This window comes from Dreissena polymorpha, chromosome 4 (assembly GCF_020536995.1).
Source record: "Dreissena polymorpha isolate Duluth1 chromosome 4, UMN_Dpol_1.0, whole genome shotgun sequence".
Classification (NCBI taxonomy): Eukaryota; Metazoa; Mollusca; class Bivalvia; order Myida; family Dreissenidae; genus Dreissena; species Dreissena polymorpha.
In genome coordinates this window covers 44,786,318-44,858,406 of record NC_068358.1, presented here as the reverse complement: position 1 = coordinate 44,858,406, position 72,089 = coordinate 44,786,318, and the positions used below count along the sequence as shown (strand labels likewise).

Sequence of the window (72,089 nt, the reverse complement as noted above, 5' to 3'; positions counted from 1 at the left end):
AAATGGCAACAACATGCAATCCATGCACATTTTGAGGTAGCTGCTACTCTATATAATGACTCGATGATATAATATGCTTCCATCTTGATGATTGTTGCCACAATAATCAATGTGCAATTTGATGGACGCATCTGCACCGCATTTACGTCACCGTACGTTACCGATTAAATACAGTCATATATGGTAATCCTGGGCGCCCGGTTATTTTGCGCACTTCAGAGTTTGGCATTTTAGTAAATTTCGTCTTATTTTCTACATTAACTGTTGTTATTCATGTTATCGACCAATTGTATTATAATATTTCAGTATTAACTACATTGTTCTCCAGCAATAATTACTATTTGCAATCGGAATTTCAACGAATTATTTACTTTCTCAAAATTTGTTCAATAATATCATATATTTGATAATAATTTTATTATTTCCTGACACAGTTTTTATAAGTAAATCGACTTGAACTGAGTTATAACAGAGAACGTGTGCTTTGACCTTTATTATACAATCCAAGTAAATTTTTTAAAGCCTGTCATACGCAAAGATTGCACTTGTTTATCTACGGGGAGTCTGATAAACCAAAAACATATAAAATGGTTAAACATATTTCTTTAAGTATGTTTGTCTCATAACACTTCTGTTAAATAGCTGATTGAGGTTTTATGATCAAACATAAGATTAAAGACCATCGTCAATCAATCCATACAGACCCTCGTCAAACAATCAAAAGCATTGGTACTTTGTGATTAAAAAAAATTTCAGTCGTGTTGCAAAAATGAACACTAAGTTACCTATAATATTTAAAATTTCAGATAAATAAGTTTATTTAAGTAAATGCATGTTTAAGCCTTCAAGTAAATATTTCAATAATTTTTCAGAAGTGGGTTAGGTTACGAGAAAATAGAATTGTTAAAGAAATGTGTATAAATTTAATGTGCATTCGGATAGCGCTTGATTTAATGTTGAAGATACGTTTGTATTTTTAAAAGTCGATCGGAATTATACATGCTCAGTAAAGCATTACATTAAAATATGATTCGATCCAATGTATATACGCCTATAAAGTGCACACGAATACCGGACAATTTATTTATGTCAGATGTATTCATGTTGTATATACCATGATCATACAGTAAAACACGTATTGATCAGTTGGGCATATCATATTATGTTTCATTCACCGAAAGAATATACTATTTACCTCGACTAATGCCTCGATCAACAACTTAATACTGTACTACTGTGTTGCTGACGTGGGTCCATCGTATAACACTCTGTGCTCGATTAAAGCTCCTCTGTCGACACTGTTATTATGCAGTTCCGCTATTTTTTTTTGTTTTTCACAATTTTAAATTTCCTATGGCTCATGTTGGAGATAAATCCAAAAGGTGTAACAGTTTGACGTCACTCTTAAGCGACAATGCATAACGATGTTACATGACCATTAAAATTAAAAAAAAAACATTATTTTACTGTTCATATAGTCAGATTGTTTAAGGAAAGTATTTAAATATGTATATTTTTCTAAATTTATTAAAAAAAATAATTGAACAATGTATACTTTTTCCTATTTGGTGTTAACATCGAATACAAATACATAATTATTATGAAATCGCCAAAATGCGCTAGCGTTTACATGAATTTGTGTACACAGTTTGATGGACTCAATGTCAGACATATTTTTAGCTTTTGAGAAGGGAAGTCTGCTTTTATGTCATATCTGTTATAGGTTAGAATAACGGTTACAAGGCGCCTCTGCTTAGCAAAGTGTGTGCCGAGAATGGCATTTTGATTATCAATTTGGTGGCCCGATTTACTGAAGATAACTATGTTTCAGTTTTACTGATATATTGTAATCTCATCCCTTAAAATTTGGAAAATAAAAAAATATATGCAAAACTAGAATTTTAGTTTCCAGTTTATTTATTGTTTTCGTAGTTACAAGGTGCAAAACGAAGTTGAAACCAAGTTATCAGAGTTCGGTTTGTCGGTTAATAGTTTTAGTTAGGTGTGACCGTGGTGTAGTGGTACGATGCTAGTCTATGAATTGGAAGGCTCTTGTTCGAATCCCGCTTAGGAATTTTCCTGAGAAAAATAATAATCCCACCCTTGCTCCTCTCCACCAAGGAGTTTAAATGGGTACATGTGAGGGAATTAAGCAACTGTGCCACGCTGGCATACTGCGTCGAATGTAAGAGGACGACTTATATCACAGTGATCGAGGGGTAAATGTGAAGTCTGTTGTAGCTGAGTCTATTATCATAATTAGACTTACAAATCCATTCCTTTCATTTGAATTGACAAAGCTTAATGAAACGTTGGACATAGCAAGCTTGTGTGGGGATCTTCATTGGCATTGTACTTTGGCATGTAGAAAATATGTTCTCGATCAATAAAATGAGTTTGAATGGAGATATTTTACCAAACTTTTTTTTGCAGGTATTTTGTATGAATTCTTAACTTGGGACTGCATTGGGCCAGATTGGTCTAGGTTAAATTGATTTACTTAAATTATACATTTCAAAAACAGCACACAGCTTTTTGTAGGCTATCATCCATTAACCAATCTTGGTATAGCACTCTTGCTAGAGGACTAATTTTGGATTGTATATTGTATTCCTAAAAAAATCAAAATCGGTTGCGCCGAATAACTTTCGTTTAGATGCAGGTTTTGCATTTAAATTATGTGAAATAAATCCAAAAATAAAATCTTAATGTGCGGGCCTGTCATGGGAGTTTATTTTGGCCAGTCGGATAAAAATCAAGGTCAATATTAAAAAAACAACAACTTTTCCGCTCAATAGCTTGGGTTATATGTATTATTGTTTAGACATTGTATGTGTTCGTATCTTTCATTCATACTAGCTGGAATTGCATATTTATCTCAATCAAAGTATTAACTAAAGCGTTGAAAACCGGGTTTCATGTTGATGTCATATTTTTTGGATGTTGATTATTAAAGTAATGTGGTGAATGTGGACCTAAATTGCTGCATTATTGAAAAATTCAACCACAAATGGGAAAGTCAGAGACATAACTTTATACAAGGATCCAATTATAGATTAACGCCCATGTTCAAGACATTCGGGTGAATGCGTCCTGTGAATATAACTTCTTTTTGTATAAATGTTTTAAAAAAAACATGAAAAATACGTTATGATTGGGACTTATACTTATTAAGCATTAGGGATTGTCGCTTTCCTTATATGGCTATAGTAAATTTTTGTTAACACTCTAGAAGTCTCATTTATTGTCCAATCTTCATTAAACTTAATCAGAACATTTTTTTGCTTAATTAATATAATTAAAGTAAATGATATATTAGATGAGTTCGAAAATGGTTTCGGTCTGTTGAAAAACATGGCCTCCAGGGGGGTGTAACATTTTCCTTATATGGCTATAGTAAAACATTTTTACAGTCTAGAAGTCTCATTTTAAGTCCGATGTCCATGATACTTTGTCAGAACATGTGTCCTTATAATATCTTGGACGAGTTTTGAAAATGGATCAGGTTGGTTAGAAAACATGGCCGCCAAGGGGCAGGAAGTTTTTCTCAAATGGCTATGGTAAAAACTTGTTAACACTCTAGAAGTCCCATGAATTGTCAAATCTTCATTACATTTAGTCAGAACATTTGTTGTAATGATATTTTCGATGAGTTTGAAAATGGTTCCAGTCTGCTGCAAAATGTGGCCATCAGGGGGCGCGCATGTTTTCTTATAGTCCAATCTTCATGAAACTTGGTCAGAACATTTGTTGTAATGATATCTGGGCTGAGTTCAAAAATGTTTTGGTTCCACTGAAAAACATTTTACTTTTATGGCTATTGTAAAACCTTGTAAACACTCTAGAATTTACATTTTTGGTCAAATATTCATGAATCTTGGTCAGAAAATATGTTGTAATGATAGCTCGGCTGAGACATGCCCCCAGGGGGAGGGGCATATTTCCTTATAAGGCAATGGTAAAACCTTACTTACACTAGAAGTCACATGTTGAGTGCAATCAAAATTAAAGTAAGTCAGAACGCTTGTTATATTGACTTCTCGGTCTTGTTATTAAATTCTTCCGGTTTCTTGGGAAAAAAACATTCACCGATCAAGAAATAGACTCTAATCTGCTTTGTACTTTGCAATATCTGTTTAAGGCTTTCTGGAAAGGTGTAATTGGGGTTAAAGTTTTCATTCAACATGTAAATACCTTAGTTACTTCTACAGCTATTTATTTGCAACTTCACACAGGTCTTAGGAATCGTCATGCCGGGTCACCTATCAAAGTCAATAGGTCTGACCTTAAAGGGGCATTTTCACAGATTTTGGCATGTTTTGAAGTTTGCTATTAAATGCTTTATAGTGATAAATGTAAACATAAATGTAAACATTATAGCTCCAGTAAAAAAACATGAAACAATGATGATAATATGTTTAATTTATCACACTTCAAATGTCATTAATTTATACCAAGGGCATTAATAGTGTTTTATGCTTAAATTTGAAGTACGTAGCACGTACTCTTATCTTTTTGATGATTTTCATTATCCAAGTAAAGCTTTTATTTGAATAGTTAATTTAAAATAGTTCTGTTTAAGCAACAGGACAACACGCACACATATGCGCACTTGCGAATGCATGCACACAGACAACCATTCGATTCACATACACTCTACTTTAGAGAAATATCCCGTCACAGTCAACTCGATAATTTAAAAATGTAAGTTCCATGTCTGTCCTTTAATCCGGCCTCGTTTCCTTTTACGAAAGGTCCTGCGTGCCAACTAAAATAATCGAAAACAAATGGTTCGAATGCTGCGAAAAAGAAAGTGCTGCTTAAAGTCGACATATGAATATCATTTAAAACGAGCGGATTTACAAATACGACCCCTTACACTGGAATTGTAAATATACATTTCCGTATAATATCTCAGGATCTTATAACTCAAATTATTTAAGCTATTGGTATGATAGTTAATGTGAATGAAGGGACTAACGCCTATTGATTTTACAGCCAACGGGTAAATGTTTAAGATCACATAGGGTTGTATCATAAAAAGTAAACCATTGCGTTGCCGAACATTTTGTAGAGAACGGATCGTCCTGATACTGACACCTGTTACTAAGATCACAACGATGTACAAGAGAATGTTTCTAAAAAAACATAAACATGCAAAGTAATAATATTCTGTAATGCTGTGTGTTTTGCAAATTTCCAGAAGTGGACGAATGTGAATCATACCCTTGCCAAAATGGCGCAACGTGCAACAACCGCCTTAACGTGTACACGTGCGACTGCCTCCCGGGCTGGACAGGAGATAACTGCCAAAACGGTAACATCACAATCGCAAATGAATACACAGTTTTATGTATATGCATAATACTTTACTCGGCATACAATACTTATTTTCTGATGCATGGAATAAATGTCGCACAAAGGTCAAACCCATAATATATGTTTAACATTTTTTTAACATCACTATCGCAAATGATTACACAATTTTAAACTGTTGCATAATACACTGCTCGGCACACAATATTCTTTTTCTAATACTTTGAATAAATGCCTCATTAAAAATGCAAACCCATAATATTTGTTCAAGGATTACTAAATCTTATGGTATACGTATAAATCTTTAAGGGACGTCTGGTGTAACACGTAGGATAAAGGGAAGTGTTTATTCAAAGTCTATAAAACATTTCGAGGTCAATTGTAAGTGTTAGTTTAATATGCTGTTACACAATTCGATTTATTCGTTTTCGTTAATAAATGTTTTAATAAACAATATTACAGCACAAGTGTTATTCATTTAGGGAACGGGCCGCAATGTTACCCGGTCAAAGTTCCAGATCACACTCAAATATCAAACATTTGAACGAAATACTTTTTGTTATATCAGTGAATTTTCAATGCATTGACGGATCTGAAACTTTTGGAAGCAGTGGTAAGGATAAAAAGTCCGTGTGTATTGTTCTCTATTTTGATCTCGACTTGTTATCTCCTGTTCTTGCATCGTACTTTCGGCTTATTACCCATTTATATCGAAAGCTCGAAACGCAAATTGCATGGTCAAGAAATTAATCTCGTGATTTCGTATCGTATTCGCGCATTATCACTTCGTCATTTCCAGATATCAAATCGTATTCTCACACCTAAGATTCATAACCTCACAAGACCGAATCGTGATCAAACTTTCCATCTTTGAATTACACGACAGGAACGCGTAAACAAGATGCTCCATGGGAAAAAGCTGTGGTACTTTGCTAAGTACTTTTCAGTCGGTCGGTGTTCAGGTCATTTCAACGATATCAAGGGGTAGATCATGCAAATTGGTATGATAGTTAATGTGCAAGAATGGACTAACGCCTATTGATTTTACAGCCAACGGGTAAATTTTTAAGATCACATAGGGTTGTGTCATAAAATGTAAACCATTGCGTTGCCAAACATTTTGTAGAGAACGGATCGTCCTGAAACTGACACTTGTTACTAAGATCACAACGATGTACAAGAGAATGTTTCTAGAAAACACTACACATGGAAAGTAACAATATTCTGTAATGAGGTGTGTTTTGCAATTTTCCAGAAGTGGACGAGTGTGCATCATTTCCTTGCCAAAACGGCGCAACGTGCAACAACCGCCTTAACGCGTACACGTGCGACTGCCTCCCGGGCTGGACAGGAGATAACTGCCAAAACGGTAACATCACAATCGTAAATGATTACACAGTTTTATATATATGCATAATACGGCAACCAATACTTATTTTCTGATTCTTTGAATAAATGTCGCACTTAATGGTCAAACCCACAATATTTGTTTAACAATTTCTTAACATCAGACTCGCAATTGATTAAACAGTTCTAAACTTTTGCATAATACACTGCTCGTAATACAATATTATTTTTCTGATGCTTGGAATAAATGCCGCATTAAAAGGACTAACTCACAATATATGTTCAAGAATTTATAAATCTTATAGTATGATTATAAATCTTTAAGGAATGTATGGTTTAACATGTCGAATAAAGAAAAGATTTTATTCAAGGTCTATTAAACATTTCGAGGTAAAGTGTAAGCTTAAGATTAATATTCTGTTACACAATTCGATTTATTCGTTTATAAACGTATGTATCAACACTATTACAGCACACGTGTTATTCATTTAGGGAACGGGTTGTAATGTTTATCCGGTCCATGTTCCAGCTCACACTTAAACTAGAAATGGCGCCGCATAGATGTTATATTAGAAGGCAATTTTGGGTGGGCAAGGCCTATGTTGGTGGGGCCCAGGGATGGGTAATGTGGACATGTATGGTCGAGATAGACCGTGTTGTCATAAGAGATGTTCAGTAATTATTTGAATTCAATTGGTGAATAAATGAAGAAGTAATGTTAAAACTAAATTTTGGTTGGGCGAGGTCTATGTGGTCGAGGCGCCCCACGGTTGGTAATGGGGCCATGCATTGTTTAGATAGACCGTATTGTCATAAGCGAATTTAAGTATCAATAAGAAGTAAATCGGTGTAGAAATGAAGAAGTTTATGTAAAATAACCTAAACAAATGAGTGCAAATCGCTGCCCCTGCCCCATCCTAACCCCCATAACTTTTGACCCAGGGGTCAGATCAAAATTCCAAATAGTGCACTGTCGCACATAGGCTCATAGCTACCATGTGTTTAATTTTCAAGGTTCTAGTGCTAGAGTTGGAGCGTGGGGATAATGAATGACACATCAGAGTCAAAGTACTGAAAGTACTGGTGTGACGATGTTTTTAAGAGGATGGATATAAAAGCATCAGTTTAAGTTTATCTACATCACCACAATTGTGTATGTGGGTAAGAAAATGTTGGGTACGAAACTAAATTTGGGTACGAAAATTTTGGGTACGAAAAAATGCCAAAACACATATTGGGTACGAAAAAAAAGTTGGGTAGGTTAAAAAATGTAGGTACGAAAAAAATTGCGTACGAACAAAAAAGTTGGGTACAAACAAATTTGGGTACAAAATTGGGGTATAAAAACAATTTTGGTTCGAAAAAAAGTGGGTACGAAAAAAATGGGTACGAAAAATGTTGGGTACGAACAAAAAATAAGGGTACGGGGGAATTTGGGTACGAACAAATATTTGGGTACGAAACAAAATTTAGGGAAGAAAAAAAAATTGGATACGAAAAACTATTTGGGTATGCAAAAACAATTGGGTACGAAAAGAAATTGGGGTACGAAAAAAATGGGTACGAAAATTTTTGGGTACGAACACAAATTTGAGGTACGGGGAATTTGGGGCTCGGGAAAAAGAATTGGGTACAAAAAAAAATAGGTATGAAAAAAAAATTGGGTACGAAACAAAATTGGGTACAAAAAATTTTGGGTACGAAAAAAAATTTGGGGGTACGGGGAAGTAGTACCCATGGACCTCTCGATACATTTTATAGAGGACGGGAACCAAGCTGCCTTCACCTTTATCAATGGCCCTGGGGTGGGTAATGTGGACATTGATGGTCGAGATAGACCGCGTTGTTATAAGAGATGTTCAGTATTAATTTGAAGTCAATTGGTAAATAAATGAAGAAGTTATGTTAAAACAAAATTTTGGGCCCAACCCCAACCCCAATTGTGCTCTCCTCCTACACTATTAGCACTAGAACCTTGAAACTTACAAACATGGTAGCTATGAGCATATGTGCGACGGTGCACTATTTGGAATTTTGATCTGACCCCTGGATCAAAAGTTATTATCATGTGCGTCGCATGTTGTTAGTAAAAAAAAAATTTTACCCATTTATTTACCCATAACTTTTGACCCAGGGGTCAAGTCAAAATTCCTAGTCTTATCCTAACACATTACATGCATTTACAGATCTGAAACGTTTGGAAAAGGTGGTAAGCATAACAAGCCCGTGTGTATCGAGCAATAACAATTCCCTTGGTTAAGAGCGGATCTGTCATCACTCAAAGATTTTTCAAATAAGTTCGTTTAAATTACGGAATGATGACCCATTAAACAACCAGATATCTAAATCTAACTTTCATGTTACATTTCGGTTGTCAAACATTATTAAATTCAGCGGTATAGAGTTGCTTATTGGCCGATAAATAATAATTCAAACATCATGCCAACCTTTTTCAATTATAACAGGATACTGAAATGCAAACTTAAGTTCGCACAGAGTTAATCATTCTGCGTTTTTGACATTGATGATATTTTATAACGATAACGATAGTGTATGTCTAATGAAAATACCGATGTATTGAATGTTAAAGCAGAAAATTAAATATTCTGATTTTTTAAATGACGGAAAAGCTCGGCTTATCTGTAATACTTTTTATTAAGATGTTGGTAAAATGTAATGCAGGACGAAGTGTAAATGAGCATATGGTGTCCTCCTTGCTATCGTGAGATTTCGAGTGAAATTCTCCCTCATGTATCCTTATTCTTGAATATTTGCTTCTTTAAGATAAAGCATGCGTTGACTTTCTTATTTTTGATTAATAATTGAATATTTTTCATTTAAAAATGCGTTTTTTTCACTATGATATTTAATCGCAAAGTTGGTCTTCCCATGGGATTTTTGCATTTTTCCATCGGTATTTTCTTTGGCCCACGGGATTTTTTCTTGTTCCCAGACAATTAATAAGTTTTTTCTAAAACAATTAATACGTTTGTCTATGCTAAGTTATCGATTTTAAGCACTGCACATGCATTTGTGCTCATTTTTGTTAAATTTTCTTTCCTATGTACCCCCCCCCCCCTCATTTTTTCATGTTAAAAAAATTCTATGGGATTTTTACTTATGTTGAGAGATTTATTCATGAAACTTCGAGAAACACTATATTTCATCCAATGATGAATTATTAGCGCGATATTTTGTTTAATCGTGTTTAAAAAAAGAAAACATCCCATGAAATATTTTTTTCCTTTGGGATTTTTTCCATGGGATTTTTTTCCAATTGAATTTTTTACAATTTCTGAAGTCGGATAAAAGTTTCTAAATGCGAAAATAATAAAAATGAGGATAATAATAATAATAATAATAATAATAATAATAATAATAGTAATAATAATAATGATAATGATAATGCTAATAATAATAATAATAATAATCATAATAATATTGTTGTTGTTTTTTTTTGCATTGGAGCTAGTTCATATATACTTAAATGTTTAATGAACCGCATATTGGACAAACAGGTTCTATTTAGCCTGGAAACTGGTAGGTTCGGACACTTTAATTATACGCCTGGCGCATGCGTATTGACATTAAGCGAAAAGTAGCCAAACAGTGCAGGATTATTGAAATATGAACAATAAAAAAACTAACAACAACATGAAATTTCATCAGAACAATCCGAAGACATTTACTTATTAAAAATAGAGAATGACCCATTTGACCTCTCTGTGTCGCTTGGGCGCCCCGGTAGGTTCGGACGCCCGGATGTTGTGAAGTTGCATGATGAGGTTCTCGAAGGGGGACTACCATTGATTGTAAGTGCAACGGTATAAGGAGAGTGTCTTCTTCATTTTAAAGCAATTAACATGCCAAAATGGGCTCAAACGAATAATAAATAGGTTCAAATGTGATATAACCATGAACAAATAAATATAATGTCAGTAACGTTTCGACGGTCTCAATTGCAAATGACGTTTACATGTCGAGCTCAAAAAACCGGACTTGTATCCTTTTCGATCGAGACCCCGTGTCTTACTTCGTATCCGTATCTAACTTCCCTTATCACACACAAAATTGTGCTGCTGCTCTCCGCACCGACAATCCCTTTTGGACAGCTTCGACAGCCAGAACAAGTGCCTCTTTTTTGTATCCCCTGTAAATACCATGATATTTCGATGGTTTCGGCTAAAAAAAGGGTAATACATAGTACAAGATATCCATTAAAATATGATATCAAACTTTACTACTATACTAATCGACCGCTAATTGAAAACCAGATGACGTTATTTGCAACATAACATTTACACGGATAAAACTTCCCCATAGAGGCCCCCTCTATTTAATTAAAGCGCCTATTGGTTGTGACGCATAATCATACTATTATGATTGTCTCCCTTTGCTGAATTCCCAGTCGGATATAAGACAGACGATTTTTGTTGATTTCTTGATAAATTTGTGAGTTTCGCCATGGAGACCGTTGATAAATAGGTTCGTTTTATGTTTTTTTTACACAAACTGTTTAATTCTTACCTGTTTACGGCGCATTTTGTTGATTTTTCTTACTGGAATACGACAGTGTGTCTTCTTGTCAGAAGGTTGGCTCGCGACGTCGCGTTTATACCTTCGATTTAACGACATTTTTTAAAAGGTCCGAACCTACCGGACTGTCCGAAGCTACAAGTATAGGGGCCTACTGAAAATACATAACGGAAATTGTTCTGTACCAAAATTTGTTTAATACATGTATATGCATTTCAATATAAAACTTAATTGAACGCGTAACAGTTTTAAGTGTGAGCGTTATCTCACACTTATGTTACAGACCATATTTTGCAAATCAGTATGTGCTTAGAAGCCTTAGGTACGTTATGGAAAGACAACCGCTGCCTTTGCAGCAGACGATAAATGGAAAGATAACCACCACATTTGCCTGTTTATAGTTAACCACTGGTACACTGCAGAGGGTTTATATGACTAAAAGTGTTTAACAGCTTGTAAGACGAGATTGGCCAATCTAGTGTTTATCATTGAAATCTGTACATATTGGCTGCTTTCAGGGAAAACGGGGTTTAATGCATGTCAAATAAGATTAGCCTGTGCATACTGATTAGCCAGTGCAATGCGCACAAGCTAATCAAGGACGACATGTTACAACAGCGAACACCTACAGTGCCTCCAGCGCTTTAATTGTTATAAATGTTAGTTCTGAGTTTTTCTTGAAGTTTCACGTTTATGCTTTTAGGCGATAGGTTTCACGTTTATGCTTTTAGGCGATAGTTAACTGGAAAGTAGTCAGAAATATATGAATGCATTCACAATGAGCATAATGATTCAATTGACATGGCGCCAAAAATAACAAAACATGACTTTATATGTCGAACATAACAGAGATATTTCTAAGAGAAGGATTATAACAAACAAATGTATACTTGTAAAATATTATGAAAATGTTTAAACGTTAAACTATTGCTTGCCACGAGCAATATCGACCCGGCATTGATTCGTGTAAAAGTACAGAAGAAATGTAGCAAACTTATGGATTTGTTTTACCATATACACGGTGCATAACATGCTCTAAATTAATACATCCTTCTTCGACAGTTCACATAAATTGTAGTTGGGCTTACTTGCTAGCCAGCTTATCAAGGCTTATTTTTTAATTCTTACCATCGTGATACGCCTACATCATGCTGTAATTTTCAAAAATACAATTAAAACTAAAGTGTGTTAAAGTGTTATATACAAAAAACGAGTTGCAATTTTCTACATTTGTTTATTGTCATAAACAGATTAATATATAAACATGTCGGTTTTCGAATACAATTGAAACCAATGAAAGAATGTATAAGTAACATGAATCAGTACGCAAACATTAGCCATTTAATACGCACGAAATGATCATTTACATTAATCTAATATTAACCTAAATTCCCCATTCGTTTGTTTCAGCAGTAACGTTTGTAAAGTAGTTTCTGGTAAGGTTTAATGCCATTGCATCAGGGATTATGATTGCTTATTTCTGGACCAAACACGTTGGAAAAGTGTGAAATAAGTATGATCAAGGACACCGTCTTACTTAGTATTTAAGATCTTTCAAAAAAAGTTTAAATCTGTCCTCTATTTCCTGAAACTACGGGACATGTGAACATGCAAGTATGCACCTTAAAAAATGTATAGCATAAATATTCAAATTAAACCAATTGACTAGTCATTTGAGCTAAAAAATAAGTTTTGCTTAATAATGTTTAAAACTAAAATAAAATATCAACATGCGATGAAGACAAATAGTTTGTGAAAATGCGGAATTTTTTCATTTATCGTCACACCAATCTGGATATATGTTTGCTTTACATATGGCGTGGTTTACTAATGAATTTCATGCAAGCTCTAGCTTTCTTGAATACAAAAAACAAAAGGCTTTTGCATATCGTTTATAGAGGTGTTTCATTAGCGCCTTTCAAACATTCGAAATGAGATATCTGTTTCTTTCTCGAAAAATGTCCATCAAAGAACATCGAGCAATTATCTGCCCCACATATGGAACTTCAGTGTCGATTGTCTATTTTTCGAGCGTTAGGTGTGTTGAAATAAGGGGCTCAACTAGGTTTTTCATTCGGCATGTTGCGACCAGGGTATACTAAATTTCATATGGTTCCCAATCATTTGTAATTATTGAACAGGGTAAGCTTTTCCTCACAATGATATTTTAGAACTTTGTTTATTATTATATAATAATTTAAATTCATATTTACCCATCATGATTAAATTTTAATAAACATATGTGTGATAGGATGAATCCAAATGCAATGTCAAGGTTAAGAACACGTCTGCATAACTCATTTACATAATTATTTACTATGCATTGCAAACTACGATAAAAGCGGGTAAATCAATTGTAACGGCCTATTTGTTTCTAGAGAATTTAAGAATAGGAAGCTGACATTAATGTTGGTTATATGAGCACACTAAGTAGTGAACCTAAATGGTCAACACTTATCAACTATCCAATATCCCATAATTGCTACTTTAGCGGGAAGGTTTCAGATTTTAGTTTTGAACTGTATTTTATCTCTGATTATCTATGAAGACGGCGGATCATCGCGTTGTTTTTAAGAAAACCGCCGGATCATTCCTGTTTTGTATTCATCTGCCTAATGGTTAAGTGGGCGATAATGTTTAAACGAAAATGGTATCGCATACAAGCGCAAAATCATTATATGTGAACACATACAGCGCCCGTATAATATTATAATGTATGCATGGCAATTAAATGTATTGTTTTTATTGGTTATGTATCAGAATGTCAGGATGGAACGTATGGCCAACATTGCAACGCGACCTGCGGCTATTGCCTGAATCGCGCACCATGTGACGTTGTAAACGGTCGATGTGAGAGCTGTCACGAAGGCTATGCAGGGGCATCATGCGATACGCGCGCAGAAGGTGACAACTGCTAAGCTATATAGTGTCTTCAATCATCACTATAAACTATTTAAAAGGAATGCACCACATGCACCTATTAGTATTATTTGAGTATATATTAAATGGTTCTAATATTTTAAATTTAGGTAAATCCCTTTTTAAGCATGTTTGTAATTAGCAAATACATAAATATAAAGTTCAGTCATGTGAACAGCGTGATCAATTTCGTCAGTGGTATTTTTATCAACTATTAAGTAAATCATTATTTATGTTACTTTGTAAATGAATAAATGATCCGAAAATGTATATTAATTACAGAATCGAGTCAATTTCCAGTGGCGTTAGTATCTGGAGTTTTAATTGGGATGCTAATTCTTCTGGTGGCGTTAATTATGATTGTTGTTTTATTGATTAGAAAGAAAAAAGGCAAACGGACCCAAGAACAGTACGTAGCGTATATTTTAAAGTTAATGTATAATTGACAGATGACCAAGGAAGTCAATAAATGTTTAGTGTGTATAAGAATCCAATTAATGTATACCGTCTATACGAATCCAAAAGATGAATACCGTGTATAAGAATCCAATTAATGTATACCGTGTATAAGAATCCAATTTATGTTTACCTTGTATAAGAATCCAATTAATGTGTACCGTGTAGAATAGCCATATAAATGTATACCGTGTATCACCACGTTTGGATTATTCGCGTTCACAATAGTTTATTAACATTTTACTTCAACATAACCTATATTTATAAAATGACGACGAAATGTGTACATCATTTAAGAGATATGTTAAACATTTTACAATGCATGCAAATATGACATACTTATCATCATTAAATTTGTATAAGTGACAATTATTTATTACTTGCATCAATATTGTTTCGGGGGAAAAAATCCCGTTTTAAACTATGTAAGTTTTAGTGAACGATCGTATGCTAATTGAATTATGTTGTGTATGTACCGATAAGTTTGAATTTTGTAGTTCGAGTGTGCTATCAACTGTTGGCGAGCCAATAAGTATCGTCCATGACGAGCCGCAACAAATGGCCGCCGCAAAGCCAAATAATGGTAAGAGTGACGAGATATTGTTACATATACTTAAAAAGCAAATATAAGAAACCAACGAGTGTCACTATATTAAATGATATGTTTTTACAATTATGTGCTTCAGTTAATTGTTAACCAAAACAAATTATGCATGAGTCTTTACATCACAATCACTGTGAAGTTGTTAGGAAAAATGTTTTTACTTTAAGAAATATACTGTAGTAATGCATAAAAGACATTAAGTGGGATTTTAGGGTTTTTTGTTGTAAACTTATCTCAAGGCAACATTGAATAGTTGTTAACACTACTACTGTGAATAGTTGTTTCACTCCTTATTGTTAATAGTTATTTTAAACTGATTAAAATACGATTCATTTTACACTGATTAAATTCAGAGCAACAATGTTCGCTACCAACATCAGAGTCGGTTACTACAATGTTCATTCAAGAACCGGTATATTCGAACATGAAGGACTTACCTCACGCCATCGCCCTGTCCCAACTGCAGGGATATTTGATGTCAAAAAGCGCGGATGAGCTCTACTTAGACTTAGAATTTAAGGTATATGAAAAGTCTTAATATTTATATAAAACATGTTTTCATTCAATAAACACAATTGGCAATATTATGTAGGTTGTACGTGTTATGTAGCGCGTATTATTACATCAAGTGTACAATGATAAAAGGGATCTTTTCACGTTTTGGCAAATTGACAAAATTGAAAAAAGTTGTTTCAGATTCGCAAATTTTCGTTTTAGTTAGGATATTTGTGAGGAAACAGTAAAACTGAACATTTACCTTGGTCTAATATAGCCTTTATATGTATCTTTTGACGATTTAAAAACCTGAAAATTATAAAGCGTTGCAACGCGAAACGATTGAATAATTTGGAGAGTTCTGTTGTTGCCGTTTAATTTTGTGAAATTACGAAGATTGCTTATATATAGTATAAAATACGTCTCTCATACATATTTGGCAGGATGGCCGACCGGTCTAAATGGTTTCTACTCCAGGACTCTGGGGGTCACTGGTTCGAACCCTGCTGCGGGCTCCTTTTTTTCCCTTTTTTTTAATTTTATTCTTGATTTTTACTTACTGGGGCTTTTTAGGTCCAATGCTTACATTTATCAATATAAAGCATTTTATGACAAACTTCAAAACTTGCCAAAATCTGTGAAAAGGCCCCTTTAAAGTAGCATCTACGTTTCGTTTAGTAAACTTTTATATCAGAATCAAAGTTGTTATCATTTGTGGCTAATCGCGTTAACTTATAACGTGTGTTCATGTTTGGCTGTTATTTTTAAATAACCATCGTTACGGCAGAAAATCCCCTACGGAATTCAACACCCAGCTACTTCTGCAACGGCGCCAGTGAATGCGGGGAAAAATCGATACAAAGATATGTATGCCTGTACGTTATGCGAGTATTTAATAATTTGTATCTTAATTTATGTATATCCGCCATGTTTGCTGTTCATATTATAACGTGCGATACATAGACGAACAGAGACTGTTACCCAATGTTTGTTGTTCTCGCGTTTGAAGTAAATAGAGCTGATTAAGCATCCATGTTTTATGTCATATATTGTACCATCGGAGCATAAGAAGAAAGGTTGGTAACTCATTTTTTTTTACAACTTCATATGGTCATTTTTTGAAAATGAACCAATCATAAGATCTGCTTACGAGGTTTTACGGATTTTAGATTAATGAATGTGTTCAGTTTAATACATTCTAAATTTGATAGCGGGTATCTGAGACGTGTTAACTGGCCATTTGTATTAAAACACGAATACCTCAATTGGACAGGTATTTAATACAAGTCATTATCAAATTAACTGATGAGTTAAAAGGCAAATATCAATGACCAGTTTATTATTATTCAAATGAGTTCATATAGATAGAGTTGGTAAGTTATTACAAACATTTAGCGCCAAGCATAAGCACAATTGAGAGACAATTGCAATCCACCGTGTGTGATATACGTATGTCACAGTGGAACTGGAGCAATTGTCAAAAATAAACATAACTGAATTAAATTTGTATTTTGTATAGTCATTATGTTTGCCACGACACGATCCTGATATGGCAATATTTCAGATGACCACTCTCGCGTAGTGCTTAACATTGTTGATGGCAAAGAAGGCAGTGATTACATCAATGCTTGCTTCATCGAGGTGTGGTTTGAATCATTTTGTAAAACATTTAAGTGTCATAGAGTGCGACACATCGAATCGCATCGCTTATACAAACTTTTTATATTAAATAATGTAGATTATAACAATACTATTCTTGATTAGAACATATATTGTTTATGAAATCATATTTGATTTGTTGTATTAAATAACAAAACATACACCGTACGTTTTGGGTGATACCTCATTTATATTTAAATATATTTTTTTTAATAAGTATTCATTAATGTATTTTAAGTAATTGTATTATTATTATTACTATAATAATAATAATAATTATTATTATTATTATTATTGTTATAATTATAATAATTATAATAATAATAATAATAATAATAATAATAATAATAATAATTATTATTATTATTATTATTATTATTATTATTATTATTATTATATTATTATTATTATTATTAATATTATTATTATTATTATTATTATTATTATTATTATTATTATTATTATAATACTTGCTACTACTACTATTTTAACTATTGTTGTTTAATCACTCATGTCTTTATTAATGATTGAATATACGCATACGTGCTTGTGTTATTTTTCTTTCATAGGGTTTTTTCAAGAAGCGAGCTTATATTGCATCACAAGGTGAGTCTTCTTTTAACAACATAACGAGCTAAATGATATGCCATTCCATTTTCATTCGTCATAACAGAAGTTTTATCGCATATTAAGTGTGCGTTTTACAATATCATATGTAGTTATACGAGCGATACGAGCGATACATATGTTTAAAGGCCCGACGGAGGCTATGATGGATGACTTCTGGCGAATGATTTGGCAATATGACGTATCTACCGTAGTCATGGTAACGAACCTCGTAGAAATGGGAAAAGTAAGTAATATTGGTCTGCGTAACGGTGGAACGACTTAATATATAAATAAAACATGAGGGAATATAATTGAGTAAATGTTATTATATTAACATTTTGCGCGATTTAAAATGCGTTATTTATTTATAGTTTTCTTTTTAGAGAACCATTGTTTTGGTGTTGTTTTGTCCATTTTTCTGAAAATAGTCTCACTATGATGACGGTCTGATTACTTTTACTAAAAACTGCACTATGGTTACACTTTCTGTGATACGAATGTACGCAAACAACATGTATATTCTGTGTTACATTTCTCATGATTTATGTATTGATTTTCATATCAAACATACACAGATGAAATGTTTGGGGTACTGGCCTCTTGAAGTTGGTTCAAAGAAAGATTTCCAAGCACTCACAACAACTTTGATCTGTAATGAGGAGTTCACAGACTATACAGTTCGGAAACTTACATTGTCACTCAAGGTAGAAATTAACATTGATAATTCTCGTTCTTTCCATTTCTATATTATGCAAATTAAATGTTTGACATTGGTATGAATTTACGGTTAACTTAACATTTATTGCCAAATTGTATTGATAATTCCCGTTTTAAAGCATAGTACTAGTTATATTATTTTCACATAAAGAATATAAATACAGTGATTGAACATTTCACATTTTACCTCATTTACTTATCGACTAAATGCCTATTTACAAGGCGTCATAAGGGCAACAAGGGAAATATTTTAGCGGTCTCTATTACGTTCGCGCACAATAGCTATGACGGGAACATCTAGTACCTATCGCGTGCGCATGTCATATCTATCGCGTGCGTACGTCATAGCCATTGCATTGCTATACCGTTCGCGCGTCAGAGTTATCGCATGAACATGTAACAACTATCGCGTGCGCCTTAAATAAAGACCGCTATTATTATTTTCTAGGTAGCTTTTAGACCACCGTATACGTATGATACATTTTTTAATGAATTGGCGTAACATACATTTTTGAGAAACCAGAATGATACGCTGTCTTCGCGACATATAACAAAATTTATATCAGCTTTCATAAAGGCAGTCCTCAGTACACATGACCCATTTACAGGATACTTATTCGTTATAGATCTTATGACGTCATATTCGTATAAATAATCTTTCCTCAGGACAAACAAAGTGTTTCGCGTGTGGTTACCCACTTTCATTACACGGCATGGCCCGACAAAGATGTGCCCACTAGCACTTCGAGCCTCTTGCACTTCTGGCGTAGGATCAGGGCCCACGATCCCGACAAGAAGCAACCCTGGGTCGTTCATTGCAGGTAAGGCATTTCACAAACTAAGTATGCAAGTTATTTAACCGGGTTAGTATAAACGAAAAACAAGTACATTCATAATTGAACGTTATGATTTTTATTTGAACGTCTAAATATTTTCCAATGGCGGCAACGTCGTAATTTGTTATACAAGCAACGAAATTTAAGCCAAGTGTTGTTGTTTTTGTTCGAATTTACAACATAGCACTATTAAGTGTTAATTTTTAAATCAAGTACGTGTGGGAGCATTCTTTAGATTTCCCCCAAAGACACCATGAACTGATTGTAAGCCCAGGAAACGGACCCGAGAGCGTTTCAATAAGCCTGAGGCTTTCGATGCAATCGAGCTAAAATATATAGGTTTAACCTAAAATGAATCAAGTACGTTTTAATGAATGTGTTCGTTTTGGTCCATTTATCAGCGCCGGTGTTGGTCGGACGGGCACATTCATCGCCATGGACATACTGATAGACGAGGGTCAAGCCAGACAGACTGTTGATATTTACGCATGTGTGACCAAGTTGAGACAGCAGCGAGTTAACATGGTTCAAACAGCGGTGGGTATTTGAAAGTGTAGCATAATATGACTGCCCAAAAAGCGAAATGATTTTTATGTAGATGTACTTCTAAAAAAACTCTGCATTGAAAAAGGTCTTTAGTTACAAATCCCTCACAATGCTACCGCCCCATGTTGTAAACGTTACATGTTGCATTCACAGAAAAAACCCTTCCAGATCTAGAAGGTTTTCGATTTTATGACGTTTTCGACAAATTCGTATAATTTTCTAAATAACCGATTTTTTAGATATGGTTTACAGTCAGAGTATAATTACGTGAACGATAAAAACTGAAAATTAGAAATATTTTCCTAAGTTTTTATACATGGCTTACAGTAAAAAAAATACAATAAGTTCATACTTTGAATAGCATACAATAACAATGATATTCGAATGGACCTTCATCGACGTGGTGTGTAATGGCGGCAACAATATCAATGTGTTTCCGGAAAATATTTGCTTCGAATTTATTCCTATTTCATTTTAAGTAATACATTATATTTTTATTGAAAATTCCCTCTACAAAGACATCTGTAGAACAAGATATAATGCATGAAATATATATCAGATAAAAACAGATAAACAAAATTGTGTTAATATTAAAAAATTTCAGTAGATATTGAACTAATGACTTACGAGTCAATCAAAAGAGATACAGTGGAAAGCAGTAGACATTCGTTTCCTTTCCATAGTATATTTTCTCTTTACATGAGGTATTCACACTGACTTGCAATCATTTTATGCTAGTTTTTGTGATGGGTGATAAGTTGGTTTCTTTTTCCTAGTTCCTTATTCCTTATTCGAATAAGGAATAAGGAACTGTTCCTTATTCCTTATTCACGCGTAACATATTTGTTATAGGGTTTTAAAGAACAATAATGCAAACATTTCTGAAGTAAATCAAAACAAAATAACCTGAATACATATACTTAATATATAACGTTACATATTCATGTTTCTTCACCGCGCTTGCATAGGATTTCTTGTTTAAACCGAACCGATATTTTCTAAATCGAATTCTTACTTCACATCAACAAAACCTAAAGCATATACTATTATTTTACATGTATGTGATAAAAAATCAAACTTGTACATTTAAACATGTTTGTTTTTATATATAATCCAGGTCCTTATTCGAGGCTGAATAAGGTAAAAGGACCCAGTTCTTTATTCCTTATTCGAACCGAATAAGGAACTGGCATTTTTTACTTAAACTTCAATGAAATTGATCCAAAATTAAACGCATATAAATGAACATATTATTTAAATATTGGTTGTATATGTAAAATTATAATTGCAATACATTTCTACTCTGTTTTAAGAGATGATTATCCAGTTCCTAAGTCAGGTTAATAAGAAATCAGGAACTGGTTCCGTTTTCCTTATTCAAATCGAACTGGACTTTTCTTTCTATAAATTATCAGTCAAAATGAACCAACGAGACGAATAACTCAACGAACATTATTGTAAGTGTATGTCGGGTGTAACAAATATTAGTTGCAGTACATTCTACTTTGTTGTATCTAATTATAACATAGTTCCTTATTCGATTTAAATAAGGAATAAGGAACTGGTTCCTTATACCTTATTCAAATCGAATAAGGAACTGGAATTTTTATACAAAACAAAATATTAAAATTTTTGGGATCAAAGGGACCAAAAAATCAATTAAAATCATTGTAAATGTCGGTTGGGTATCAAAAAACATTAATTGCAGCACATCTCTATTAAGTTTCATTTAATGATAATATAGTTTCTTATTCGTATTGAAAAAGGAATAAGGAACTGGCTCCTTATTCAAATCGAATAAGGAACTGGCATTTTCCTACCAAACAAACTATTAAAATGAACCAAAGAGACCAATAAATCAATGAAAATCATTTTTAATGTAGGTTGGGTATAACAAAAACATTATATGCAGTACATCTCTAATAAGTTTCATCTAATGACAACATAGTTCCTTATTCGTATTGAAAAATAAATAAGGAACTGGTTGACGCATTGAAAGCGCTTTTCATCCTTAATCATATCCCCTTGTAACTGTTTAGGTATAAGAACGGAATTGGATAGCTAAATAATGATTGGTATTCAGCTATCGGAAAGACTTCTCTAGAAGTAAGGGTCAGAAAAAACTTCAAGAACTGTATCAGACATATAAATTAAAAAAATCATACATTAAAAATAGCCAATAATAACCAATATATAGCTGTGCTATTCTAGAATGATCCGAATTTAAAAATCCGAAATTATGGCCTCTGAATAAGGAATTGGCATAAAGTTAGTTCCTTATTCGGTAGCCTGCATTTCGGACAATCACTTTCGGATATGTTATGTTTAAGATGTAGTGTCGGTTATTCAAGCATGATTATGTTATATGGACTTATTCTGTCACATTTCTTTTTATATTCTATGTCACTATACACGCTGAAAACAAGTATTATAAAGAGGATAATTAGAAAATGGTATTGCCTTTCTCAAACATAAACTCAAATTAACTAAATAATATAAAATGTCGATGAAAATCATGGTTTATATAGGTTCGAAGTAAAAAATATGTATTGCAATATATTTTACCTAGTAAAATTTAATAAAGAAAACACAGTTCCATTCAGTGCGAATAAGGAATGAGACACTTTCTTATTCCTTATTCAAATCGAATAAGGAACTGGCTTTTTCATACTAAACCAACTATTAAAATGAACCAAAGATACCAATAAATCAATGAAAATCATTGTATATTTAGGTTAGGTATCAAAAAATTAATTTCAGTACATCTCTACTATGTTTAATTTAATCATAACATAGTTCCTTATTCGAATTGAAAAAGGAATAAGGAACTGGTTCCTTATTCCTTATTCGAACTGAATAAGGAACTGGATAAGCATCACTTAAATCTGCTAGAAGTGTTTTGCAATGAGAAGTTTGCATAAACAACAATATATAAATAATATGTTAATTTATATGTGATTAATATTTGATCAATTTCATTGGTGTTTAAGTAAGAAAATGCCAGTTCCTTATTCGATTTGAAGTTACAGGGGGATATGATTAAGGATGCAAAGTAATTTCAATGCGTCAACCAGTTCTTTATTCCTTTTTCAATACGAATAAGGAACTATGTTATTATTAAATGAAACTTATTAGAGATGTACTGCATATAATGTTTTTTTATACTCAACCTACATTAAACATGATTTTCATTGATTTATTGGTCTCTTTGGTTCATTTTTATAGTTTGTTTAGTAGGAAAATGCCAGTTCCTTATTCGATTTGAATAATGAATAAGAAACCAGTTCCTTATTCCTTTTTCAATCCGAATAAGGAACAATGGTATCATTAAATGAAACATAATAGAGATGTGCTGCAATTAATGTTTTTTGATACCCAACCTACATTTACAATTATTTCCATTGATTTTTTTTGTCCCATTGGTTCTTTACAATATTTTGTTTAGTATGAAAATTCCAGTTCCTTATTCGATTTGAATACGGAATAAGGAACCAGTTCCTTATTCCTTATTTAAACCGAATAAGGAACTGTGTTATAGTTAAAGACAACAAAGTAGAAATGTACTGCAATTAGTATTTGTTACATTGGACATACATTTACAATAATGTTCGTTGAGTTATTCGTCTCGCTGTTCAATTTGACTTATAATTAATAGAAAGAAAATTCCAGTTCCTTATTCTATTTGAATGAGGAATAACGAACCAGGTCCGTATTCCTTATTAACACTGTATAAGGAACTGGATAAACATCACTTAAAACTCAGTAGAAATGTATTGCAATTAGAATTTTACATATACAACCAATATAAAAATAATACATGTATGTTCATTTATATGTGGTTAATTTTGGATCAATTTCATTGATGTTTAAGTAAAACAAGCTAGTTCCTTATTCGGCTTGAATAAGAAATAAGGAAATGGTTCCTTTTTCCTTATTCAGCCTTGAATAAGGAACTGGATTCTACATAAAAACAAACATGTTTAAATGTACAAGTTTGATATTTTTATCACATACATGTAAAATAATAGTATATGCTTTAGGTTTTGTTGATGTGAAGTTAGTATTCGAATTAGAAAATATCGGTTTGGTTTAAACAAGAAATCCTATGCAAGCGCGAAGAAGAAACATGTATATGTAAAGTAATACATAAAGTAAATGTATTCGAGTTATTTTGTTTTGATTTACTTCAGAAATGTTTGTATTTTTGTTCTTTAAAACCCTATAACAAATATGTTACGCGTGAATAAGGATAATAAGGAACAGTTCATTATTCCTTATTCGAATAAGGAATAAGGAACTAGGAAAAAGGAACCAACTTATCACCCATGTAGTTGTGTCGGATTTTCATGGATTTTTGTAAACGAAATCTTACCATTGAAGACGTGTTGATTGAATTATCAGTTTAATTTTGGTGTGTTATCTTATATATTATACTGAATCTTCTTTTCGGTAACCGGGTTATTTATCGTTCTAATTTTTAGGGCCAATATAAATACTTACACAGACTGATGGTGGAATACCTGACCCTTCGCAGTCAGTTCGTGTCCAACAATGAGTTTGCTAATTACCAAAACACGCTTCTCCAAGTCGACCAAAAGCTAAACAAAACTGGACTGTTTTTACAATATGAGGTTTGCGTGTTGTTTTATAGTTACTTTGTAAACAAGATACTATTTGATTATCCATGAAATCTGACGACATTACATATTTTTATGACATATATTACTCAGTCAGAGTCTTTAATGTATTGCCATTTGGAACAATGTTTTTTTTCATTGTTAACCAGTTTAGTAAATAAGTTTATGTTAACGTAACATTTAGAGTTTTAAATTAAATGGCCGTGTAGGTATTTGTGTACGTAAGTTTCCAATAGCAGTCCTTAAGTAATTAATATATCTCGTCATATAGAACTTGACCATCATACTGACTACGATCATACTGTTCAGATTCCAATGGTTATTGCATAAGGATGTTTAAAATTGTCTCATTGATCGTGTCGTGCCCATTCAAGACAGAGGCATCATACCACACACTGGAGCTTGCTGGGGCAAACATCAAAGATGATCCTTATTCCGTTGCTACCATGCCTGAAAACGCGAAGAAAAACAGATTCGATGCTATACTACCGAGTACGTACTTACGAAAAAATGCTTTAAAGGGTACCATGAGCTTGCATTAAAAAATCGTATTATACTGGAAATATTGTGTTGCGAATATAGAGATTTGACAATGCCAGATGTCGAGCGCTCTTACCTTCTAATTAAATGCAGGTAATGTAAGCATCATACCATGTAAACCATATAATAAACATAAACATATATAACTAACTCCATAAAAGCAGTCATTCACATTCGTGAAATATAATGCAAAATTGTGGTAATGTATGTCTCTATTTTGTAGATTTGCACAACCTTTCACTAGTCATATTTTGGTGTTTCACAGAAACAAACAATTGATAGTTTTCCGTTCGTCCTTTCTTCTGTATTCCAGTACCTCAGCCCATATGTCCGCAAAAGATGTTTATGTGATAACTTAAAAAAACTTTTGATAGTTTGATTAAACTGAGTATTCTTTAAAATTGCAACCTTTTAGTTAATTGTGCATGACCTTTCACCACTAGAGGGCTAAGGCCAGGATACTGCTATTGTCTCGCCTGCCAGCCTGTTTAGCCGTTGACTGTTTATCTATTCGCAAACGTTAGAATGACTTGCATTGTATACGATCATTACATTAAATTATCCATGACATTTTAATTCTCCAGATGTCACGTTTATGTGCATTTTTATTTCACCGGATGTTAAACGTCTGCTGAATGTTTTAATGAATGTTTTAATTTATAACAAAACATATTGTCACTCATGTAATAAATGGACACTGGATTCAAATAGGAAACGATACCTACGTTCATATGAAGGACAAAGTGCGCAATCTTAAATTGATAGGGGCATCACTTGTTTGGGACTTATTTTTGAATGACCTGGAATCCACTTCGGTAGCATATAGTAAAAGCAGTCCGCCCTGCTTCGGGTGCGGAGAATACACCGAAGTCTTGTTAAAAAAAATGGACACATTTATTTACCTCTGGATCATGTCATTGAACGTAGCATAACTCCATTAAGATTATAGAAATTTGAAATAAAACCATGCATTAAAAGAGCAAATAATGTTTATTTCATAAAAAATCGTGGTCTTAATTGGCAGGCACAGAATGCCTGCGTTAAATATGTTATAACAATGATGTTTGAGGGCAAGTCATGTTTAACTAACTTATTCGAAATTAGTATCAGAAATTAATTTATTATAATTATTATTAAAGATAACCAATATCGAGCGATGTTGACTGTTCCTGAGGACGGAAGAAATGACTACATCAACGCTGTATATATGCCGGTAGGATTTAATAGCCTGCAAGCGTATATCGCCTTTGTGTGTTCTTACTATGTATCCATAGAAGTTGTATCATTGAAAATATAACTTTTTGTCGTTGTTTATAAAATCAACATAACAGATATTGAAAATAAATATTGATTGCCCTACAAGAAGTTCCACGAAATTTACTATAATATTTCTATCTCAGGTTTTGAAACCCAATATGTTGATAAGCAACAAGATATATTTCTTTGTAAGCAAACGATAGATACATGGTTATGGCTGTAATAAATCAAATGTCGTTTATTTCTTCAGAGCTACAAGGTGGACAGCAAGTACATCCTTACTCAGAAGCCCCTGTCTGACACTGTGGTGGACTGCTGGAGACTCATAGAGGCCAGGGACATTGGTCTGGTAGTGACATTCACCGATGAGGGAAATGAACAGGTAATTGTTCAAATCATATTGGCTTGGTAGTAACATTCCCCGATGATGGAAATGAACAGGTAATTGTTCAAATCACATTGGCTTGGAAGTAACATTCCCCAATGATGGAAATGAACAGGTAATTGTTCAAATCACATTTGCTTTGTAGTAACATTCCCCGGTGAGGTAGATGAACAGATAGTTGTTCACATGACATTGGCTTGGTAGTAACATTTCACGATGAAGGCGATGTACATGTTGCTCACATCACAGCCGTTATTTTGAATTGGGGAATTGAGCGGGAAGTTGTCCACTTCACACCATATTTCCCGACGATGAAAAGAAGAAATAATTGTTCACATAAAATTGTTAACATTCATAGAGGAGAAAAGTGTTCACATCATTTTGATAACATTCCCCGATGAGGGAAATGCACAGGTAATTGTTAATATCATATAAATAACTTCCCTCGAAGATGGAAACAAACAGGCAATTTGTTACATCATATTGGTATTATTCCTCGATGAAGGAAATGAAAAGGTAATACATATTTTGATTAGTTTGGTACATTCTTTCAGAACGGTCGAATGTTTCCTACTACGGGGTCACTCACTGTGTGCCCCTTCAACATCATGTTCATCACGGAACATCACGAAGAGGACAATTTTGTTTCGAGAGTCTTCAAAGTTCAATACATGAAGTAGGTAAACAGTTGGGGGGTTTTAACTATATTTATTCAACACTAATTACCACATACATTTTTTTATCCCAACCACACAATTGTATATTCAAAGCCTTTTTAACCTTAACACACTATTTACCTCTTCCAAAAAGCATTTTGTATAACATCATAAAGTTATATTTTCTCTGTATGTTTACCTTGCTGACGACATATAGTGTTACATACATCTCGTGCATCAAAGTAATGCTACAGACACTAGAACTGTTTAATTGTTTAATACATCAACTATTATCGTATCAACATTTGCCTTGTCGCCTTCAGTCCATTCGAAATAATATTGTAGTGATAATGGTCAGTTTATCAATTAAATAACTTGTTGGTGTTTCTTGTATAAGAATGCACGTAGTAACCGTCAAGCTGTGCTTTTCAAACTAACATTTGGATACCATACCAATTAAATTGATTGGTGTCAAGCGTGCCCTATTCTGTAGGAGAGGACGGTAACTCAGCTGCTGTACCAGAAGTGGCCCAGGCGCCAGATGGCACCGCCAAATGTCGGTGAATTTCTGATGTTAATGGACGCTGTGGAGAATAGGACACAATCTTCAGCAGCGTTGATACAGTGCTTGTATGTACCGTTGCTTCCAATGTGCTATCACATCTTTTCATGTACAATATTGACGTACGTGTATATTAATAAGTGATATATGTTTCAAATTTAAGAATAATATTCTGTCTCTAGTGTGTCGGCGCTCCGGATAGAATAATTTAGAAATTACCAAACTGACCGTCATTTTCTCCCAGCACAGTTAAATGAATCAAATAAAACAGCTATTAAAACATTAACCTATATCAAATGACCTTCATAAGTTTGAATTAAAACATAATAAATTCATTTCATTATATGTCCTTCCAGAGATGGTACTACAAGAAGCGGCTTGCTGCTGGTATTGTTGTACGCCACGGAATGCATGTCCAAGGATGGGGAAGTGTCGATGCCTATGGTCATCAGGCATCTTAGAACGAGGCGCCCGCAGCTCATACCGAACTTTGTAGGAATATTCTATATGTTTAACATCGCGTGTTTAATTTTTTTAACTTGGCAGGAACATGTGAAATTATGTGAACCGCAATGTCTTCGCAAATTTACACAGTTCGTTATGTACACCGGTATCATAGCTCACTTTACATATAAGTACATCTGTGCTGATTTTATATTGCTGGATTCATTTCGTATTTTTAAAGCTTTTAATAAAAACTACACTGATTAAGCCATTAATATTATGTACAAATTTTGTTTAATCATGTTTAATCATTTCAGGAACAGTATCGCTTTTGCTACAGCTTGATGACACAGTATGTAGAATCCAATGTGACGTACGCCAATACATAGCGTCAAGAGAGTACCAATCTATGTTAAGTTACTAATGACATCTGGAAGTCTCGGTGCATGACATGATGTACATATTAGAACGTGACATATGGCAATACGTGCGCTAGGTGTAGATGTTCATGAATATTGCAAGTTTGCACTTATTACGATAGAAATGACTCGCATGTATCCATATTATCCAACTAGAGTTAAGGACAATATGTAACATTTTCAAAAATACGTTTCAAAGTGTGGACCCTTGAATTGTTTATGAACATTATTTGGACAGCATACTATTTTAGACTGCAATAGTGAATGTCGACATTGAGGTACACAACTGATGGACCCTGGATTGCATTTTGACTACTTAGTATTAATTCCTGTTTATCTTTGCTTTTATTGTTTAATAACCTCTGTGTTTTTATTTTAGAAATGAATACCGGAATATTGTATATTTAAAATTTATTGCTGAAAGACTAACTGATATTTCATTTCTTGCGTAATATACAGTATTTCTTTATCCCTTATATCATTGAATAAGATACAATTACCCTTGACACAAATACCTCAAGCTTTTGATTGTAAACAAAAACAACACCAATGAGTTGGATGAAACAACATTTGGGCTATACAAATATCTCTAATGATAAAACTATTGAACATTGTACGGACTTAAAATCACTTTTATATCAGAAATATTTATTTCAAGTTTATATCAAGTTATTAGAACATGTACGGATGTTTGACAACTACAACATCATTGAGGCCCTTTACAATGAGATTTACTGGCATTCAGAGTAAAGTTAAGTGTTCCATTTTATTCAATATATACACACCAAAATAAAACATGTCGCAATAAAAGTCGTAGGTTAAGTTCAATCTTTTGCATATTTGTTTTATTCCATATTTTGACACTTAGATAATTGTTTTATTAATTCATATATTTTCATTTGAAAATGTTATTGTTCTGCATTTTTATTGAAATAAGAAATTCTTTATGTAGGCATTTAATAATACAAACACAATATGTTTCATAAAGATATTTAAATGGGTAGGAGCACAGTGTACATTTACTTTTGCACTATGCTCATATATTCATTTTGTGTCGCTGCCAATGTAAAAGATTACAAGTGTTTATGGATACTTTGTAGCAAACAGCATTCAAGACAGGTTTATTTATCATTATATATTTTGCGTTTTAGAGTTTGAGTCTATCCGAAAATTTGACTTATGTGATTGCATTTTCGTCTTTCTTGCATGGTGCAAAGACATGTTTATTCAAACGACAACTTCTTTTAAACCTTATGTTCAATTAACGTGGTAGTCTTCTAGGTTTGTCAATGTTTAAGAATTGGGTTTTACTGGTTAACATGTCCCGTGTTTAACATAGTTTGTATTGATTTAAACAATACAATAAAACTATCATCAAATCTTATATATTTCATATTTGGATTTAAACACGATATATATTATCTTCAAAGATTATTCTTATCATACCCCCTGGGCCAACATTGACCACTTTTCGGTGGTCTCGTGGTATGTAGCATCATATTGTTGTCATTTTCAATTAGTTGCAGACGAATTGTTGCCCTGGCAACATCAATATTATCCCGGGGACACACGTGATTTATATAAACTTGATTATTACTTTTATGTGAGCTATCGAGAAACATTTGCATTTTGTTTTTGTGGTCATCCACTGCGCTTGTGGAAATTTGGTGCACAGTATTCAACTTGATTTTGTATAAATGTATAATGGAGTTTTTATTTGTGATTTTATATTGTGTTTTTATTTGCTTCAGCAAGTTATATTTCTGTTGATCTGGCTTGCATCTACCCTTTGATTCGTCTAATGATAATTGACTTGTAATGTTTTATCTTGTTCTGCTTTGATGTTTGAATTGTGATTGTATGAATGATTTTTTGTTATTTTCATGTTAATGTTTTGCAAATAACTATGAGTTTTCGAGCTCCTTATAATCAATTTGAAAACACAACGCTTCGAATTGACCGTTCTTATGTGGTGATTCCGTTATTAGAATAAATAAAAGACTATATGCTATGATAAAAAAAAAATCCTGCAGGTGCAGCTGAAGTTACATTGTTCAACCATAATAACATATTATAACGAATGCGGTTGAATCTACTTTCGAAGCCCTTTAATATGCATTTGAATTTTAATTATATGAACTTGTTCAATGTGTGATGTATATTTTATTTTTTGCTTTCTAAAAATAAAATTTTCTCAATAATAATGTTTATTTTTATATTGTAAAAAATGAAATATAAAGACGTTTGTTATGAACGATTAGAATTAAGGCTCACTACGGAAGAGAAGTGCAGAAAGAATAAGATTTAACGAATGCTTATTTTATTATAATGAATCTTTGCGTTATCATAACTTGTCCAGTAAGAATGGCGTTTTTTGCTTTTCAATTCAAATATATGAACTTGTTCAATGTGTGATGTATAATTTATTCTTTGCTATCTCAAAATAAAATTTTCTCACATAATAATGCTTATTTTTAAATTCTAAAAATGAAATATAAAGACGATTGATGTGAACGATTAGAATTAATGCTCATTACGGTAGAAAAGTTTAAAGAAAAAAAAAGATTTAACGAATGCTAATTTTATTATAATGAATCGTTGCAATATCAATATTGATCCAGTAAGACTGGCGTTTTTTTGCTTTACAATTACCGATTATAGTCGTCACCAGCCCCGGATGACCCGTTAGGCAAAATAGGCAACTGCCTATGGGCCCACGACTTTTAAGGGCCCAATGAGACCGTGACGAAAGAAAAAACACTTACTTACTTAGCCTAATATAATGACTTGACAAAGCCAGTTTTTGTATATTAATTTTTTATGTTTTGATTGAGGGCTTGACATCCTAGCACGGATATTGATTTGTCTTGCCAAGTGACAATAATTTATTGTTTGCAAAACCGTATTGTTTTACTGGTGATTTCGTTTTTAATATGTCATTTTATACATATAAAAGGAAATTGTATCATTTTATGTCTTGCCAGCCTTGCAACTGGTATGCTAATTCAAACGAGTGAAATCGACTGGACACTGGCGTTCTAGTACGCACTAGGCCGACTTGGGGAATTGGGAGTGGACCCATACGTTTCAGTGCCAATGGGCCTACACGATGCTAATCCGGCACTGGTCGTCCATTTATAAGAAATTTTACTGATATATTTTGACAAAATATTACACGTTTTCATGGTTTTATACTTAAACATTTTCTTCAGCCTTTTCCCGTTTTAGGAAAGTCTTGTCTTGGGGTTAAACTGCGGTATTAATCAAATGTTAAGCTAAATTTAGCCACAATATTTGCAAACATCAGGTAAAAGTACTACATACGACGATTTATAGTACACGCAATTACTATGAGCTACAAAAAAGGTTTGATACATTTTATTTTATGGTATAGTAGATTGACTTAGTGTGGAATTTTGTGCGTGCGGAGCTCCTAAGATCATTTCAAACGTTTTAACTTTCAGTTTACAGTCTATGGAAAAAAATTCAAATTATTTCATCTTAATAGATATCTGACGAGAAAAGCGGTACAGTTTAAACTTCGAAATTATCGAAAACGAATAGATTTTGCATAGCGTACATATATCCGTATTAACGTAGGCCTGATATATTGTGTTATCTCGGGAAAAAATGTGGTAGCCGACTTGACTTTCACAGGAAATCATGTATGCCTCCGAATATGGCATAAATGCTTTCGAAGTATAGGCTTGTCATATGGGGGGATACATTCGTTCTGAACAAGAGACTTGACAACAATGATCATTTTAAGAAAAAAAGAAAATTGAAATATAAGATTTTTGACATTGAATTATGACTTTGACAGTTCACATAGATGCATATTCATTGCAGAATACTCACCATCTATCCGTGGGGAATTATGCTCAAACGTTATATTGAAATCAACATCGGCATTCAAAATTAATATATAGAAAGGAAAATAAATGCATTACCTGTACCTTTAAATTGAAGCAGTTATATGCGACACGTCATATGGACTAAAATTAATAGTCTTATGAAAACAATCGCTGATACTTACACGTTAAAGAACGGAAAACGAATACACATGAACTTTGCCAGTGAAATGAGACCTTGACTTTCAACTATGACGCATAGGATTTGTACGCGACAGTCTGGACATTTGGAAAACAATCTGAAAATGAATTTAGTTCTTCTAAGGCATTTAACGCCGTTTATTTTACTGTCTTGTTTATGTATAATCAATTTCTTACTTCATTTTAAAAGATTTTATCAATATTGCATTTAAACTATATACATGTACGTATATACTTGAAAAAGTGAATATTCATTGTTTTAAAGTTTGTATACATGTAAAGGCGAAATACCGTCGATACTCCCCGTTAACATATAACAGAATTTAACAGAATTTAACAAGTGGTTCCGCTTAATTAAACCAACAGTAACACAATTATTAAATATATTTAACTAATCTCCGATTTCAGGGCGAAAAACTGCTTTAAGAATATATAGATTAAGTCGTTTTTTAGTTGATTCCTATTATTATTTTAGAAGTTACGGTGTTGTAAAAAGGATTAATGTTGGTTATTTCTTATATAACTGTCATTCAAAACTTTACTTTTTTTAATGATTTTGTACTATACTCAATTCCGATATGAATAAAAAAGCGAATGTTCCTATTATTAAAACAGACACGATGAAATGAAACAAAAACGAATATCAAATATATTTCGTGTTTATTGAAAAGTTGTATAAAAATATCATCAAATAGTTCAACATGCAGATCCTCGTCTTGCAAATTTAGGAAAGAGCCGCAATGAGGTCGTTAAAGGATAAATTAGTACACATTACATTATGTGAGACTATGCGATAGACAATGTCGTTGTTTCTAAAAACATACACGACTCTCGACAGTAACTAGAAGGTTATTTATGATCGCACTAAAACTGCACGGATTTGATGATTGTGTGAGCATGGCCGTCTTTATCGAAGGCTTTTATTATTTATTTCACTATAAAATCAGTTTAAATAAAAACCAAGTGAAACTTATTAATGACAAGGAACCGATCGCCACATAGTATGACACAAAACACAAGCGATAGATGGGACACATGTTTAAACATGGGGTGACCGCTTTGAAACTGTCTGTTCAAAGCATTGTGGTTTAAACCGTGAATTTTTGCGTGATGCCTACTGCTTAAATAAATAATTGATGACACAATTAAAATAAGTTTCAAATCTGAGAATACGAACAACTTTATTGAAATAATCATGAACACAAACGTTTCATTACCCGTTTATAACAGATGCATAGTACCAGTATCATAGTATGCACAGCATACTTAAAATTGTATTATTTTGTGTATTAAAATAATCTATATGACGTAAAACATGTGGTCCGCAAATCTGGAACGTATATTCCGCAAATCTGGGCCGTATGGTACTCAAATCTGGGCCGTATGGTTCGTGGTCCGTACTGTCCGTATAACTTTTTGGCTATATTCGCGAACGTTTTGCATATTACATTTTACTAATAAATTGAGTCCCATGTATATGTTTCAATGATTTATTAGTGCCACCTTATGAGTACTCTATCAATATTTCCAAATGATAAAATCAGAACAACTGTCGAAACTGTGAAACATGCTTTAGAGTAAAATATGCCGACTTTTTTATAGAGTCCTTAGTATATTGTAACATAAAGAAAGCGCAATTTTGAAAACAAAAACAACAAAACCCAAATTTAAAGAAACGTAAATAATCCAATTGACGCGTCGGCGCGTCTGTATATAAATTGTTATTGTTTTGCGATATGTGTTTGTTTGAAAGGTCCTTTCATATATAGAGAGCCAATTTATTGATAAATTAAAATTAAATGAAGAGTTATTATTAATTTAAGAGCTTTCGTACCAAGGAGTCTACGTTCCACTCGACAACAGACTTCGCACCATTCTCTCCTTTCCAATAGACCAGAAGGCCGTGAAAACCGATGACTTCCGGTTGCAACGTAATTTTGTTATCGTCGTATTAAAAATCATTTGTCAATCAATTATCATTTAAAAATATTGAAAAAAAATATTGAAAATGATTGTTGGATGTGTTTGCATTTTGTTTTCAATATATATAATATTGATGTGTATGTGTTGTCAACCGTGCGAACAAGTTTTTAAATACACATTAAACAACTGTTATGGTGGGTGGAGTAAAGTGTACTGATGTAGATTTAAAAAAAATGTTTGGAGACTTTAACTTATATAGCAAAACGCCTGTAAAAAGATACATCAATAAATATTGGATGATTATTTAGGAATGTATTTCATTTTACATGCTGGGTTATATTGTATGGTGAACAACAATGTATTATAATGCTACTGGATATAAAATGTTTAATGTCACTGTCTAGCTAATCGTGTTATTTCCATGGGCAAAATGACACTTGTGTAGTAAGATAATGATACCAAATATAACAATTCATATGACAAGACTGTAAAAAAGTTTTTATTTCTATAATGTCATTTTCTATTTCAAAGTGTTTGATGCCATATGGACCTTTAAAATAGTGACAACTCTAAGAAGAAGATTCAACATATCAGACCGGCCTTTTCTTGTGCATCACAACGTATAACATCGAATGAATAAAATAGTCTGATAACCATGTAGTAAATATGTTCATATACTTCGAGGAGATGTATAGCGTGGAAAAGTTTTTTTTCTGGACATAATTTTACATGATGTAATAAAGAGTGTGCCGTTCCTTCCAAAGCTTAGTTTTTGAGGCCTTCCAAAGCTTAGTTTAGGAGACTGCTCAGCATATTTTGTTTGTAGTACTTACATATATTCTCTATTTGTATGTTTACATATGCTAATCTATATAAAAATTATAACTTTTGTAACAAATTTTATTTGAATATATATATATATATATATATATATATATATATATATATATATATATATATATATATATATGTATATATATATATGATTATGCGAATTATTTGTGCAACAAGCAATTAATTTAAACCAGACATATAATTCAAGTCATTCAAACTCAAAATTAGTTAATTTGCTTAATTTACCATTTAATAATTATATGGTTGTTAATAATATACATGAATTATTAATATAACAATTATTTGATTGGTTGTCAGTATTAATGTGTTGTCATATATCAAAGTATTTTTGGAAGAACCTTCTAGAGACTTAGTGATATCTTGATCAATGAACAGTTGTCATATAAAGTAACATTAATGCTCAACAGTTTCATGGAGTAATAAGCTTAAACTCTTTGACCGGAGCAAATGAGTTTTTTCATTAAGCATAGTATTTTCAGTTAGTCAGATTTCATTTGAAATTGAGGTCATTAAGTAATATTTCAAGTCAAGACATTTTGACGATGATCATTTTTTGAGTGCTAATTGGAGCTTTCATGTGTTTATAAAGCAAGATTTGCAAATTTATACTGATTAAAATTACTTTGTAAATACTGCTGTACTTCTTTATGAATTTGATACTGAATTACTATTGTAAGGTGTGCATGCTTATTATAAAGTAATCTTATTATTAATGAATTGTTTATTGTATATACATAAGATATTCATATGGGGATGATATTGAAAACTAAATAAACTTATTTGACCACATACAAGAACCATTGGCTTTATACTGTTATTTGTTATGAAACAACTGTTTTATTAACATTTATACTCAGATTTCATATGAATCTAATCAATATCAGTAATAACATAGATACAAAAACTATTAATATACACTAATATCAAAACATGCACTTTGTTTTGATTATGCAAAGTAAATATGTAATTATTTGTTTACGTAGTTAATTAAAATAGGCAGGGCTTACTCTTCAATTCGCCGCAAAATTAGCCAATGGCTACAAATCGACCTATTTGGCTAAAGAAAATCTTATATGCTACAACTTTTTCTTCATAAACCCTAAAGATAGCCAAACATAGAAGAATTATGCCGCTATAGGTGAATTTGGCTAAAGAAATTGTTAAGCCACGGGAAGCTATAATAGCTTTCCATAAACACCACAGAATGAAGCTGGGTCCCTGTCTGTCTCTGGGTTTGATAATTAACTTGCAGCATAACACATTCCGTGTGGTTTGATGGTGTTCATGTAATTCCTACACAGCTTTGCACTTTAAAACCGTTACAAATCCTTCGACTAATCCTTGTCAAGTCTGAAAAGCAACAGAAGTAAAACCCATTTTCACGCAAGTGCTTTTACTTTCTGTGTCATTTATTTATATTACACAATTTGACAAATAACGAAGCAAAAAAATCAATAATGATATTTTTAAAAAGACAATAAGTGAATAGAAGGAACTTTTATATTTGAACATAGCATGTTTGTTTAAAAAAAAGACAATTGATTGGATAAAACGTCTACAGTGTGTTTTATTTCAAAGACATATTCAGTTAAAAATAACAATGTTTTAACAATAGATCTGCACAATGAATTCAGTATTCTATTATTTAACATTTGGTTAATTTGATATTTTGTCAGTACGTACTGAATCATATGTTCGAGATTTTTACAAGTATGTGTTAAGACTAAATGCTCGATGTAATTTTATTATACACTGGCCTTGGACATGTATCTTTTTCATGCACACACAGTCTTGGTAAACAGGACCATCATCATTATGCTAATCTGCCATGTCAATTAGGCATATTGGACGGATACCAAAAGTACAATGGAATCTGAAACAACACATTTATGGATCAATTGTGTCGAAATTTTAAAATACTAATGAAATGAAGCATGCAAGTTTGCTACCTTACCCCACCCACTAGGCGTATCTAGTCACGACGGCACTAGTTAAACATCAAAATCGGCTGAGGACCCAATTTAAGACAATTACTTGCGTTTAAATATACATAACTTTAAATGATTTAGGTAAAACATACTACAGAATCCGATTCAAAACATTTTTTATACATGCTTATCCACCGAAGTTGATAATGTTCGTGATTGCACCCGAAGAATCGATGTTTACATTTCACCGGAAATCACCAATGCCGAAATGATTTATGGGAAACTGGAAAATAGAGAATATACATCTATTATACTTGCTATATGTTTATGCTACATTTATGTGTATTTTAAAAATAAGTCATTTATAATATTTTCCAACATATAAACAGTTTTAAAGTTATTCAAATGGTACGTATTCACAGTTTGTTGCATTTTTATTAGTAAACGCCTTCATGATGCAATTAATGGCTTGATATGAAAATTAGAACTGTATAGCTCAATTTTATGAACACAAATATATAAAAACAAATTAAAGAAAAAAGTTTATCTCCATTTTTGAAAGGCTGCTTATGGACTCCGAGAGCCGTCATAGCAAAATTTATAAAAGGCTCTAGGAGTCCGTTAATATTGGCTTGGCACTATAATTTTGAGAATTATACGTTTTGTTTTTTTAATCACTTTTAATCATAGATTTGGCAAAATGCCCTGAAAATTAGATTGGGAATGGTACCGTTTTGTATTACCAACAGAATATACAGGAAGAGTGTTGTATATGTAAATTAAGCTGTTTAATCTGTATGCACTATTTTGATGTAATTTTTACTAGCAATTTGTGACAAGCAACAAACTGTTCTTGCAAAAGCTTATTTAGCTTACATTTTGGAAGTGTGGGAGTACTAATTTCGAGTCCTGAGTATATAACTTGTCAAAAACCACCTGCAAATATGCATTTCTAGCATTTAAGGTAGCGCACCTCTAATGATTTCCAGCGATTTCTTCGAAGGTTGAAGAGCCTACTATTAGGTGCCGTAGCCTAGTGGTTAAGGCGATAGACTAGAAATCTTTTGGGATATTCCCGCGCAGGTTCGAATCCTGCCGACGACGTATACTTTTGTGCGACGAGTTTTATTTATTTTCTAACGTAATTTGACTTAATATGGCATATAAGCTATATTTATTGTTAAATATGTTGCAATTTTTATGCACATTCTTCAATTATTAAAATTAAAACAACGTTATGGCGAAATTGGGTGATTTACTGTTGAAAATACGAACCATGCATGTTGCATTTTTATTTTTATTTCAAAAAGTAAACGGTAAATCTGTCTATTTCTTGGTATTTTTGCTGTATATAGTGTTTCTATAAAAACTAAGTTTAAAATATGACTTAAATGATACTATTTTGAATTTTATGACACTTTGATTTTAACCGACCCAATTTGTACTTGGCTGAAATCACTTACATTTCATGGCGCTCTTCCATAGATAAAAATTTGTAAAAAATAAATGTCTGTAAAAGAATACTTTTTTCATCTTGTTTAAACTTTAAACACCTTTACAGCATCTGTACACACCAACTGCATGCCCATATTTTGAAATTTGAATGAATTATGGAACTTATATATACCCCAGGGGTGAAAATAAACTGGACAAAAGCCGAGCGTGGGGGTGGTTTTGAAAAAATCGGTATATTTTTTTTAAAAAGCATGGAAAGCCTACCTACAAATTTGCATGTAGTTCAGTGAAATGATGCTGATTAAGAAAATAATTAATTAAATTATATTTGGATATGTGCCAATTAGAGGTGCGCTACCTTAATTAAAAGTTGTAGCCCCGCGAATCCTGCAGCGTATTCTTAAATAGTACATTACAAAATAATGTGGTTTATTTGTTTAAAAAATAAACCGGGTTATTTTGTTGAAGTTTCGAACTTTTTTGTCTCTTAGCTTATACCTATTTTAGCAGTTTTGGCCAGGCGCATTTCACGGGTCCGGCCAGGCTGTGTGGGCATTATGTCCTATAGTTTACGTATTGGTCGGGCTTCACAGTTGGCTGCTTTGGGCTTATCGGAGGATAATATCCGGGTACTGGGTAGATGGCATTCTGGGGCCTTAAGAACCTACATAGGAAATTAGGATGTGATCAAACGATATTTTGTAACCCATATATTTGTATTATAATGTTCTTAGATGTCTGGATGCTTGGCGACTCCATCTTACACTGGGCTGGGCTTTATGCACAAGAGCGTGGTCGGGAAGTCGGCGGGAGCCTCGCTGTCAGCTGGTGTGGTGTCCGTGGTATGAGGTGGGCTGATTTCCAGCACAACCTCAACCTGGGAGTGATGTTCTCGTCGGCACCCAGATACATTTTCCTCCATTTTTTTTTTTGGGGGGGGGGGGGGATGACATGGCTTCGCCTCAGGTGGCTACCTTTCGTCTTGTACGCTGGGGTTTACGATATGTTAAGGCAGCTTTCCCTTATGTCCATCTTATTTGGATTGATATTTTGCCTCGGTTAATTTTGCCTCCTGGTAGTTCAGATGATAAGAAACGGCGCCGCCTAAATCGATTTGGTAGGGAAATGAGTCGGAAAATAATGGGTGTGACATGGGTAGTGTAATGGTGGAAATTGATAATGTTACACCAGGCTTTTTATAAATGATGTTGTCCACTTGTCACCAGTCGGAAACGAGATGCTGTTGTGGGCCCTTCAGGAAAAAATCAAACTCTTGACCAATTAGTTTTCAATTTTGTGTACATTTTGCTGTGTTGTTGATTCAAGGGGATTGAATTTTTGGGGGATAAATTTTCTTCCGAAAATTTCATGTGGCGGAAAAATTTAAGTAGCTGACAGTCTCCTTTGGTAGTCACATTTTTTGGAAATTTCAATATTATAATAATTCTGAGGGTGCTATTTTTGTGTGGCCGGTTGTCTTCGGATTGCTGAGTATAAATTCATACTTAGGTGGTTACCTTCTGATTATTACAAAAAATAGTTTATTAAATTTCAATATTATAATAATTCTGAGGGTGCTATTTTTGTGTGACCGGTTGTCTTCGGATTTAAATCCATACTTGGGTGGTTACCTTCAGATTATTACCAAAAATAATTTTGTGGAGATGGGTTTTGCTCGGATATAGGTAACTCCCAGCTCTTATTTGGCTTTTATCTTGATAGTTAGTCACTCTGCGGAATTGCTTTACATAGCGGATTTGCATATTGCGGAATTGCTTGACGCGGATTTGCATATTGCGGAATTGCTTTACATTGCGGAACTTTGCGGATTTGGATAACATTGCAATTTTGCGGATTTGGATAACATTGCGATTAATGTTGCAGATTTGCTCACTATTGCTTATTATAAGAGACTGTCAGCTACTTAAAATCAGGAAGGCCACTTGGGGTAATAATTCCTGATTTACATATCTTTGATGTTGTGGCTCATTCTCTCCAACTAAAATTTTATTTTAACCTAGTCTATATGTGCTAGTCATTGGTTATTGCAAAGGAAACGTAAAATAGATTAGTTATAACTTTATTTTGTGTTATTCGAAATTCATATACTAAAATAATGTGGTTTATTTGTTTAGAAAATAAACCGGGTTATTTTGTTGAAGTTTCTAACTTTTTTGTCTCTTAGCTTATACCTATGGTGTGTCACCTACGGCATGTAAACAAGTTAGCTGACAACGACGAAATAGTTCGGGAACGGTATGACTAATAGTCTATTCCGCTTCCTTTTCTCTCCAGCGCTGGAGAAACTTGTTGCAACTTTGAAATTCATTGTTAAAAACCCACCCACCACACCCTGTTTGCTAGGAATTATGTATCTTTTGCTAGGATTTATGTATATTTGCTTCCAGTGTATTGTAGAATCTTTATGCATTTTGATAACTTTGCAAGGAAAAGATTTCTTTTGCTTGGTCTGTCTTTGCTGTATATTTGTAGCGGCAACCCAATTGTACTGGAGTTCCACTGGCAATCTGCACGTGCACGCTGTCCCATGTTCCCACCATGTACTGATGCTGATGAGCTGTTACCATAGCCAAATTGGGGGTTTACCAGCCTTCCTGGGGAATTGCTGTGACCGTGCCCTGTCGAGCGCCTTGTTCCTGCCTCGTCCTGCTACAAGCGCGCCGTCACCATTTACCTGATTTGGTGTTGTGAGCCTATGCGGAATCTATAACAAACATTTGGGAACACTGGGGACTGTGTGGACTTTATAATTCTATTAAAGCAGAAGAACATTCATTTATATGTAGTCCGCTCCAATTCGTACGCTGTTCAGGTTGATTTCATCCTTGTTTGTTAATAATTGCGCTGCAAATGTTGTTCTTACTCGTGTTTTTAATTCCTTTTGGTAATTCTTTATTACTAATCTTTTAACGTTGATTTCATCCTTGTCTGTTGTGATGCAAATATTGTTTTAAAATCATGCGTTGAATTCCTTTTGCTTATTCTTCATGCATAAATTGTTGTATTATTGCCTATTAAGGTCGCAACATGAAACTTTTCTTGCGGAAAAATTCAAGTACCTGACAGTCTCCTTTGGTAGTCACATTTTTTGGAAATTTCAATATTATAATAATCCTGAGGGTGCCATTTTTGTGTGGTCGGTTGTCTTCAGATTGCTGAGTATAAATCCATACTTAGGTGGTTACCTTCTGACTATTACAAAAAGTTAGTTTATTAAATTTCAATATTATAATAATTCTGAGGGTGCTATTTTTGTGTGGCCGGTTGTCTTCGGATTGCTGAGTATAAATCCATACTTGGAAAGTTACCTTCTGATTATGACAAAAAATTTGTGAAGTACAAAAAATAGTTTTTTGTGGAGATGGGTTTTGCTCCGATATAGGTAACTCCCAGCTCTTATTTGGCTTTTATCTGGATAGTTAGTCACTTTGCGGAATTGCTTTACATAGCGGATTGAATATTGCGGAATTTCTTTACGCGGATTTGCATATTGCGGAATTGCTTTACATTGCGGAACTTTGCGGATTTGGATAACATTGCAATTTTGCGGATTTGGATAACATTGCGATTAATGTTGCGGATTTGCTCACTATTGCTTATAATAAGAGACTGTCAGCTACTTAAAATCAGGAAGGCCACTTGGGGTAATAATTCCTGATTTACATATCTTTGATGTTGTGGCTCATTCTCTCCAACTAAAATTTTATTTTAACCTAGTTCTATATGGGCTAGTCATTGGTTATTGCAAAGGAAACGTAAAATAAAGATGTTATAACTTAATTTTGTGTTATTCGAAATTCATATACTAAAATAATGTTTAAATTAAATCACATTAAATATTTAAGACAAGAGGCTCTATGTTGCCCACCTGAGTCCAGAGACCAAAAAGAGCTGAATCGTCCTGAACAGCGTTTTTCATGTTTCTGAAACAATTTAAATATAACTGTTTTAACATCTCTTGTTTCAGTTTGGTTTCTTGACATGATGATTGCATGACGAACCAGTCTTAGAAACGAAGGTCGTCAGTAAGTTGCTTTAATTTTTTCTGTGGCATTATTTTTATCAACTCGTTTACATATTGTATGCTTTATACTTGCGAGTTTACGATGAATACAAATGATAATGTTTTCTACTAATAACTTATTTATACATATTTTTAATATATTAAGTGTACTCTAGATCCCATTTAGGAGTAATAAAACACTTGTTTTATTTACCAAATCGTAGAAAACCCTTTGTTACCACTTAAGAGGCCACACTTATGACTCAATCTTGATGAAACTTTGTCAGAATGTTTATTTTTACAACATAAACAATTGATTTTAATAAGATGCGTCAAAAAAGTCCTGAGGTCAAATCTTTTAAAAACCAATGTAACACTTCAGAGGCCACATAAATAAGTAAATCCTAATTAAACATAAACAGAATGATAATATTTACATTATACAGAACAAGCTTTAATATGGGTGTTGTGGGTCTAGAAACTAGGTCTTACCATCAAAGCTTAGAAAAGCCTTGTTACTTCTCCAGAAGCCACATTTATAACTCAAGCGTGATGAAACTTGACCGGAATGTTTATTTTTTATACATGAACTTGTTACCATTTTAGAGGCCACATTTATGACCCATTCTTGATGAAAATTTATCTTGACAAAATGAATACCATGTTTGGATGTAGGTCTGGGATAAACACTACAGTAGAGGTTTTCTATTATTTATGTCTCTCGATTCTTAACTTCTTCCATCAATCTGACTGTCCTTTCACACATACAATTTGAAAAAGGATACCAAGAACGGTACCATGATCAATACCAGTGTATGTAAGCTATTCCTAACCTTTTATGAATAATAAAGTACTCAAAATAAGATACATTATTGGATAGATTATCAGACGTTTTTGTGCAAATACTTTGATAAGAATAGCAAAATACAGCAACACATCCAATCCAACAAAAACAAAACTTATCAAAAAGAATCCTTTGAAGAGTCGAGATTTTTATTTGAGCCTTTGCTCGGGGAAAACAGGGTTTATTGCAGGTGCTTTTAGTGTGCACCAACGTATAGACGACACTTTTCGCTTTCATGGAATTTTTCAATGAAAGGAGTCTCTTCTTAACAAAAATCCAGTTTAGGCGGAATTTGTCATCCCTGATTAGCCTGGGCAGACTAACATGTTACACACATTCATTATGCCCTAGTTTTACCAGAGCGTGGCTTATTTTTATGGATTAACAATTATCATAGACATCTGCTTCGTTTTTCGATTCCAAAAATAATGTTTACATGTATATTAACATAAATACTTATTCTTTCTGTCATGTGAAATGTGTATAATAAGTTAATTCCTGTTATATTTTATCTTTCAGATTTTGAAGATTGAGCTATTAAGTATCATCTCCCGGTTAATGTTACCCATTAGAGAATAATACATGTGCAAAAGTTATCAAAATATCGGCATTATTTCAGTCATTGCTAAAATAAAATAGGATGACTTAAAAATGCAAGATCATATATCGTACAGTTACCGGCTTTCGCACCCCACCAGCTTTCGAACCTTTTTCTATTTTCCGTTTATCGTGCATGCGCGAGCGTGTACGCGTCATCAATCTGTGTGTACCGATGCGTTTGTTTACAAACCAGACGACCGTAGCTATCGATCGTTAAAATGCGATATAAACAGGTAAATTTTCACAAATTTTGAACAAAAATAACTATTTTTACTATTATTTTTAAATAAATATATATATATAAAAAAGTCAGATACATAATGATTTTACACTTACAACTTTTTGACAGATGACCCACATTATGGTCTGCGTCAAGGGTCACGTGACCATGGTAAATCACATTGCGATAGGTTACACCACAGTAAAGTTAGTGTGAAGTTCAACATAGCTGATCCACTTTGCATAAATTGACATTAGAGAAACATTTCTTTTTTCTCTCCTCTTTTCTGGTAGCAATTTAATTATGTTTCAGGTGTTTCCACAAAAAAGAGTATCAAAACACAAAGGATACTCACCATCAGCTATGATGAATGCATATAAAATGGTAATGGAAACTGGTGCACCAGTAAAAACTGCTGCTAGACAGTACGGTGTACCACATAACACCCTAAGAGATAGAGTGAAGGGCAGAGTAGATCCGCAGATGTCATGACAGGACAGGGTCCATTATTCTCCACTGAAGAGGAAGCAAAACGTGTCGACCATGTTAAATATATGGAAAACCTTGGGTATGGTTTCACAATAACTGAGGTTGTAGCCAAGGCAACTGACTATGCAGTGTTCTTGAAGAAGCGAACCCATGACAACCCATTGTCAGTCAAGTGGTTTCATGGTTTCAGACGACGTTGGCCTGAAATAAAGGTAGTAAAACCTAGAGCCCTTAGTCAGTGTAGAGCAAAATCCACAACTGAGCAGGCAGTGTATTCATACTTTGACAATCTAGAAACTGTCATAAAAAATAATGATCTACTTAATAAGCCTGAATGTGTATACAACATTGATGAGAAAGGTATACAGACTGAACACTCTCCCCCATATGTTGTCAGTGGCAAGGCATGTGTCCCGGCCATAACTTCATCAAGGTCCGGAATAACCACTATCATTGGTGGTGGCAATGCACTAGGAACACAGATTCCACCATTTTTTATTTTCAAGGGGCAGCGAATGAATGAAGACTTGTTTCAAGGTTCAACACCTGGCTCTGCTGGCACTATGTCTAAAAGTGGTTGGTCCAATTCTACCATATTCCTTGAGTACTTGGAACGTCATTTTGTACGCTACATTCAAAGGCAAATTGCAAGTCAGCCAATCCTATTGATATTTGATGGACACAAGTCGCATATCAATGTTCCTGTACTAGAATGGGCACAAAAGAATAATGTGCTTTTGTTTGTGCTTCCTGCCCATACAAGCCATTGCCTACAACCCTTGGATATTGGATGCTTTGGTCCCTTACAAAAGATTTACAATAACATGTGTCAAAAATTTGTGAGGGACAACCCATCTTCCAAAATCACTAAATTCAATGTAGCTGCACTGGCTTCAAACGCATATGTCAAAGCACTCTCTAACAGCAATCTAAAGGTGTCTTTTCAGAAAGCTGGCATATATCCTCTCGACAGAACAGCAGTCCCTGTTGACAACTTCAAGCCCTCCGAGCCATATGTCGGTTTAGACCCTACACCTGTCCCAGCTGCTGATCAGTCTGACGTTGACTCATATTTCAAGGCTGCAGAGTCTGTTATCGATAAAAAGAAACAATATAACAAAACATCAATCAATAAAACACTAAGTAGTGTTGTTTCCGGGCAAGAAATTACCCGATCAGACATATGCCAGGAAATTGTCAGCAAAGCACAGTCCCAGCCTTTGTGTGAACCGCCAGCACCCAAGAAGCGTTAAAACAATTCCAACCTGAAAGTCTGTAAAAGGTCTGTCAGCTCACAAAAACACAAACAATCCTGTTGTTACCCCATTCCAGAACCGGTTCCTGGTCCATCAACCATAAACTTAAACCTTCAGTCAGATTCATATTCAGATGACTCTGACTCTGATATTGCTGACGAGGATAAGTGCTGCGTTTGCAAGCAATTTCAACCTGAAAAACTGAAAAATTGTGTGTCCCTTGTGTTCACTAAATGGGCACAGTGTGACTTCAATGGCTGCAAACATTGGACACATCTCGAATATTGCTGCAAGCAGCGAGTCATTCGGCGTAATGACATATTCATCTGTCCTTGTCATGGCCAATCAAGCACTGAAGAATAATAAAATAATAAAATCAGTATAAACATGATCAGTTTAAGTAGTTAAATGTTTAAAAGTATTAACTGTTTCAAGTTTTATTGTTTTGGACCAAAAGTTATGAACTATACTGTAATTGTGTACATGGTTCGAAAGCTGGTGCTCTAAAGAGGTGGCCATATTGGATTTTTTGTGACAGGGTGGTGGAAACTACCAAGCATATTTCAAAGTTATGAATTGGGATATACATACGTAAATCTATGCAGGTATGTAGCAAACATTATATTTTTTTGAGGTATTGTTTATTTCGTTGTAATTGTAATAAAAACTATTATTGTATTGCATCTTATATTAAGGGGTTCGAAAGCCGGTTCGTCCACGCTAATCAAATACTTTTCTAGTTGCGACATGTATTACTATACTAATCTTGATGAAACTCCGAATGTTTATTTATATAATATCTAGACCGAGTTTGAATATGAGGAAAGTGTGATTAAAAATAAGGTCATCAGGTCAAATCTAAGGAAACTTTGTAACCACTGTATAGGCCACATTAATGGCTCAATCTTTGATGACACTTGAATGAAAGTTTCCCTTGACAAAATATGACTGAAATAAACCACAATGAAGAATGCTGTTGCGAAATAGAATCTAAGGGAACTAAACGAAAAAAGTTTTGTGAATTGAGTTATGCGATTTGTCTGCCTTGTTTACAGCGCAATATAGTTTGTATTTAATGCGTTATGCTTGATCATTTTAATTTCTACATCAAGTTTTGTTTATAAACACAAACAAAAATACTGGAATTTGCTTGTTAATTCACTTGTTAATCATGGACAAGTGGACTACATGTACCATTCAAATTTAGTCCTGGCTATCATGGATTTGTGGGTTGACTTCCTATTTCCTGTTGTTGTTTAAATTAATGACTTTAATTGTATGGCAATAAAATAGTCTTGAAAATAAATTATATTAATGGAAATGGCAAGTTCGTTGCATTTTTTCATGAAAAGAATATAAACACACCACTTAAAGGGTGTTTACTTTTTTAACAAATGTTCTGTTTGGAACAGCGAATAACAAAACATTGGTTTATTTTGTCACCCATTGCATAAAAGATAGGAAACCAGTATTTAGGGAAATTGACAAATGCAGTGTATAATTAATTTGTTCAGATATACAGGTGTGAAGTGTTTTAACATTTTTTTATTGGATAATAAGAATGGAAAACATAGTGAATATCCATGAATGGATACACAAATTTATATGAACCTCATTCTGTGAAAACTTGTCTTAATGCATGTGTATAAATGGGCGTCATAGATTAGCCTGTACAGTCCACACAAGCTACATGTAATCATGGACGCCACTTTCTGGCTCAACTGGATTTTAGTTTAGATGAGACTGAGATGAGATGAATGACAAATTCCAAAGAAGTTGAAAATGTTGTCCCCAATAAGACTTTCCTTACTGTGACAACACATTGTGCACATTCATAAAGCCCAGTTTTCCAAATTTTCCTAAATTTTCAGGATGAAGACAGCACTCGCATCCTTGGTAGTAATAAAAGTCCTCTAAGCGAGTTAGTTTTGTAGATTGTTACCAAGTGAAGTTTTGAAGTATCTTTTGAATATCACTTGAAGCTTCTACATGCTGATAGTATCATCCTCTGTACAGTGCAGCAGACATATTAAACTTGCGTCACATAAGGTTACAAATAATAATGGAGACCCTGCATGGGTGTTCGTTTGTGGCCAGGCGGGTGAAGGTTGATGTCACAGTCACTAAAAAAAGACAAATTGCAATTTCTGCATAACTTGAATATGGGTTGAGATAATGTGCTCAAAAGTTTTGTGAAGATTGCTTACATGTATACCTAGGTGGGATTGTATTTTAGACCGATTGGGTCAAGATCAAGGTCACTGTTTATAAAAAAAATGTTCATTTGAGGGATTTATTTCTGAAATAGTGTGTGTTGGTAGCTTACAAGCAGCTGAAGACCTAGCTTGGTATAGCACAATTATTTAAAGAAAATTTAAGATTCAAATGTTGAAAAGCTGTTGTAATTTTGAAAATTGCCATGTATTTTGCGTTTTGTTTGCCATTTAAACTAAAACCCGGATCCTGTGATAGATCAACAAGCGTGTTACATTAGCTAGATTTGTGAGGTTCTTACTGTGGAAACGTCATGGGATTTTGAATAATATACACAAAATATTCACGATGAGGAAACGTCATATCATGTGTTAAACTGTCTCCCTCAGGGCTCCCGTTGCCATTCGCAATTGTTTCCAAATGCGAAAGGTTTAGAGAGGCGGCGATAAAATCTTTCAATTTGCGAAAACAAGTGGCGATTTAAAACAATAAGATGTTCAAAAAGGCTGTTTAATATAGGGGTCTCCGTCATTAGTAGCCACATTTACATGTCATGCAAATAGGAATGTTGATATGGACGGTCAGAGGCCTTTAAACGTCTTGAAATTGTTCACAAATGATGCCTTGGTTAATTGCCTTGTGCTATTTAACTATGCTTCTTCAAAGTTAAATTGCCCATCAAACCAACAATAAACTATGAGAAAATTAGAAGAGATAATCTCTCTGAAATAAAGGTTTTCCTGACACTGGCAAATAAATATGGGGCTCGTTTACAGGTCAGATTTGGAATCTGTGCTGTTAAATTAGATTTGAATTCTTTTTTTTTCAACAAAAAGTTGTAACAAAATACCTGGCATATTTAATTCAATGTTAAATTGCTTTAAATTAACAAGGACGCAAACAGACACTGAGCATTACTGGTATAATCACACTTTTCATAAGCAAATTCAACCGTACATGTGGAAAAGTCAAGTACCGTCATAATCTACAATTAATGAAAAATAAGAAAAAAATATATGTATTGGCTTATGTCTTAAAATAATTGAAATGCAGCCTTTTGAAATCAACCACACATTTCAGCCTTTATTACAGAAAGTATTTAAGCAGTTATGAAGCATTTCGGAGATTGCATAGAATGTTACGAGTTAAATATATTTATTTAGCTAAGTTATATACACCAATAACACAGCATCATCACTTAAGTGTGTGTGTTTATAAAAGTTTATTATTCCCCTAAATTGCCAAATGCGAGTTGTTTCATATTAATGATGATAGGCAATTATGGCCATGTGTAAATAGAGGGTTTTGCATATGACGCTATAAAATAACATGGCAATATAATGAGAATTGCACTTTTAAATGCGGTCTGTTATAATATTGCAGGTTTTTCATATATTAGAGGACGTTTATTGTATCATGACAGACCACACATTAAAACTAGAGTTTCAATTAAGGACTAGTGTAACATCAGGCATTAAAAATACAACAAATAAAAAATGCATTGTGTTGCATTGAAGACTATGATTTAAAAATGGTTACAAAATGGTTCAGATTATTATAAGCGTCGCAAAATAAGTAAAATGGCGAATGTGGATGGCGAACGGAAATTTTGATCCAGCGAGAGCTTTGCTCCCTAGCTCAAAGGTCAAGGTCACACTAAGAGGTTTGTTTTGGTAATGAATTCTAATCAAGTACGGTTATTCTTTATTTATAAGTATATGCACATTTTACCCATTTATTATTTGAGTTGAGTAATTAATAAATCTTTCCTATGGTGATAAAAAAACATCGAGTTTTTATCATACATGAGGTTCTGACTTCTAAAAAGTTCTTGAGCAGCTAAGTTAAATTAAGCTGAAAATGCTGTGAAATCTTTTATTTTTTTGTCAGCATGAAATTTCATAGTTTTTCAAAAATGACTTAATCGTCAATACTTAAATTCGCTGATTTGGAAAATGAAAGGAATTTGAGTTGATCATTTTCCGATTTGTTTGTAATACGTGTTCGCTTTAATTTGCAGTGGTAATAGGGGATAACTTGCGAGTCACTTGCAGGAAGTGGACCCTGTTTATCACATGCCTCTTACTTGTCCATTATTATTATAATGTTATGAAAAGCGGAATAGTGGGGTTGAATGACCGTTAACGAGTCAAAGCTGACAGGAATCTTCTCTTTATCAGCGCCAATTAGAGAAGGTGGGAACATTATGGGTTATAATAAGTGTTAGAAAAAAATAATCTTTAATCTTAAAGATCCTTGAAAAACACAATTCAAATAATTGGTAAGAAATTAATTAACAATTAGCCCTAACCTTTACAATTGTACCTTTACGAAGAAAACGTTAACGATACAGCTTTACTTCATTAGCGTTTTACAGGAAATGTTATGTGTCAGTTACGTGCACAGTATAATGTATTCCCCATTTTGTAATACTAGTAACTGGATTTATCTAGATTGCTTAACAGACACAGGATGTCTTTCATGCTTACAGTCATTCAGTCTTTTTTTGGTATTAATGATACATAATTATTTGTAACGAACTTAAATTCGTCAATCGCTCTTATAACAATATCCACAATATAACGAATATAACGAATAAGAATGGTTCATTGAAGCCCCTGTCAACAAGAACCGAAATTCATTAAACTGTGAAATAAACATTTTTTATGTGAACTGATGTTTTTAGCATGCTTTTAATAATTTTTGATAGTAACGCATTACTTATTATTTTTAAATTAAATGTATTTTAAATGAATAATGGATTTCGAATATATAATAAATTATGATTTATTTTATTATTGCATCCATTTGGAATAATTATTTTGACTGGTAAATCTGAGACTAAAGCTGGCTGTCGCTAAGTAAGAAAATTCAAGAAGTTTTATCCTAATGCATCAGTCTTAGGGAATGTTTTGTTGAGAGTTTTTAAATTGTGCAACTAAGCTGTGATAAGGAAGGAGAACATAAACAAGGGTTTAACGGAAATGCTTTGATAAATTTTCTGTAATATAGATGCACATGTTTATATGACAGCGTTTGATAATAAATCCAACATAAAGAGGAAAATGTATTTTGATGTTGTCATACAAGACAAATGATCCAAGGTCAAGTTTATCCTTCAAGTTAAAATATTTTCAATTCAAATACTTACATTATTGCACTTGTCTTCCATGTGACTAAAAATTAAATGAAAGTTGCAATCTTCACAACCAATATCTGGTTGTAATATTTGTTTAAAGGCCTTAATCACAATTTACGAATACAATAATTTACTATTTGTTACTCTTTGTTACATTCCAATTCAATCTGATATCATGATCCTGATGGAGAATTGATTGCAGTCAAGAATGTTATTGTAAGCCATTTCAAACCAATCAATAATGATTTATGATTTAAATTGAGATTGCTATGATTGAACTAAAGTTCTGATAAGATAGCCACTTTAACGTCATAATTAATACCAGGATTTCAACTGTATCTTGAGTCGCGATTGTTGATACCAAATCAAAACATGAATTTATGATTGCTGTCAGTGCTGCCTTTCAAAAGCTTTTGTGAAAGTAAATGCTCCAGAAGAAACATTTATCTTTTATTAACATTGTACCTTAAAATCACAAATGGGGAATTTTGCAGTCTGACTTACAGTTACATGAAGTGCTACTTCTATGAATCCTCTTGGTAAACTTGGCTGAAGAGACTTTTGATGGGATGAAATTGCCAATAAGTTTTTTTCACTTAACACTTTTGATCAACTTAACAAGAATACATGTCATTTAAGCTTTTCGTTATGGCATGCAGAAAGAATAATTTATAGTTCAGGGGACTTATTCTAACAAATATCTGTAGTGAAATCCTGCACTCACCATTCTGCCTATATATCATATTGTATAATATTGCACATGTAGTAAATGTTTACTTGAACATGATTTTAATTGTTGATTGGTTGACTTGTGGAAACTTGTCCAATTATGGGTTGTAAGGTTTTAATAACTGCAGGAAACAACTTAACATGGTTCATAATTAATTGATTGGCTAAAAACCTTTGATAATCTGTTCATGTTCTGTTTTCAGGTCTTGTTTAACAGTGGAATTAGACCATCCTCAAAGGTATTTAATATAGTAAATAAACGCTCGCTTTAAACGTTCAAAAGTTCACATCCAAAGCTTAATTAGTGAGAACGTTTGAAAATATACATACCAGATTTGATCCTTTTTTAAGCACCTGTCCACTGAACATAATCCAATGGAGGCTAAATATGCTTTTTAGTTATAATCAAAGAAAATGACATTTATTTTACACTGAGAAATATACTTTAGTGGGAGGGGAATATATACTAAGTGTAGGCTTTGTTAAAATGTATTGCACATGCTTGATTTACTCCAGAGGCATCACATGTAAAGCATGTATAGAAACTGTACAGTTAATAGTTACCAACTTGTTATCTGCATCCAAGTCTTTTAGTTTACTCACAGTCTGTCAGTCCTTGGCACTTTTTGGTATTAGCTCTCTTACTTTATCATTTTTTATCTGATTATCACCCAACATTATGAAAAAGTTAATAACAATAAAATGTAGGGATGTCAACGAATATCCGAATATCCGAATATTCGGATACTGTTTTCCGAATCGAATATTCGGAAGAAGAAAAAATCGAGTAATTTCAAAGAATTTGTATTAGTAAAAATCGTTCAAACATTGTCAAAAAAGTTGTTCCTCGTGTCATAATGTTTATTCCGGTTGGCGCGATAATGCGTCGCTATGGTGATGACAGTATACCGGTCATAAATCCCGCTAACAAAGCCAGACACTTTGTGTCAAAATTATGATAGGTGCAAATGCGTCGGCAATCAAAACACCGACCTGCACTTGATCCAATGACTCGAATTACATTTAAAATTATCAAAGATTAAATGAGTAAAGGAAAAGCCAAGTTTGTGTAAAAAAACAAATAAGACCGTATGGCAATTAAAACACCGACCCGTCATGATCTAATAACTCGAATTACATTTAAAATGATCAAAGATTAAATGAGTAAAGAAAGAGCCGACTTGGTGTGAAAAACAAAACAGATCGTATGGTTATAAACACGTTGTCCAATCAAAAAAGCTTTTAGAAAATAATTTACTCAACCTCTAATGAGTATTTGCGTATCGTATGGTCCAAACATTAATTAATTACTCAATATTCAATCAGATATTATACTAAAAGAAATGTTTTTGGAATTGCACCCTCATTTAATTGAAAATATTATAATTGCTACACGCATAAAGTAAATATCTGTCCAAGTTAAATGCCACCTACGCCTTCCGCTGCTTGGAAGTATTTCACGACATCATCCGATAAGAAGTCGCCGATCCAAGTGTCTTTTAAACGTGGCAACTTTAAAAGACTGACTGTTTAGTCTGTTAAACATGTTCAAAGTGTGTTGTGGCTATGTACATAATTCGTTTAAGTTCAGCTTTAATTATATGTAGATCTAACTTTTTTGTCATGTAATTATTTTGTCGTCTTGTAATATAATGTTTCTCGTTCTATTGTTGATGTACGATATTAATAGTTTAAAAACAGTCTTTGTCATTCAATTTTAACAATAAAAAGTAATCAACAAAATCAGCTTCGAATTAGCGACGGCAACGCTGTGTCAATATTTAGTCACTTCTGGTGAACTTCCGGTAAAAACGAAAGTAGAATTCATGGAGTAATGGTACGGTAAACAAAGTTGACTTTTTTCCAACAGATGTTGACCGAATATCCGAATATTCGTTCGGAAGGGTGACCGAATATTCGAATACCGCAATCGGTATTCGTTGCCATCCCTAATAAAATGTAAGTTAAATAAGCAATTAAATCCAACCAGGCACTTAATCTTCTATTAAGAAGGAGTGCTGTATCTGAGGAAGAAGTGTATTGATAATCAAATAATAAGGGTCACCAAACATTGATAGAGAACCAATATAGAAGGGTTCAATATTCTAGAATGTGGGTAATATTTTTTGGGGGTCCTTAAAACACTTATTTAGGCATAAAATTTGTTTCAGTACAGAAGGCTGTTGTTTTTCATGTAGCAGATGCACTACTGTCCGTCCCCGATTCCTGATGTGCAAAAAGAATATTCCGCTTTAAGCCTTAACTGTGTCATATATTAATGGATTTTAATATATTTAGTATTTACATGCTAAAAATTTAACTCATCATTAGGTGACGTGTCACGTGTAACACTGGTATCCCTTTCTCAAAGTTCAAGGTCAAACATAGAGGTTACTTGTTAAATTTGGCCATGCAACAGCTTAAAAAGTCATGTCTTAGTAGTAACTTTGCCACATGTTGATGGATTTTACAATAACTTTGCACAAATGTAACATCGGTACCCCTACAATATATCTGGACTGAAACTCTGTCATTTATCATGAAACATAATAATAACCTTTCACAAGTGACCATCATGAGCAGGCAGCTAAGGTATGTATGACTTATCTCCCTACCTAAAAGGTTCAAGGTTGCACTTTAAGGTTAAATGCCAAATTTAACCATAAAACAGCTTGTACTGACTGTGGCGTATTCCAGTGAGTGTATTATTTATGATTTTCATTGCTGGCTGATTCATAGCTGTATGCACATGACATTTTTAAAGAAATGCTTGTTCACCGTTGTTTTTTGTGTTTTTTTTTGGGGGGGGGATTATTATGTTTCCAAATATCTTCTTTCTCAAATTTAAAGTTATTCTACTAGACCCAGATTAAATTACCAGGTTACTTAAGTCAATAAAAATCTTTTTAATCAATCAGTTACTGCTGCACTCTTTAGAGAGCTCCCATCAAAGAACTGTCTGCTGGGTTGGGTAAAAACAGGAAGTGATGTCATCACATCTAATAATGCTCAACGGACATGCACCATTTGCACATTGATCAATATGCCAACCAGTATATTCTGCAGTGTTTGTCTGAATGCTAAAACTTCTGGGAAGTCATCCTGATTATCACCTTCTGCAAGTGCGTAAAGAAGAAAGTTTCTCTGGGTGCTTTGTTATCAAGTAATGTCCGAAATGCTCATAAAGACAACAAAAGAAAGTCTTCAGATACTTATAGCTTAGGTAAAAACTTAAGTGCCAAAGTTGGAAAGGGATGTTGGTGAAGCACGTGTAATTTATCCGCGCACAATTTAAATCTACCACAGGCATCACTTCAGTATCAAGCACAGGTGCTGGCAGCTCCTCAGCCAAACAGTCAAACAACAGCGATGTAAATGGCAAATCAACAGCTGCTGAAAAGAATAACAATCCTCAGAAGGGAGAATCAGATTGTAAAACCCCATCATGTTCAACACACAAGAAGAATTGTTGCATGAAGGAAGTAAGGAAGGTCAAAACAAAGGAAGATGGTTCTTCACCTGCAATGTGCGCACATGCAATAACTGAAAGTTTTTTTTAGAATTTAGAGTTGTTGATACGGTCATGAACAAATGTTTACAAATTTAACCACATAAGAGGGTCCTTAAAATGCTCAAATCAATATCATTATATAATAATGTGTTGTGTGTTTTTATTTGCAATACTTGTGTAACCCAAAAATTGAAAAAAATACAAAATAGACACAAATATTCAAATAAATATCTATTGAAGTATCAATTACTGTTCGCATATTCAGGACACAACTCTTTATGAATAATTGTAATAATAAGAAAGAAAAGTGGCACTTGTGTGTTACTTGCACATGTTGGCTCATTGTTTTGTGCCTAGACTTGTATAAAGTGCTATTGCAAGTGTTTTTTTAGTAATTATCAGAGCATATACTTCTTTTTATATTTATCGATTTAGTGTCTTTAACCAGTGGTTGCTTCATGGTTTAAATTTAACAATTTGTTCTTCTGAAGATATTTATACCCCGACAAGGTGAGGTATTTTTGAGTTACTATATTGGTCAGCCAGGCTGAATAAATGTCTTTACTTATTAAATTTAACTTCAAATGTGCCATCTACATGTTGTGGAAATGTGCAAGACATAAAACATTTGTTGGCAATCGATCCTATTTACAAGTGATGCAGTGTCAAATGAAAATAATAAAAAAAATGATGGCAACAAGTGAATGAAAAATAGACAATATAACAAAGCCAACAAGTTTTCTTTTTATTTTATGCTTTTCCATGCTTGATTATTTTTTACATTTTAAACATTCGAATTTTGCGCAATAATGATATAATCATGTCCAAATAACGACATAATTTAACAATGAATTTATAGATATTAATCACTGTTAGTTATCATGTTATGAACAGTGACTTACCATGTTTAAATCACTGATATTTTTCTTTAAACTAGTTGAATGCATTGCAAAATATGTTATAGAAACATTGACTGGAGATCGCGATTGAAATTGTTTTGTTACCAATATATTGAATCAGTGTTTTTTTGCAGTGGGCAGATGAGCGGTTTTCCATATGTGCAGGCCACGGGCAGCCATGAACCCTAAGGACTGTGATGAAGATTGGGCCCAACAATGGCCGAAGGTTTTTCACTTGCAAGCTGCCTAAGAACAAACAGTGCAAGATATTTGAATGAGCAGAGGGCAATGATTGATATAAGCTATATTCCACTTAAGTATCTGTAGTTGTTTTATTCACTTGGGCAGTTTTAAATCAATGTCTTGAAAAAAAGTTGACATTGTGCTAATTGATGTATTTTTGTGTACATAATAATGTGTTTAAATTTTTATATAGCCGTGGGTATTTTATTTAATTTTGTTGTTACTTTGCGATGCTTTTTTATTTTCATGATATTTATATTACATGTCCATTCTTCTTTATAGCATATGCATCTTTTATGGGTCATATATTGATTTAATGTTTAGGTAAATATATACTTTGGTCTTCCAAATTGTCGCAAAATGTACTTGACTTTAGATTGATGTGTTGATTTTGTGTTTTCGTAAATATATACTTTGGTCATCCTCATGGTTGCAAAAGGTACTTGACTTTAGATTGATATATTGATTTTATGTTTAAGTAAATATATACTTTGGTCTTCCTCATTGTGGCAAAATGTAATAAGAAATTGTCATAAATGCTGTCTTGTAAAGAACATTGCGCTAGAACTTGAAAACTTGTTTAACTAAAGCCTGATAATACACCGTGAATGTTAACCTTTCATTGAGATGCTTGTAAACTTCTACTGCCAAAAGCAAATGGAGCCCTCTTATGCATAATAAATTAAATAAAGTTAATAAATAAATAAATAAAGTTAATTGTGTGCTGGTGTTCATTTGAAATGGCCACTAAAGTCAATACGCAGACTTGGCCAAAAGATATAGAAACAGTCTCATGAAAGAAAATTTTCATTCTCTGTACAAAATGTATTAAACATAAGTATCGCTTCTTATGGAGTTTTAGCGATGCTGAATCTGTATCTTTTCCGAAATTTGTTGAGATTTTCTTTTTTTTTTAATAATTTTGTTGGAAAAAAAACTGTAAACATTTGCTGCATTCATTTATTAACACTTGGAGCGCCTGATTTCGAGATTATCTCAAATATTTATGCAGACGATCGAGACAACCATACGAAGACACGTATACCCCGAAATGTCTGGCAATTATCGACATTAATTGGATAACCAGCGAAATGTAAACTTAAGAATAGTTGACGTGCTATTTTAATAAGAAATGTTATTCTATTTAATTTAAAAAAAAAATTCAAGTCTTTTATCAATAGTAATATTTAATGCAATGGATATCTTTAGATAAGTATGCGCTTATTTGCTAAACTATGTGATTATTATTCCAGATTCAATGTCTTTTAGCAAACTTTATTGCATCATTAAATAAGGTGGATGAAACCGTGCTCAAAATGATATATTTGGTATGAAAGGACAAGGTGGTCGATACAACTTTTATATTGGAGTTTTCTGCTCAAGTTTCTTGCATGTTAAAAGTCCAGAGATAAAGACAGTCACCTAAGGTTTGTGCTATCACCTTGGTCTTTTCGATCATAGAAACATCTTCATCTTTTTAAGTATAATAGCTGTAGTGTATATACAAATGTACTTGTATCAATCAGAATTTGAGGTATCTGAAAAATAAACATAATAATTTTATATTGAATTTCGAAAGCAGTTGATGTCGATATATAATATATATCGTAATGACGGTTTATCATTTCTGCCTACACACGAACTTAATGTATTGAACAATATATTGGTTGTATTTAAATTCATTTATTGCAAAAGTGCCTTTGATATCAACCGTTTATGAACATGACCCGCTTTAGTTCTCATCACATTCTCTGAAGGATTACTGAACGATTCCGATATATAACATTATATGTGCTTTTAAAACAGATTAATACTAAACTATAGACTCAATATATCCTTTCTTTCGACTAAGCGTTAATTTGTACATTCACTTTTTTAAATTCTTATTTTGATGATATATTAGTAACACTTTATAAAAGAAACATGGCTGCAAGATAAAAGGCTTTTGTCCTTGTATGGCTAAATGGAAACCGTAAATCCTATATTCCAATAACATGTTTTACACAAATAGCATTGGGTTGATACTTAGGCCAAAATTAATGAAAATATTTTAAATCCGTACACTTAGATCGGGACTGAACTTTCTATTTCTATTAATATGAAGTTCCTGTGACCGCCAACAGCACGGGACATTTATATTTTCCTTTCTTTCTTTTCCGTGTCATGGCCGCAAGAGCTCTGCTTCAATCAAAGTTATTGAAAATAAACAAATATGTGACCACTTTGGCGGCTTTGTGTGTTTTTAGATTGGTTGGCCTTTCTTTGATCTTGGTAACTGGTTACTTAAACCGACATAGAAGTTTACTCGCTATTATTTCCAAGCAGCGAATACAAACATTATATTTTAAGTAGTCTAAATACTTGTCTTTCTTCTGTGGTAGCTGGCATGTAGTTGAACCTTATTGTTCTGTCACCAACTTCCCGGTGGCTTCTGATAGGTTAAATGACACATCTAGTGGCGACGTTTGTAAGACAGCGTTGATCACAACAGTCGCTCCTTTGTTCTTTAGTGTTACGCAAGAACTAAATTGTACATACAATTTTATGATGTGTTAATTCGCTTTTCATTGTTATATTTTGTTATGGAATATCGCGGGCGCCTCATATTCGCACTGTGTGTTGCCTGGATTTTCCATGTTTCCGGTATGTAGATTTAAGTATTGTTTTGTTTTCGAATAAGAATATTCATGAACGACCTTCATATTTCATAAAACATTTTTTCATGAATGCATTCATTATTTAAATAAAGTCTCTTATCCCAAAGCTACAGTTCACTACATGACAGGGGGAATACCTGTTTGGTGGCAATCTTAACTTTATTTAGTGTTTAATGTCGAATTTTCGATTACGTTTGCTAATTTTGCATTTTATGAAAGAATCTTCCGAAGTTTTTGCGGAAGATTTATGTCATTAAACTACCTTATTAAAGTGGAATGTAACTTACGAATCGATGTTAAGATTAAGCTGAGAATTGAATAGGAATGTTAATAAGTGTGTAGTTTAATATAAAGGAAAAATTAAAATTAAGAAACATTATCATGAGATAAATTCTGGTCCGTTAATCCTTGTTAAGGCAATTACCAATACAATGCAGTACATGCCATACGACATTAAACATGAAGGAACGATTACAGCAGGGGGGCCTTGGAACTGTCAGTTCGAAAATTTGCAGGTTAAACCGGTTGATGGCCAGTCGGTTTAAAATTTTAATATCAATTCCAAACGAGTGGAATATACATGTATAGCATCGTAAAAATTATATTCCCGCGCCGATAGGCGTACATGTATAGGCGTCATTGCGTACCTGTGGGCGTGCGTGCGTGTTTCCGTCCGTCATTTGCACAACCCTTGCGTCCGATTTGCATCAAACGTTTGAAGAAATTTTGTCTTTTAGTCCTCCAGCTTATATCATCATGTTTTGCGCTTGCTTATTTGTTAAAGGGTTATTGCTCGTTTTTTATTATTATATAAAACGAATCTTTGCGCAGAACCGCTTACATTTAACGTGCGATTTTCGTTTTACAGCACATATTATCTACGTTGTTGCAACAAGCAGGCATAGAGCAATAGGCATATCCGTTCGTTCGTTCGTTTTTCTGTCAGTCAAAGGTTGTAATATCAATCATACTTACTGCGAAGCTTTTATACTTGAATAGATGATGTCTTTGAACAGTACATATCAACACACCCGCATCACCTGACCCAATATCGACATTGCAAGGGAATACGTTTGGACTAAGACTAATACAAAACATTTAAATTCTGGGTTAACCCAAAATTGCGCGATTCGTCTTAAACCAATAATGTTTTATACAAAGCTTTGATACGTGCATGGATAATATGATTAATATTTATCACCCTCAACTCACGCACATCACGTGACCTCATTGTAACCTTGACAATGAAGTCCTTTGAATATTACACTTTTTACATGGTCCAAATTGTTGGTTTATCAAAACTTACGCATTTCGTTTAATCAGCGTGCTACGAAGCTTTGATACATGCATGAATGTTATCCTTGCACACCCTCAACACATCCACATCACCTGGCCTCATTCTGACCTGACATTTACCTACTTTTGGACTTCGACTTATTCAAATAGGGTTTTGATCAATACTGACAATCCTTCTATTGTTGCGATTTAAATTTATTTAAATGTTTGATTTAGATATTGACTTCAATTTATTGAAAGTACGTGTTCAATGAATTGATAAGAGAATAAATTCTTTAGTTATTATTTATTATTTATAGCGATTATGTTTCACTGACCAACATGAGCGGCTGAGTGAAGCAGTGGTAGCCCATGAGCTTTTCTTTTCAGAGGACCCGAGGACGGCAATCTTGTATATAAGACTTATTTCTTGCTATTATTATAAGTTATAATAAGTTAATACTATTGAAAAGATAATAGATTTGTTAGTCAACATATTTAATGACATTTAAAAAAAAACGAAAACCTGTGACCAAGTCCATTAAAAACCAACGAAAACTTTGCTTAACATATGGTTTCTTTGCTAACTGCAATAGTGGCATACTTCCATAGGTTCAACATGTGTACGTATGATATTCCCTAAATATGATGCTAAATTCTCAACATATTTTGAAAATATTTTAGACATTATAATATACAAAACACATACATTTACAATGTAATGCGGATAAAAATTCTAATCAATTACACAATTTTACCATGATGTCGACAACCCCAAAATAACATGCCAAAACTATAACTGTTTCTGATTCTAACAGCAATGCAATATTCCATTGAATGCGTATATTTTTTTACCTTTTTATAATTTGATTTTAAAATACACTGATCTGTTGATGTATTGTTTACCCATATATTATGAATAAGTAAATTTGAACAAAATAAACAATAATATAGTAAGACGAATTGGTTGTAAATGCTTAAAATAATGAGAAGGATAATAACAACTTGTGTAAACTCAATTGATAACAATTTCTATAATTGATGTGTCCCCCATCTCGTATCACAAATAATACATTTATTTTCTCTCAAATCTTGAATATTTGTTGTTAGTTTTTTAAATATTGGTCTGTTCAAAATCAATGTCACTTGCGTACACCATCAGATCGGCTTTGGTTGATAATCTAGGTTTTATTTTAGGCATTATGTCTTAGTGTAAAATACTGAACCAATGAATTTAGCATCTTTTGTCGCCATTGGTAATATACGTACTTTGTAAATAAATTTCACGAAACCTTTCCCGAAGGTTCACGGGATGTCACAATCTATGTAACTAGTTAAGATTTTACAACATACTTCAGAACACTCGTAATTAAATATATATTTTGACATCGCCATGAAACTAACCCACAGTAGTTGCTCTTATTATATCTACGTCGATAAAGACTCTTGTCACGATGGGTTAATCACTAGGTAAATTTCGCAAATTAAAGAAAAAACGTTTGGGGTCAAAACAGACCAATTTTGTAGAATGACATTCATGAAACGTTTTTGAAAAATGTATTTTTAAACGAGAGCGCCGACGGCGTTGAAAGTCCTTTGGCAAGATACCGGGAAGTTTCCGCTGAAGTAAATGTTAAGTTGACTGAATGAAAATCTAAATGGGTATAACAATTTTTTTTTTAAAGAATAAGTACATATAAATAAAAAAAAGAAGTGGTGAAATATTGCAAACCATCCTATATAAATCGGAAAATAAAAATATGTATCAAGGGCGCTTGGTATTTTGCGAGCAAGTAAATGCCCGGATGAAACTGTTATTTCTGATTGGTTAGACGTTTATTTATGCTCATGTTTTAATTAACGTTATCATTACATCATTACTATCTACGAGACTGAAGGACCTTTTAATTCGGAAGCTAAGGTCAAAGTCATATCTTCGTTTTTCTTGTTGTGTTACTATTAATTTATTAATGATTATATTGCTACGATAGTCTTTTTTTCATTTAATCAGAAAGGAACAAGTCTTTTTTTTGTGTTGTTGTTATTGTTATATTTACCGATTTCGTTACATACGCAAAATATTACATGTACACTATATTCTTGAAAACACGCACTGCAGTATTTAATCCTTATTCAAATTATTAAAATAATTTCAAATAATATGCAAAATAATTTGCAGATCAATATCAAAATACTGTAATTTGACCCCCTCTCTTGCCGTCCAAAATCGCAAAGTAAATGTTTGCCGTCACAGAGTAACGTACCCCATTTATAAATACATTGAAAAAGTATTTTATCTCAAAATCAAATAAGAAGAGATTCACTTTGAAAATCAATACATGACTGAGTATGCAAACAAATAGCAAAAAATGTTAGAAACATATGTATTGGAATGATGACATATATGAAACAAGTGGAACTACGATAATTTAATCAAAATTTCGTTCCCATCCACGTTTTAAGGGAATTGTTAACAGATTTTGGAATATTTTCAAATGGCAATAGCTATATTTGCTTAAAAATGTTCATGATATCTAATAGAATTTGTATTGCAAGAAAAAAAAAACGAAAAAAAAACGTACGTCGGCGGTATTCGAAGCCGTGTTATCTTGACATTTACCCGGATGCGCTACCAAAGCGCCACTTTAACTTTTACCTTACGATTCGAAACATAATATCTATAACAGAGGGGGTAATCACGTGATAGTCAAGATGGCAACGTCCATGCCGAGACATTTATTTTTCGTCGTTTTATATCCTTCAATGCTTTTGTTTAATTTTTAAATGACGCTCAATTTCCAGCCATATCAGTAACACGTGATAAGCGTATATTTCGTATTAAAATACGCTCTATATCTCGACTTAACTCCACGCAAACTTTCTTAGTGAAAATTGTCTGTTATTAGGTCATCCCGTTAGAAATTCCGCAGCGAGTATAGTCGAGATATAGAGCGTATTTTTTATTCGTAATAAACGCTAGTAAATTTGTTGCTGATATGGCTGAGCGGCATTTGAAAAATAAATACAAAATATAAATGGTATAAAACGGCGAAAAACCTGCCTCGGCATAGACGTCGCCATCTTGACTATCACGCGATAACCCTCTCTGTATAGTAAAAGCTTTTGCCAATAATAGAATTGTTTTACAAACGCTATTTGTTGTATATTCTAAGAACGTTTTTTTCACTAAAAATGGTCTTAGACAAATTCACTAAAAATGGTGCTAGAAAAATTCCCATAAGTAAATCTTCGATCAAAAGTTTTTAAGTGAACAATTGTAGGAATTACAAAATTCAATGTTAATTATCTTATTTATTTCGTCTATCAACATCCTACTACATCCCCGCATTTTACCGCATTTTTACAATTAACCGGCAGGGTCGTCTTTTCGATTTGTGGTTCTTAAGTCCATTGGCAAGCCAATGGACAAAAACTGTATGACGGATGAATACTATGTCAAATTGAGGAAATCGCTTGAAAACATGTTAAACAAGTTACTGCATGTATATTTTGATTTAAAATAATCTGCAACGTAGTTACATGTCTACCATTTATACAACCTGGTATTACTAAAGACTATGTGGGTTAAAATACATATGGGAAAGGTTCGAAAACGGATTGCCAAAATGGAATACAAATTTGTGAACACACTCTTTATCCGAATGGTATTTAAACGAGTTTGCAACAGTTGATGTAGGATAAAAAAAATAAGCAACACATAAAAAATAAGCATAATCTTGTGATCACCAAATCTTTTGTTCAACTATAATGACATTCAATTAATACAAAACTCAAAACAAACTTAAAACTTTGTCTCAAAAACAAGTAATGTGTCGTGTTCTAGTTTACAGTGTTTCTTCGTGGTCATTTTTCTTTGTTTGTCTCAAACAAGAGTTACACTTCGAATATGTGTTATAATTATCAATTCCTTTTAATGGTGTTTATGTTACTGTTAATATGAATATACATTAGACGCCCAGTTTAGCTGTTACTGTTTTAGTTCTAGGTATAAAAATACTTTCAAATCGCATCCACTATATCATCTTACAGGTATTGAAGAATTATACTCGTTACTTAGGATACACATTTGAAACATGTTATTTCAATTTTCCGGTTGATACTAATTTTATCCACTTTCATTCGACAATAACATTACACGTTACATGTTACTAATAATTTAAATTTCGCTTAGTAGGTTTCCAATCATAATTAATAAGTCAATAAAAATGTACTTTCATATATAGAAATTCATGGTTTTGTGTCCTTGCTTTTCGGCTGTGAATAAACTTTCCAGCTTAGAATTGAACTTACTTACTCTTTACTCTATAATCACTACGGGCATAAACACAACAAAATACACGCTTGGTGTCTTCCGTTTCAATTTTTTTTATAAGCAATCAGTAAATCTAAGCCATCGTGTCGATACTGAGAGCATTCACATGCTAATGAAGCCGGATTTTTTTGTTTTTATTACAAATAATTGATTCTGAAATATTTGCGTCGCACTCTTCACAGGTTGGCCATGCCACGTGGACGATGTTGGCATCCACAGGTTCGGGGACAACTGCTCACGAATGTGCCATTGCCGGAACAACGAGGAATGCGGTCAGAACGGGACTTGCCAAAACGGGTGCGCACATGGAATGTTCGGACCAGGATGTCAGTATGGTAAATATGACTTCTTATGGAGGTTTTTAACTATTTGTTGCCTGATAATCAGTTATACGTTCTTACAACTTTTAAGAAAATATTTGCCGATTGGCTCTCAAGGGCTTTTCTTCTAGGTTTGGACAAATGGCAAAGTCGTCCATTTTGTGAAAATAAGTATTGAGCAAATGAGAAGATATAGTTCAAATTAATAATAAAATGTGGGAACAATTTCATAATTATTAAAATCTTTTGGGAGAAGTAGCCTATATAAGTCCCGGTTAAACAAGGAAACAATCCATGAAAATTACAATTTCCAAAACAATCATTATATGTTTCTATAAGAAGCACATATTTGTAATAATAAATTAGCAATATTACATTCATTTCTAAGAAACATATTAAAAGTATCTTTTTGTTTATGGATACTCGTGAATCTAAAAAATATATTGAAATCATTTATAAAGCCTTTGTATAAAACGCATCTTTTCGTTTATGGACACTCGTAAATCTAAATAATTATATTAGATCCAATAAAACAGCGTTTGTATAGCAAAATCGGAAATAGGAAAATACGCGTGGCACTATAAGTGTGTGGAAACACGCCTTAGTTCTATAAACCTATTAATATCCCATTGGTAGCACGTTATATACATATATATTTACTTCCAATGGTCACGTGATTGATTCTAGGCAAATGCAAAACAAAATATTATTAAGCGGGTTTTTTAGTAAGTAATATTTAAATATTTAAAAACATTTAATTTAAAGAAGAAATATATGTGAACAAGCAAATTCGTTGAAATGATATCCCCTGCCAATATGCTTCTGGACACAAAATTGTTATATTTAACACTTAAAAAGCATTTTTTAAGATACAAAGGGCCATAACTCCGTTATTAACAGATGGTGTACAATGCCATTTGGCGTGCATCATCCTCTTATCCATATATATATACTCATACCAAGTTTAAATGAAATCCGCCAAAGCACTTCCAAAATATGGCTCCGAACACAAAAGTGCCGGACGGACAACGCCAAAACATTATCCCTCCGCCTATGGCGGGGAATAAAAAAGATATTCGGCGTACATCCTGACTTTGAAATTAATTTATTAAACATACGTTTTTACATTATTTAATTGAAAACAAATGTTAATATGTTGTTGCTGTTTTTCACTTGTTAGTCGCATATTCACCGCATGAAATGTGTGTTATTAAGTGCACGTATATTCATACGACACAAAACTAACAACTTCTATATTAAAGTCATATGCAAACGTACAGGTCTATGCCATTAAGAAGAATAGCTATTTCGGTCGATTCAGCCAACAAGCAGCACAATCATGCTGCATTACTTACAATGCTTCACAGTGCATAGACCCATGACTTCTAGAAGCATTCTGCCACTAATAAGCACACATATTATTTCCATAAAGTTAAACAGATCGTGCCATAAAATCGTGTGTTTTATTTAGCAAAACGATGCAACTATTAAATGCATTTCTATAACCAACACGGTAGCTTTTGATTTAGATATTTCATCGTAAAACCATCGAAAAAGAAAATTAAACTCTGCGAGGAAATGGAAAACCGTCCGCAGATAAGATCACCACCGTATTTATGTTTGCTGATTTCTGCCATGTCGTTCTGGCGTATCGGCGGTGTTGAAGAAGTCCGCAAACAGGCCACACGAAATAATGTTAATTATGCTCCCATGAACGACCAAAAGCCCGCCGATACGTTTTTAATAAAATGTGTCGCCATTTGTTTCGTTCGGGCTGCTGGCGTGTTGTCGTATCGGCGATCTTCACATCCGCCACGACGCCTACACAAAAGAATGTTAAATATACATGACACCATGGCAATTACGACATGTTGTTTTTTATCTTTCTGGCTTGCATATTTCTTTTTCTAGTTATATTTGTCTTTTCGGGTGAACTTCAAACACACCAACACGAAAGAACGATCAGTAAACCCACAAATAGGACAAAAAACGGCAATTATGACATTTTTCAAATTATCGGTCTTGTGGCGCCACCATACATATTTCAAACTATCTGTCTTGTGATGCCCACCATACTATTTAAAACTATCTGTCTTGTGGCGCCACCATACATATTTCCAACTATCTGTCTTGTGGCTCCACCATATATATTTCAAACTATCTGTCTTGTGGCGACACCATATATATTTCAAATTATCGGTCTTGTGGCGCCACCATACATATTTCAAACTATCTGTCTTGTGGCGCCACCGTGCATATTTCAAACTATCTGTCTTGTGGCGCCACCATACATATTTCAAACTATATGTCTTGTGGCGCCACCATACATATTTCAAACTATATGTCTTGTGGAGCCTCCATACATATTTCAAACTATCTGTCTTGTGGCGCCACCATACATATTTCAAACTATCTGTCTTGTGACGCCTACATACGAAAACGCCACGTCAGTACACACTACAGTGTACTATATTGCAGGTGCATCTATGCGGAATCAAATGTTTATATATAGACATTAAAATACTCATTAACAATTAACACAATAAGACAGTCAAATATATTATTTCCATTAAAATGCACACATATATATTGATACGACAGTGATTAAATTGCGTTCATACGTGTATGAATGCATGCGCTTTTCCTTATTAAATAAGTATGTCACGTATATATGAATACAATAACACTAAAAATGTATAATATGTGTAATGAGAGTAGTTCCTAAATAAATAATTGTAAATCAATATCATAATTATATTTTTCTTAGCATGAACTAACAAATACTTACGCGGCAATATCTGTATTTACAGTCGATATTGCCCACGAGTATCAAAAAACGGAACGACATTCATCAAACCTACCTTACCTAGGCGAACAATGGGCCTATTTTGCAGTTGACAATAGAACTAACACGTGCAGCTCCACACAGGCTGCAAAAAATGAGTATGGATATCCCTGGTGGAGACAGTGGTTCCCTTACTTGGTCACTTTTACATACATCGAGTTCCATGTTAACGCCGTTTATGCAGGTAAATGACAAAGTATAAAAACAGCGTTTACAAACAGTATAAATTACATTGTTTAACACAAACTTTTATCCGATGTTTCAAGGTAGGTGAACTGTGATTGGCATATGCCAGTCTTTCGTTTATGTCGTTATTTAGTCACAGTCTTTAAACGGCAACTTCTTTTTCATGTGACTAATTTTGATAAAACTTGACAAGAACGAACATTTACAATAGTAATGTATGAATCGCTACGTTCTTCTTAACAGCTGAATCAGGGGGTAGAGCATACGAAAGTAAATGATGTGGCGTAAGTGAGAAAATATTAACTTGTGTTCGAAATGGCGACCAACGGCTGATGTTTCGATGTTTCGTCTGCACTTTTGAAAGCTTTGTACATTTACCATACTTATTTGACATTATTCTTACGCACAGGATTATCAGTTTAACCTCGGTGTAAATACGGTTTTCTCAACAGTATTCATGGAAAGATGGACTCAAGAACCATTATTGTTAACCTAAACGCCAGGATGCTTTCAGCAGGCACTCGCAATATATTAAATGCATCGAAATTAACCGCTAATTTCATAACTGATGAGCATAGTAACCCCACTGTCCGCTACTGGTGTTAATGCAAAAGTAAAGGTACACACATAGGAAATACGAATAAAATACGCTTGTTAATGCTTCGTTAGTTAGTGATGTGTTACTAACATTTGTGGAGTCACCTTTAATTGTACGGTAGAATGCAGTTGAGGTTACATCGAAAATATGTGTTCAATACACGTGCAGACGTATTGCTTTCATTTGCGCACGAATTACTTTCCCATTCTCGAGTATTTACTTTTGCAAAGGCAAGTAATATATTTTCCTATATATCTTAAAGTGATCTTTTCACGGTTTGGTTAATTGACAAAATTGAAAAAAGTTGTTTCAGATTCGCAAATTTTCGTTTTAGTTATGATATTTGTGAGAAAACAGTATTACTGAACATTTAGCATAGTCCAATATAGCCATTATATGTATCTTTTGACGATTTGAAAACCTTAAAAATTATAAAGCGTTGCAACGCGAAACGATTGAATAATTTGGAGGTATCTGTTGTTGTCGTTTAAATTTACGAAACTACGAAGATTGCTTATATAAGGTATAAAATACTTAAACTGTGTATACACGGCGGAATAGCAGAGAGGGCTAATGCGTTTTTACTTCAGACTTATTCCAGGACTCCTGGGGTCATTGGTTCGAGCCCTGATACCGGCTACTTTTTTTCTTTTTTTTATATTTTATTCTTGATTTTTTACTGGAGCTTTTAAGATCCAATGTTTACATTTATCAATATGAAGCATTTAATGACAATCTTCAAAATATGCCAAAATCTGTGAAAAGGCCCCTTTAATACCCAATCAACCCAATTAACAATGCTTTTGGTGGGTGTGGAAACGTATATTGATGGATTTATTAAAAAACAATACTAACACATTGACAAGTATTTGAAGATGTTTGAGAAAGTAATTACATGTTACATGCTGGTTGATATTGTATGGTAAACACCACTGGACATAAAATGTAAATATTGTCACTGTGCAGCTAAACTGTTTATTTGTATTTAGTTAAGGACACTTGTCTAGTAAGTTAATTATACCAAAGATTAAAAGTCATATGAATACACTGTAATTAGTAGTTTTTATTTCTATAAGATTATTGTCTATTTTAAGATATCGGTTGCTGTAATTTTTATATGGACCATGCATGGACTGCCAACTACTATTTCACCTAAGATTCAACATATAAGACATACCTTCTCTTGTGCACAACAACGTATTACAGCGAATGAATACAGTGGTCTTATAACAGTCATACACGACATTGTACTTTGAAGAGATCCGTAGCCTAGAAACCATCCTTTGCGGGACATGATTTAATATGATATGATAAGTTAGCTTCGATAAACTGTGCCTTTTCTTCCAAAGCTTAGTTCGTGAGGTGTCAGGATATTTTGTTTGCGGTACTTATTCATATTCTCAACCTGTTTGTTTACACATGCACATACATAGCATACTCATAGATTAAAACATATTTTAATATATATGATTTTGCAAATTATCTGTTCAACTAGCAAACCATCTAAAATCATACATATTATTCAAGGCATTTAAATCATTAATGAGTTGTTTTGCCCTATTTCCATCAAATAATTGTAATGTTGTAACAATATACACGAATTTTTTCATGTAAACATGGATTTGATTGGTTGTCAGTAATACTGTGGTGCATATGTTTATTTACTTATTATGTTAAATGTTCTACAGTTGTTTTGCGGGCATACGATTTTCACTCTGAATTTTGTTCTTTTCATGGAGGAGATGAAAATATCTTTGGATGCACCTTGATACCTTGATCAATGAACAGCTAGAGAATAAGTAAATGTTCAAAGGTGTAATGAGTTGTTAAATGAACAGTTAACAGAAATGTTAAATGTTCTAGTGTCATGGGGTAATTTGTCTTGAAAAACTAAATAACAACTGTTTTGTTTAATTACCTGATGGTGCAAATATTGCAGTGAAAGAAAAGAAAGAAAGTTGGTAAAGTAATACCCAAAGTCAAGACATGTTGATTATGATAATTTGTTAAGTGTTAATTGGTGCTTTGATATGTTTGTATAGCAAGATTTGCAAATGCATACATTGACAAATTCAACCGTGTGAATACTGCTGTACTTCTTAATGAAGTTGATACTGAAATACCAATGTACTTAACATGTTATCTTTGTATGCTTATTATAACGTAATGTAATTATAAGTATAGTATGAATTAAGATACACTAAGGAAACCCACATGTGCACGATATTGGAAACTGAAGAAACTGTTATAGACCACAATAATTGGGTTTATATTGTATGTGTTATGAAACCACTGCTTTATTTACATTCAATAGCCAATTCTATATGCATCTCACCAATATCAGAAATAACTTAGAAACACAAACTATTAATAAACACTAATATTAATACAAACTCTTTGTTTTGATTACGCAAACAAAACTGGTTTGTTTATATAGTTGTTGAGAGAAAAAGCTTGACCTGAACACCATTGCATGAAGCTTAGTCTGTCACTATGGTTGTAATATTTAACGTGTTGTATATCAACACCGTTCGTTTCTCTCTATGGTGCTCAA

At 33.3% G+C, this 72,089-nt stretch overlaps 2 protein-coding genes and 1 long non-coding RNA gene across 3 annotated transcripts in view; all 3 read left to right on the top strand.

Moving 5' to 3' along the window:
• Positions 1 to 5,860, top strand: part of LOC127878388 (multiple epidermal growth factor-like domains protein 11) — a 22,651-nt gene extending 16,791 nt beyond the window's left edge. Inside the window, exons 7-8 of the mRNA XM_052424913.1 lie at positions 5,204 to 5,317; positions 5,799 to 5,860. Coding sequence (XP_052280873.1) covers positions 5,204 to 5,317; positions 5,799 to 5,860 — 176 coding nt within the window. The remainder of the gene's footprint in view (positions 1 to 5,203; positions 5,318 to 5,798) is intronic.
• An 8,584-nt stretch (positions 5,861 to 14,444) lies between these two features.
• LOC127877189 (uncharacterized) lies at positions 14,445 to 15,609 on the top strand. Its single transcript, XR_008048283.1, has 3 exons — positions 14,445 to 14,527; positions 15,072 to 15,157; positions 15,532 to 15,609. It is a non-coding gene; the product is annotated as an uncharacterized LOC127877189 (long non-coding RNA).
• Positions 15,610 to 18,155: 2,546 nt separating this feature from the next.
• Positions 18,156 to 45,333, top strand: LOC127878387 (receptor-type tyrosine-protein phosphatase T-like). Its single transcript, XM_052424911.1, has 10 exons — positions 18,156 to 18,185; positions 19,325 to 19,479; positions 19,896 to 20,031; positions 25,052 to 25,169; positions 26,357 to 26,430; positions 26,725 to 26,856; positions 28,009 to 28,145; positions 28,434 to 28,569; positions 39,888 to 39,995; positions 45,154 to 45,333. Exons 1-10 carry the CDS (start codon positions 18,156 to 18,158, stop codon positions 45,331 to 45,333), a joined length of 1,206 nt encoding a protein of 401 aa, XP_052280871.1.
• The last annotated feature ends 26,756 nt before the right edge of the window (positions 45,334 to 72,089 follow it).

Coding starts and splice junctions, on each gene's coding strand:
- LOC127878387 (XM_052424911.1), top strand. CDS start 18,156: ATGGTAACGAACCTCGTAGAAATGGGAAAA. Junction 28,146..28,433: donor GCAGCGTTGATACAGTGCTT/GTATGTACCGTT, acceptor ATGTCCTTCCAG/AGATGGTACTACAAGAAGCG. Junction 39,996..45,153: donor CAGCTGGTGTGGTGTCCGTG/GTATGAGGTGGG, acceptor ATTATGTTTCAG/GTGTTTCCACAAAAAAGAGT.